Source organism: Cryptomeria japonica, chromosome 11 (genome assembly GCF_030272615.1).
Source record: "Cryptomeria japonica chromosome 11, Sugi_1.0, whole genome shotgun sequence".
Lineage (NCBI taxonomy): Eukaryota > Viridiplantae > Streptophyta > Pinopsida > Cupressales > Cupressaceae > Cryptomeria > Cryptomeria japonica.
The window spans coordinates 504,100,455-504,172,543 of NC_081415.1; the positions used below are offsets into that span (position 1 = coordinate 504,100,455).

The following is a 72,089-nucleotide window of genomic DNA, read 5'->3' on the forward strand; positions in this document are numbered from 1 at the left end:
TGCCCAATGGATACCCAAAGATGTCTGGTATTACCCTAAGAAGGCTTAGGGCCCCCTCTGAGCTGCCAAAATGTTGACCTTTTTCTGTCAACTTATCCTTAAGATAATCGATTTGAGAAAATCTATTGTTTTGCATAACCTGCGTGTGATATATATATATATATATATATATATATATATATATATATATATATATATATATATATATATATATATATATATATATATATATATATATATATATATATATATATATATATATATATATATATATATATATATATATATATATATATATATATAAGTAAGATAAAGGGAGAGGGATAGATAGAGAGGAAGATATGAAGTGAGGAAGAGGAAGAGGAAGAGGAAGAGGAAGAGGAAGAGGGGGATATAAAGAGATAACGCTGGTGAGATAGAGTGATAGAGGCATATATGTGTGTGTATATAAAGATTGTATATGATTAAGAGATATGGATATAACTTGATAGAGAGGGATTTAGATATGGATATAACTTGATAGAGAGACATGGATATAACTTGAATTTGCATTAACTAGAAACCTCATCCCCCCTTGCCCAAAATAATTGAAATATGGTCTATTGAAGGAGTTTGGTGACAAAAAATAGAGGTTGAAGAAATAGTAGAACATTGTAAAACTTGCAAAGAGGCAAGGCACTTTGCGAAAGACTATATAGTCAAAAAGAAAGGCAAAGATGTAGCTTCTAGTGAAATGATCAACAAATTAGAGACACTGATTGAAGACAAGATGAAAAATATTAAAGAGGGCACGTGAAAAACCAATACAACAGAGGGTTCCCATGTTGCAGTTGATTTGGCTATGGTTAGGGTGAACGACACAAAGAAGGCTCTCAACTTGGATATAGATACTAAAAATAATCTCCTGGATTTAGAAGGAGCATATCATGATCTACTAAAGGCATGAATGCAGGAGGCAAAAAGGACATAATCAACCTTGTTGGTGAATCCCTAGATAAAGTGGAAGCAACTTTAGCAGTAATAGGAAATTCAAGAAAGAGTTCCTTTTGTGCCAATGTCGTCAAAACTAAGGAGGACTTAGATCAAGTGGAAATAGATAGTATGAGCCCTTTCAAAGATATTCATGTGTTTCCCACAAAATGCAACAATCATGGAGACAAAGGAGGGATAGACTCTACTATAAAAATCCAACTATACAAAGATATAAAGCTTTTAGAGGGGGCATTCTATGATAAAAAGGACGTTCTAGACATGGAAGGAGAAGAAGACATATTAGAGAAAAGGACTACTAGTCAAACTACAACAACCATGGAGAAAATCAATAATGGAGACAAAAAAGTCCAAAGGCAAGAAATCCAATAGAGTGAAACTGGAAATTGCAAGTTGTACCAAAGGTCAAAGAAAAATTAATTCTCAAAAGGGCTTTACCCTTCTCGAGGAGCCATGAAGATCTTTTGTGGAATGTAAGAGGCTGCAATGCCTCTGACAAAAGATGACTGATCAAGCACGATCTTTCTTTGTTGCACCTAGATGTAATATTGTTACAGGAAACAAAACTTAGTGAGGAGGAAGTTGACATTATCATTCGCAACTGGAAACTTTGGTAAGCCTACTTTGTCATTGTAATGGGTGTGTTTGACATGCTATGAATTTTGTGGAATTTGTAGACCATAAAGCTAAAAGAAATATTTCACACACCTCAATGGAAACATGTTAAAATTTAGGTTGAATGTTTATAGTGTGAAATGTTTATACCGGATATTTATTGCCCGACCAACACTGAAAAGAAGAGAGAAGTTTGGTAGCACATTATTGAAGTCATTTGCAACCTGAAGGCGACCTTGGTTGTGATGGGAGGCAAATTCAATGCAACACTTGAACTTTCAATGAAAAAGGGAGGCAAAGGTTAGTTGGGAGTTGTTCAAAGGGATTTTCAATATTTCATCACAAATAATGGATTGCTTGAACTCTCTCCAAAGAATGGAATATACACTTGGACTAATAGAAGGTTTTTCTTCTCTAATATTGTTGAGAAACTAGATAGGTTCTTTGTAGCAAGAAAATGGGCTGATCAACCCTTTGTGTATGAAGCAAGTATATCTCCCTATTTGAGATCAGACCACTACCCTATCTCCCTTATTATCTAAAATGATTCTATTCCCATCAGATGTTTGAACATTCAAGTTTGAAAAGATGTGGTTGCGAGATGTAGAGGTTTGAAAGCACATAATTGATTATTGGTGGAATAGCGCACCAAATATTGATGGAAAGATAGCTTACAAGTTTTCTAGGAAACTTCAATTTATTAAGAGTAAGCTTGAAGAATACAAAATAGGGTGCACTTCAAAAACATTTTTTAAGTTAAATAGAAATCAGAAGCGAAGATTGAGGAATTGCACAATGGAGTAATCAATCAAGGAATGTAAGGATCAGACTTTGAAGCTGAAAAGAAGCTTAATATATGCTAAAATTATGGCTTAGAAGGAGATCTTCTAAAGACAAAAATCTAGGGAGTCCAGGCTTAAAAAAGGAGACAAGAATACTAAATTTTTCCATAATTCGGTTAAGGCTAAGATATTGAAAAACAAAATTTTAGCAGTTAAAAATTAGGAAGGAGTAGCCTTAACCAATTTAGAACACATTAATAAAGAAGCAATGAGATGTTTCAAAAATATTTGGTCTTCGAAGGTAGATTGTGGTGTTGATTAGCGTAGGAAGCTTCTAGATGTCATTCCAAACATGATATTAGAACATTAGGATCTCTTGCTTCTCAAACTGATCCAAATGGATGAAGTGAAAAGGGAAATATTTTAAATGAAAGGTGATTGGGCACCTCGTCTGGATGGATTTGTAGATGCTTTCTATCAAAATTTTTGGGAAACAATCAATTAAGACTTGTTGAAAGTTGTTGAAAAATCCCATTCTTAGGCATACATACTCAAGGACCCGAATAACACCTTGATTGCTTTGATCTCTAAAATGTCCTCCTCATAATATTTTGAGGACTACAAGCCAATATATTTGTGTAATACAATGTATAAGATCATGGAAAAATTCATGATCAATTGAATGAAAAAAATCCTATGTTGCATCATCTCAGAGGAGCAAAGTGGATTTTTTCCACAAAGATCCTTTATGGAGGGGATCATCATAGCACATGAAGCAATACATTCCATTCAGAAAGCCGATATGGATAAAATGTTACTTAAACTGGACATTTGAAAGGCTTATGACTAGGTAGATAGATCCTTCTTGTTGCAAGTATTGGAGAATTTTGGTTTTTGCAAAGAATGGGTTGCATGGATAAAGATTTGTATTTCCACCCCTAGATTCTCTATTCTAGTAAATGGAAGCCTTTAAGGATTTTTCCATCCCTCAATGGGGTTGAGGTAAGGAGACCCTTTATCTTATTTTCTCTTTATTATAATGGAAGAATTATTAGGAGTATATATTACCAAACTAAGAATTGATTAGAAATGGAAGGGAGTGAAAATTTCCATGGGTATGGAAGCGACTACTCATAAAAAAATTGTTGATGTCACTATATTGTTTGGGGAATCCTCTCTTAGGGAGGCAAGATGTATTAAGGCTTCATTAGACAAGTATTTTGAGTTCTGAGATCAAAAAGTCAAAGTGAACTAGCATACATCTGAATTCTTCCTTTTTAACACCAAATTAGAAAAATAGAGGGAAATTTGCATTGGGATCAGATCTAGTAGACTTCATGGAAAGTTTTTAGGGACCCCACTTTTCTTAGGTTCCTATCGCACCTCATTATGTAATAAGCTATCAGATAGTTGTATTGGAGGCTAGAGGGTTGGAAGAGTTGATGGATGACTATGGTAGGTAGAATCCTTATGTTGAGGTTAGTAATGGTGCCATTCCAATTTACTCCATGATGTATCTAAAAATTCCTGCTAAAATATTTATTTAATCTATTTACCAAAAGGTGAGGAAGTTATTTTGGAATGGTAAACAAGACCAAGATAAAATACCATTGCTGGCATGGGAAAAGGTTTGTATGTTAGATGTACAATTTCCATTGCACCAAAAGATCGACCTGTTAATGTCTGATACAACCACTATACTTATAGAATCCACATGAGGCGGTTAATCCATGTCACAAATCTGAGTGCTACGTTGCACAACACAAGGAGACCAAGGGCACACACCTTGCAAAAATCCCCCCTCCAACACAAGCAAGGGGGTTTGAACCTATGACCTAGGCTCTGATACCACTTGTTAGAAGTACGGTTGCTGTTGCACCCAAAGATCGACCTGTTAATGCTTGATACAACCACTAAAATCATAGAATCCATAGGAGGCAGTTTAGTCATGTCAAAAACCTGAGTGTTGCATTGCATAACACAAGGAGACCAAGGGTGCACACCTTGCAACATTGTACACCAAAATTTATGGGCGGTGCTAGATTCAAAAAATAGAGTGCTATGTATGAGGCCATGGGATCTAAATTGATCTAGAGTATGTACTCAAATCCTAATCATAAATGGGCAAGGATCCTCAAGCATAAATATTTGGACTCTCAATACTGAGAATGCATTTTGACCATTTGAAATCTCATGTAAGGCTTGGCCATGTAGAATTTTTTTTGGTCTCCTACAGATCGGTAATCACTGATCACATTACCTGGTAGCTAGGAAATGGATCTTCGACAAGTTGTTGGGAGGATTCATGGAAAAGTCTCTGTGTTTTGAAAGATGAGGATAATATTAGGGAAATAAAATAGTTTTCTAAAGAAAAATAGGGATTGAAAGATTAATTATTTGCATAAGACTACGGAGAACAAAGTTGAAAGATGGAGAGGGAAAAAAATTTAAGAACTCAATATAAATCTGGAGCAAGCTGATAAGTTTAGGATGATCTTGAATAAGAGAAGAGTGGTGTTAACTAGAAAGCAAGATGAATTTAAATGGTGTGGAGCCAAAAATGGTAGATATGTAGTGAAAATCAGATATAAGATTCTAGAGTAAGTAGGGGTTGAGGAAGGTTGGCCACATCACATTTGCTAGAAGAAAATCATGCACAACCTAAAGAGGGGGCATTCACTTAGCTAGAACTGAAAGGTCACATTTGAATAGGGGAAATATTAACTAAAGTTGGTTTTCATGGACCTTTTAGATGTGTATTGATGCAGGAGCATCCCCGGTCAATGAGCAATATTGCATCAACCAAAAACATTTCCTTTCTTGTTTAGATCTTTGTGTAGTTTTAGTATTCTTAATGGTATGTATCGATAGTTTCTTGTTCTTCATGGCAGATCTTGTTTGCAGTTTCTTGGCAGTTTCATGTGGTTGATTCCAGATTTCTAGTTCATTTTGGGTTCTTCTTCGGTCAGTTATCACTTCCGGTTGGTTGTTTTTGGGTTCCCGGGATAGTTCTTGTGCTTACCGGTTGGTTTTCCTTCATTACCGAAACAATTCTTGGCGTGTGGATCCATCTTGGGTCTTGTTTGATGTTATTTGGCATGTGGCTGACCTTCTTGCTGAATCACATCACTTGGTTGTTATTTTTCAGATAGATTTCTTGACTCTTAGGGCCGACCTAATTACATGTTTCATTTTCCTGCATTGGTGAATGTAATCTTTTGAGGCTGACCCGAATATGTTTCGATAGGTATAAATATGATGTTATGTAATCATTTGTAGAGGCAAAGGAAGTAGAACTGAGAATAAGGATCGAGATTCGCATTTTATGATCCGGTTGATTCTTAGAGTCTCGGTTGGATTTTATCTTGCTTGAAGCCTACATGTAACCAGTTAATTACCAGATGTTCTTTGATAAAAATATGATGATTACCGAATGATTGTCAGAAGTTCCATGGCTTGAATATGGTCTGTTTATATGAATTTGTTATGTTTTCTTGCTGTTTTCATTGTGTCTCTCTTGCTGCATGAGCCGATTGACTGTTCTGAGGCTTTTTATCGGTTATGGCTATATCAATTGGTATCGAAGCTGGTTATGGACTGGCTGGTGGAAGAATCATTTGAAAACATTGAGGCATTCCTTAAGGTGGACAGATCATTGATTGGAGGTAGGCTGCATGTATGTTCAATAGATCGCCAAGAGGAAGCAATTGAAACTGGTAGTCAGATCGCCGAGTTGAGGCAGTTCATTGGGGTGGAAGGAGAGATGCTGTCGAGGAGAAAAAACCCCCGGAGGGTAGAGAAAATGATGGAAGACTTCAAGAATGAAGTGAGGAATGAAATCCAGAATGCTTTGGCCGGTTTGCGAAGAAACCCTAACTCTAAGGATGAGTATGAGGAAGCTGGTTAAGAGCTTGAGGAAGTTGAAGGACTGGAAGATGAGAAAGAGGAAAGATTCCTGAAAGGAGTGGCACAAGCAAGTAAAGTGCACAAAGTTGAGGTTTCTAGCTTTTTCGGAACGCTGAACCTGGAGGATCTGATCATTTGGATCAGAGAGTTGGAGGACTACTTTGAGTTTGAGGATGTGAAGGACCTGCAGAGAGTCTGGTTGGCACAGACCAAGCTGAAAGGGCATGCTGCCTTGTGGTGGAAAGAGTTACATAAAGACAGAGTGGAGAATGGTGAATTGAAGATCACCTAGTGGAGACAGATGGTTGCAAGATTGAAAGCCAAGTTCATACCAAGAGACTATGAACTGGAGTTGTTCAAGAAGTTACAAAACCTGAAACAGAGAAACATGACTCTGAAGGAATATACTGAGGAATTATACAAGGTGGTAATCAGATCAGGACATAGAGAGATGGACAAAGAAAAGGTGGCGAGGTACATCAATGGGCTTGCTTTTAACATTCAAGATGAGATGAGTATGTTGAAGGTTTCAACAGTTGAAGAAGCTTACTAGTATGCTTTGAAGGCTGAGGAGAAGGCGAGAAGAAGACAACCAAATAAGGGAAAGGAGAAATTAAAGGTGAATGACAATATGAAGATTCAGGAAACCGGTTGAAGAAGAGGAGGAAAAACCTAAGTGGAGTAAAGAATCAGAACAAAAGACACCAAGGAAGGGTAGCAACAGTACTGGTAGCGAATTACTTGGCAAATGCTTTAAGTGTGGAGAAACCAGACATAGATTCTATGAATGTAAGCAAGGAATGTCAAGATGTTGTGTGGAAATTGAAGAATCAGATGGTACCGGATCTGATTGTGCACCGGAGCAAGGAGAATCCTTTATGTTCAGAAGAAAGGATACCGGATCTACTCAGAGGAAGAGTCTTTTCCAGGCAGTATGCAAATTAGGTGGTAAGTGTTGCAAGGTCATTATAGATAGTGGGAGTACTGATAATTTAGTATCCAAGGAGATGGTTGAGAAGCTTGGGTTGAAGAGGCTTGAGCATCCTTGTCCTTATGAGGTAATTTGGTTACAAGATGATAAGGAGATAAAGATAAAGGAGTAGTGTTGGGTGAGTTTCAATATTGGGCCTTTTAGAGATGAAGTTTTATGTGATATTGTGTCAATGAATGTTTGTCATGTCTTGTTGGGAAAACCTTGGCAGTATGATAGAGAAGCTATTTATGACTGTAGAAGAAACCTAGTTACTATTGAAAAGGAGGGGAAGAAGTTCACATTGATTTCTTTGAAGGAGAAAGAGAAGGAGGCGAAGAATATGAGTCCTGAGAAAATTTGCAGGAAATTAGTGGCAGAGGTTATACCAGAAGGTTTGAAAGAACTGGTGGTAGAGGTTATACTGGAGGATTTGAAGAAAGATCTGATAGAACCAGTTGCAGAGATTATACTGGAGGGTGACATGAGTTGGCAAAAGGATCTGACGAACGAGTCTGATGAACTGATGGAACCGGTCGACAAAGAGCTCATGGTGACAAACTGAATGAAGTCTTGTGGCAAAAGAAATCCCGAGTTGTAGAAGAAAGAAGGTAGTACATAGGGAGAATGTGCAGATTTGAAGCAAAGAAAGAAAAACAAAGGGAGTCAAAGGTTAGAGAAGCGGATTGAAGCACCGGGAGAGATAGAGCAGAGATTGGCAGATGAAGATGTTTGGATTAGAAATGAGCATGAGATCTTCATTCCAAATCCTTTTAGATGTTCATTAGTTGCCTCTCATGGAACATCTTTTTCTACCTGGGTTGTTCGATGCAGGAGCATCCCTGGTTGATGAGCAATCTTGCATCAACCAAAAACATTTCCTTTCTTGTTTAGTTCTTTGTGTAGTTTCAGTATTCTTACCGGTATGTATCGGTAGTTGCTTGTTCTTCATGGCAGATCTTGTTTGCAGTTTCCTGGCGGTTTCATGTGGTTGATTCCAAATTTCTAGTTCATTTTGGGTTCTTCTTCGGTCACTTATCACTTTCGGTTGGTTGTTTCTAGGTTCCCGAGATAATTCTTGTGCTTATGGGTTGGTTTTCCTTCATTACCGACACAACTCTTGGTGTGTGGATCCATCTTGGGTCTTGTCTGATGTTATTTGGCATGTGGCTGACCTTCTTGTTGAACCACATCACTTGGTTGTTATTTTTTGGAAAGATTTCTTGACTCTTAGGGCCGACCTAATTACACATTTCATTTTCCTGCATTGGTGAATGTAATCTTTTGAGGCTAACTCGAATATGTTTCGATAGATATAAATATGATGTTATGTAATCATTTGTAGAGGCAGAGGAAGTAGAACTGAGAATAAGGATTGAGATTCGCATATTGTGATTCGGTTGATTCTTAGAGTCCTGGTTGGATTGTATCTGGCTTGAAGCATGCATGTAACCAGTTAATTACCGGATGTTCTTTGATGAAAATTTGATGATTACCAGATCATTGCCGAAAGTTCCATGGCTTAAATATGTTGTTTATATGAATTTGTTATGTTTTCTTGCTATTTTCATTGTGTCTCTCTCGTTGCATAAGCTGGTTGACTCTTCTGAGGGTTTTTACCAGTTATGGCTACATCAATTGTAGAGAGGCAAATAAATCTCTTGATCACCCTCTTCTACATTGTGAGTTCACTAACAGTTGCTAGCAATTTCTACTCAATAAACTGGGATGGTACATTCCACTTCCAACAACCCTTAAAGAGATGTTTCAAAATTGGAAAAAATAAATTAGTTTTTTGAGTATATGGCAAGTATCCTCTTCATCTTTGATTTGGGAAGTCTGGAAGGAAAGAATTTTTTTTTTTTTTAGGGAAAAGGAATAGACTCTCAAACACATGCTTATCAAAATGAGAATAACATGTTGGAAGTAGTGAGTGTTGCGAAATCAAGACACGATACGTATCTTTTTTCTCTTACTGATTCTAGATTACAGACACATTGGAATCCTCTCAAATTCTAGTCTATTAATGGGCCTTTATGGGCTAATCCATGTTTGAAGCAATCATAAATAGTAGACTGACATAAAACAGATACGGGGTGGATTAAAATCGATTTTGATAGGGCATCAGAAGGCAACCCCAAACTCTCTGCAGCAGGTTGTGTGGCTAAAGATGAATTGGGGAACATCCTAGCAATTAGAGCTTAAAAACTAAAGAATGACACAAACAATGAAGCAAAGGCCAATGCAACTCTACTGACAATCAATATGATTGCAAAATGTTGATCCCAAAAGTGCACCTGGATGGAGATTCACAAATAGTTGTAAACACCATTGCAAATGGAGAAGCTCAAAATTGGAAACAATAAAATTATTAATGTCATTAGGGATAAATTAAAATTATTCTTAGATTTCAAATTATCCCATGATGTTTAAAGGGATGCAAATAAGGTGGCAAACATCTTATGGAAATGGGTGAGAAATTTGAAAGAAGACAATGATGATTTTTGGCATCTTGATTTTCGTGAAATGCAAATTGAAGGATTGGAGGTACGAATGGCAAATTGAGGTGACATGAGGGTATGAAAAATTAACTACAGTGATTAATGCATGACAAGACAAGTGTGTGAGCAGATTTATATGGGAGCTAAACGATGGATTTTCTCAAATTGTATTCGAGGAGGTTGCAGAGAAGGCTAGTGGTGATGGAAGAAAAATTCTCTTTGCGGACTGTGAAATAGTAATTGGCCTTCATTAGGAAGATCATAGATGATCGATTGAGAAACATCTTCTCTTTCAATGATCCCTTTCTCTTCCAAATGGTTTGGATGATTTTGGGGGATGAGTACATAGTCCTCAAAATATCGTTAACGCACCAATGTAGACATTACTTCACCCCTTCTGGCATGGTTTTTGGAATTTGAAGACAACAAAAATACAAGGTGGATTATGTTGGTAGTGGTTAAAATGAGTGGTGCCTTGGATTAGAAGGGTTATTTGAGATGGTAGTTCTTGGGGAGGGTTTCAACATTCCAAATGGTGAATGGAGGCATGTTGCAAACTATGCACCTCCAAGGTGAATATCGTTACCGCACCAATGTAGACATTACTTCACCCCTTCTGGCATGGTTTTTGGAATTTGAAGACAACAAAAATACAAGGTGGATTATGTTGGTAGTGGTTAAAATGAGTTTGTGCCTTGGATTAGAAGGGTTATTTGAGATGGTAGTTCTTGGGGAGGGTTTCAACATTCCAAATGGTGAATGGAGGCACGTTGCAAACTATGCACCTCCAAGGTGATCATTCCTCATTTGGAAGGCAGGGAGATAGAGAGGAGTAGAAGGAGGAGGCATGCATTGGGTGGGGGTTTCTAAAAAGCTACATTGTCGATTGGGAGGAGGAGTGATCATGAAAAGTTGAGACCGACCTGGCACCAGTGAGAAAGAGGCTCAAATTCAAGGCAGAGGATTACTGGGATATCCAGGAAAGAAAGAAATCTCAGAGGGCTTTAAAATATATATTTTGTGAATTTTGTGAATGATGTTACAGTGGTATAATCTCAGCTGAAGGATGTATAATTCATAGCAACTGTATGTATGGGTAGGGTTTGTAGGTTTCAAAGGGGTTGAAATTACCTTTTTTTTTACAATTTTGTGAATTTTTTAAATGTTGATAGAGGGATAGAATCTTGGCTATAGGTTGTATAATTCATAACAAGTGTATGTATGGGTAGTTGGGGGGTGTTTGTTTTCAAAAGGATGGTAGACTGTACAAGGGTGGGTATACATTTTGACAGAAATATGACGGATGAATATGTAAGTTTTTTTCAAAAATTAATACAAATACAATACCTTTAATCAATATTTTAAAAAAAAATGTACTCATTTCTAATTACATATCATATTTTAAAATAGTTATCAATCTTTAATTACATCAAATTTTAGCTTATTTTCATGATGGGTATGTATTTCATAAACTTAGAAATTTGAAACCCATGTTGTTACCTTTGTTTTAGGCTTTAAAACCCAACCCTTAATCTTGGACCTACATGTACAATTCCATTAAAACAACAAGAGAAAAGTTGACTTTGCCAATATGGTTGATGATTTTTTAAAGATTTTTTTATGTGAAATTAAAACCCATTATAGATGATGACATCTAATTTTTAAATAGATTTTTTTTTAATTAATTTCTAATGAAATTGGTGATAAAATTGAAATGTTGGCTGTTTGTATTTCATACAATTCTTTACACAATATTTTTTTTTTCAAAAATGAATTAATTTAGCTCAAATTATGCTGGCCACATGGGAGGGGTTTTCAAAAACAACAATGAGGGCCAATAAAAAATACTTAGAAAAAAATTAAAAAAATATCTTCATTAATATTAAGTATAATAAATATATTTTCTCAAAAGGAATTAAAAATACTTTTATTTAGGTCAAATGATGGTAGTCATACACATGCATGGCATGGTCCTGAAAAAGTGACTTTAAAAAAGTGATTTTTATACAAGCCTATTAAAAATCAACTTGCATCATCTGGGTATTAAAATAATTTACATATTTGAAAACTAGACTCAAAATACTTCATTTTATGTTGTTGGTCCTTTTTAAGATTCTATGTGTACGTGCTTGAAATATTTAGTCCAATTGTGTAAAGTTTGAAAATTAGAAAAAACACTTCAAGTTTTTGGCCTTTTTGTGGACCCAACTTTTTGCACCCACCCATATAGTTTGTGGATAAAATATAGTGGGATACCAAGATTGTTGTTGGGTTGTTTATAAAAAACTGTTCACTAATGATCCCAAAAATTTCTTGTTGAATACACTCATGTGTGCACCATTTGATGGAAGATTTGGGCATACATATATCAATAGGTAAATTAGTTTTGGGATCCAAAAATGTTGTGCTAACTAGGCTTTGGATATGTCTAATTGTTTCACTTGTCATATGACAAGCCAATAGAGTATTCTTGCCTCTTGGACTCTTGCCACTCTTGAAATGGTCCACATATTGGTTTGTGAGGGTTTTAACATAAACAGTAGTTCCCTCTAAGGTGGGTGTCATTGTAGACAATCAAGGGTGCCAATGGTATATTTCCACAATGTTCTTCAATTTCATAATGTTTATGTTAATTTGGTGTCAAATTGAAGGAGGGTTTGCTAGGAAATTAATACTTCCTCTCTATTTAAACCTATTTTCTATTCAAAATTTTAAACGAATTCCTAAAATTTATTAATAAAAACTTAATTTATACTTATTTCTTTTGAAAAAAACTAAAAGAAATCCAAAAATCTAACTTACTTGGCCAATTTGAACTGCAAAATTAAAATATGTGAAACATATATTTGTTCTTGTGTTTTGGATATGCATTTATGTTCCTCAACTTCTACCATGGGTTGCATTAAATGATAACAAAATACCTTTTTTCTATATATTAACTTTCCCAAAATGAAAAATCTATTTCTTGAATGCATAAATTTTATATATACTATATTATATATAATATTATAATATATATAATCTTATAGTATATACATAATATATAAATATAGTAATAAAATAAAAATTAAAAATATATTAATATTTATATTTAAAATAAATTAATATACTATTATATTATTATATTATATAGTATATATAATATAAATATATTATGGCTTATAAATATAATAATAATAATTTTTTATTATATAATATATTATATAAATATCCATTTAATAGGCTAGGACAATTTCACAACATGGATAAATATTTATATAACAAATATATATTGTTTAAAAAATGATATATATTTAAAATGGACATCCATTTTGCTCTAATTTTTACCAAAGAAAAATTCACTTTTTACCTTACCCAAGTAAAAATTCAAGTATTTGTTGTATAAATTTGGCTAAGTGAAAATGATTTTTCCCCCCTATCGTTACTATTTGGTCTATCATGATCCTACACTTACGCTCATCATTTTCTTATTAATGATTGCCTTAAAGATTATTACTTCTATCTACAACATCATAATCTTAAGTTATATTCTACAAAATAAGGTACACAATTTGAAGATAAATTCATTGATGTGACTCTAAATGCTTCACTTTTGGTGCTCCATTAATAAACTCAATGACCTTTATTGTCTTCTACCCACTATTACAAAGCTAGAAGATGATTCACAATGTTTTGGTACCTTTTATCCAATAGCTTTAGGTAGAAGATATCTCCACACTCCTGATATAATCTAACTCCATAATGGATTGCTCTAGTGTAATATATAAATTACCTTTATGAACGACTCTTTTGAATGGGTCAACTGTAGTGTAATCTATGCACACAATTCTTTTTCTATTGTTATTTTTTATTCAATCAACAACTTTCACTTTGATATCATTTTTTCATCACATTAGGAGAGTCCAACTAAGGACTATCCAACCATGAAACCTCAATACAAATACACATAATCCAAGCACAAGAATAACTAATATCAAAATAATCTTATGGGAATTAATTAGATTAACATATATGTTCTACAATTATTTAATTATGTTCATAGTTTCTACCATAATGGTATTATAGAATTAGAGGCCTAAGCCATTTAATTATAATAGAAATTTAGCATTTGTATATAAGTGTAACCACCAACATGGGATTTCTCAAGATGACCTTGCATATCTCATTTTTATTTGAGCTTATTAGACACTACGCAATCCTTGGGATTTCTCTTTGCCCTTTGTTTCTCCTCTACAAATAATTTAAATATTCTTATATAAAATAATTGATATATATATCTTATGTTCTGGGCTAGCATAGAATGAGAAATACAATTGCAAAATTAATTTTGTTTTGAAAATGGTCTTTTATAGGACCATTAAGGACTCTAAATGACTTATCTATTGGTGTAAGACTCTAAATCCTATGCATATTTCATAGACCTATCTTTTGTTAGTGTAGAATATTCCTTTTTCTAGATAATCTTCTAGGAAGACAAGCTTGGTTATGTGCGTTTCCTTTTATTTTTATAGTTGCATTGACTTTTACATGCCAATACTCTTAGATTAGTGGAGTTACATACCTATTCTTAGGCCACTTCAATATGATTATAGGGGGCAATTTTTCTCATTTCATCTTATTGTAAGTTTATATATCATGCTATATTGAATATTGCCTTCATCTATGTTAATTCTATTGTTTCATCATTTATTTATTTTTTAAACTCTCAGGGTATGTTATAGCTAGTCTCTTGTAGCCTAACTAGTATAGACATTATATGCAAAAGATTTTGGTAGTTCTAATATGGTACTAGAGACAAACATGGTTAGATTAATGATTTGGTAAAATTTTACATGGTTTAATTTTAAAAAATGAAGTGCATGCAATCTTGGATTTTCTATGTGTTCATTTGTGTTTTCATGCTATGTTCAAATTCCTTTCCCTAAGGTATGATTTACTTTTTTTTCTAATCTATGAGGAGGTCCTATGAATCCAAAATCTATTTGTCTTGCTACCTATGTCTCAATTCACAAACCTTGCAATCTCTTTTACAATAATATCTGTTTATTTATAGGTCCACATATCTTTAGTGGTGGATCTCTATACTAGCTGACCTCTAAGGTGGTCAATTATTGTAGTGGAATGAAAAAGGAAGGAAATAAAGGCATGTGAAATAACAATTTTATCTATCAAAAGAAGACACGAAACTGACTTGTTTGAGTGCCAATTGATCTTCCTCCATCTATTCACCTTAGGTGATCTACAAACCATAAGAGGCAATAGTTGTGAAGTTGTATATAAATCCTCAGAGGTCATGTAAAATATGTAGACCACTATGAGTTGTTTTAAGATGTAAATTTATTTTTCACTTATGTACTATGAGAAACATGTGTTTACTAATTACCTTTTGCATGTACGTGTTACTTTTTCTTGTGCCCACATCATAGTTTTTTGACATTTTAAACTAGCAAATCCCTTTGTTGTAGGTGGCAACCTTTCTATAGGAATATTAGGTGATTTAATCTTCTTAAATGTTGGCTAATATCCTCTATGAAGGCAACACAATCCACCATGAAAAACCACAACTATCTAGATATACTTCACAACTTCTTCTATGGAAACCTTGAAAGCCCCAAATGTGTTTTATGTGTTGGAATGGTGTAATATCTATCTTCTACTATAGATAGAATTATTTTCCTTAGCATGAGTTTTGTTTGGGTGTTTTGAAGGCATATCTCTTGTTGTAGGTTGAGTATGTCTTATTAGACTGAATACCTATTGGGGCATTAAATCCTTTTTATTATATTTGCAGATGTGGAAACTATGTTTTTCTACATGGGTATACAAAGGCCATGCAATATGTTTTTGTGAAGGTGGTAAGAGTTTGTTTAAAACTTCCACTACACTTTGTGCATGCTACTTTCTCTTATGCAAGCCATTGGTGCAAATAAGTTATATATGTGATAGAAACTTGTAGGCTAGTAGGATCAAGAGACGATATTGCATGTAAATTATAGTTCATGGAGTTGGGAAGTGAAATTTTCTACAAAGGTCACGTGAGGTTTTTTACTTTGGCCACATGACTTTGTGAATGTTGCTTAAGAATTTTTTTATACGTCATGGAACTTTCTAAGGCATGAAGATACTTTTTCTTGTAGACCAAGTTGACACTTTGATTCAACATCCATTGATTAAGATCATGTTTCTTTATTTTTGGTTACTACCTTTTGTTGCATGCCATGAGAGGCCGTCTCATCTTATAGACTAGATGGATTTGTCTTTGCATGTGTAGTTTTCCTTTCTCTTTGCATGCTATAGATTGTTCCTTTGCAAGTAACACCATGGATTTTATTTTTCTCTATTTTTATTTTGAAGATAACTTAAAATTTGTAAGTGTAAAATTAGGCAACATTTGTCTAAAGCACTAAAATATAAAGTGCCAAATCAAGGGGATTATTCATGTATAAGCACTAAATTATACAATGCCAAATTTAGGAGGGTGTATTTGTGTTATGTTTCTTTTCACTTCCACATTTTTTCTAGATATATGACACTCTTCTTCTAAGTTCTTGTTTCTTTTATACTAGGTGTTGTAATCATGAACCACTCATGAACCGAGATAAAGTTCCACTATTTGGGGGGATCACCATGGATTTTTGATATTTATTTCCATTATTGTGTATTACTATTCTTGGAGATTTTTGAAATCATATATAACACACTTGAATCCCTTTCATTACTTGGACCATGATCTAATAGTTGTATGGAGACTTTGATCTTCATTTGATAGTAATGTTGCCTTGGAGGATTAGGCTCTTATGGATGATACTAAGGCTTATATTGCTCCATCTTGTGTAGAAACATCCTCATGGGATGATAAATCTATTTGGATGATGTACATTTGATGACACTTCTTCAATATTTGTTGCTACTTCAGATTTTTATATCACTTCTTTGAGATTTTCTAATAATCCTTTGTGGGGAGGTCTTCTTTCTCTTTGTTATTAGTTCTTTTATTCTTGCATATCTTGCTACATGAGAGTCTAAGATTCTTCTTAGAGAGCATCTAGAGATTATTCCGAGTAGGATACCAGATGGAGCTTTTAAGCAACATTCAGATAGTTCATCTTCTTTAGGTGCTTCTTGCATTATGTCGAGTTCACTTTTGTTATTTTCTTGTTTTGAGGGGAATTTTTTTACTTCATAATAAAATAAAAGGAAGCTCAATTATAACATCAAAAAATGTCGGTAACAAGATTTTTTGGGGAAAATTGAAATATTAAATTAATTATATAAAATATTTTTTTGAAGGTGATAATATTTAACTAAAACGATTTTATTCCTATACAATTATTATATAATTATTATTAATGAGAAGATTCAAAATGTCACCACTTAATTATTAGTAGAAGATTGGGAAAGCCACCCATAATTATTATTTCTTTTCTTTATTATTTCTTCTATTGATGATTCCTAATTAGTCCCACCATGATAGACAATTTCATTTCTAAGTAATTTTCTTTTTCTTCCCTCCCATTTTTTGAAAAATTGTATTTGTAATGCTTTTCTTCATAAGCTCTATGGTTATTGATATACAATAATAAATTTCAAATTTCACAACTTTTTATTGAAATGTTTATATTTTCTTTTTCTTTTTCTTTTCTTTTTTTAAAAATTGAGATCATAATTACTACAATTCTATATTTCCTATCCATAATTTTAAAATTGATATCAATTAATACAATTTTGTTTACTCTTTTAATGATTTTCATAATTTAAATAATTTTTTAATTTTATAGAATTCAAGATAAAAATAATTCTCCTTCAATTTTCTTTCTTACTTTAAGAATAACTTTTACGTGAAATGTAATCTGTTAGTATTATTCTCTCTCTATGTATATTTTAACCCTTTTTAATTTGAAAAAAAAATCTCATACAATTTTTGTTTACTCATTGTAAAATTCCCAAAGTTACCCATGTGATTATTTTTTCCCTAAAAACCAGAACTTAAAAGTCATGTGAAATAGAAGCTATTCTGCCTATGAATTAGGGTAGAAGATATCTAAATTTATTTTAGATACTCACAAGAAGCAAAGTCGCCATTGAGTATTATGACATGCTTCGCAATGCAATACAAGTTTGGCAAACAATAAATTTTCAAAGAAAGTTTACTAAGAGAACAGGCCCAGAATCTCTGCAACATACAGAAAATAAAATGATTGCTCATATATAGTAAAGAGCAGCTCAAGAACAAAGGTGAAACAAATCTTAAAAATTTCAAGCACATCCCACAATAATGAGACTCATAAAAGCACCTCAGGAGAATAGATACTTAAGTCATATCACTGCAATACACAGGATAATATCTTCTTGACATAAACTGAAACAGTATTTTCTACGAGGGAGAAATGAAAAGGAACAGAATGAATTAAAACCATCCTGACAATACAGTCATCATGGGCAGTTCAAAGAGAATTACAATATTCGTCTGGTTAAATTTTTATTGTTAGTTGATAGAATTATTAAAATGGCTAAGGAGGATATCATGATTGCTCTCCAATTTATGAACTTAGATTCTAAGTTATCGTATGTAGTGTGTTCATTGAATGCATCACTAGTTTTTCTGCACATAAAGAGCAAAATAAGAATCTAAAATTTGTTTTGTTGCAGATAATTCCTGACATCGTTTTAAACGATGTAAGACAAAATCTTATTACACAACTGTATTTTTCTTCAACATACAAAGAGTCTGTGATGGCGTACCTATACAGACAGACAATTAACTTAGATATCTGACTGCAATTTCTTTTTTTCTTATCTCTTGTTTGGAATTTGGGCTCCCTCATTCTTCACCATTGTTGAAGACATACACTGCTGCTATGGCCATGAGTTAGTACTGAGTGCTATAAACCAAGGTAAGATATGATATGGGCCATCATATATATGTACATAAAAAAAGGAAAAATTGAAAGCCACAATGGTGAAGGAATGGGTATGAACTTTGAAATTTTTTTACAGTTGAGAGTAAATAAAATAAGGCTCTTTAATTTCCAGCTCTTAGAAATTGAGAAATTTTCTGTGACTCCCGTACTGTAGGGCTAACATTGTATGTGTATACATCATGTCTATTGAACTATATACCTAGCTCAGAACTCAGTGTGATCTGATACTGCTAAGCTTATTTGTGTATATGAAAAGCTGGCCGCCATTAAGAGGACCTTGATAATGGTTTTGAAGCATTTCTGCGAAGAAGCTCGTGGGCTAAAGCCTGAAGCTCACCTCCATCATCTGAATCTTCATTTTCCCGGTTCCTTTGAAAGATTTCAGGTATCATGAAATTTCCCGGCTCAACTAGTTGCGAGGCTGAGATGTTATTGTAGGTGGGCATGGCCGGAAAAGCTGAAACACTGCTTTCTTCTTTCAGTCGTTCGCTGTATGGAAGGCTACTGGATGCACCTGCACCTGAATTTACAGCGTGACAGGAAATAGAAAGCTGAGCTGCATCAAATTGATTTGAACGGTGGTCATATGAGGATGAAGAAGATGCGATGAATGGAGGTGTTGTGAGTTCATTTGCATGAGTGTGAGTGTGAGAAGCCATTCGATTTGCTAACTGGGACTGTACGAAGGCTAATTCTGCCTGCAAATTCACAACCTGCAAGTACATCCAAATTTTATAAACCCTAGTAAATCTATGCAGTGCTCAAAATAGATCTCGGTACGGTCCGGGGCCTAGTTGTAGAATTAAGGACAATATAAACTGATTTGAAATGAAAAGTTAGCCTAAAATTTGGCCTTGAATTCAGAAAAAGCTTAGTCAATACCAGGTGTTTGTTACCGTGATACAATGAAATCATAGCGAACATGGATAGAGGTGAAAAGGAATCGCAGACAATGATGAAACTTGCAGTAGATTTTTTTGATAACTGTGTTTATTATTTTTAACATGGATATTTTGAATGACACTTGGTAATGGATGTCACAGCCTTGTAAATAAAAGTCTTGAGCGAACACAAGCAAATAAAACCTGGTGAATCTATTTCAAGACTCAATATTGAAGAACAGTCACTTAAACAAGAATATGCAGTGTGATATCAATTTGACTGTTGATTAATATATATAATTTTAACATGGATATTTTGAATGACGCTTGGTGATGGATGAAATTTGAATAATAGTTAACAGTCACAGCCTTGTAAATGAAAGTCTTGAGCGAACCCAAGCAAAGAAAACCTGGAGCATCTGTCTTAAGACATAAAAATAAAGAACAGTCACTTAAACAAGAATATGCAGTGTGATAGCGATTTGACTGATGATAGATATATATATTTTTGCAGTAGAACCTAACAATAAGAACACACACTTAAACAGGAATATGCAGTGTGATAGCGATTTGACTGATGATAGATATATATATTTCTGCCGTAAAGCCTCGAAAATATATATATTTCTGCCGTAAAGCCTAGAAAATGGAGAAAGAGAAAGCTTCTGAATTTGATTGTGTATATATTTTTTGGATCATGTTCTATGATCTATTATCATGATATTGAATTAGGATACACAAAGTTTCTGCAATTCATGTTAACGAGTATTGAAAATTTCTGGATTTGACTGTGCGTATTTTTTGTGTCCATATTTACACTCACTCAAATCCATAAGCTTTCAATACTCATTAACATGGATTACCGAAACTTAATGTCTTTAATTGACATAAAGATTATAACCAGATACTGAATGATACACAAAAAAATATACACAATCAAATCCCAAAAACTTTTAACACTCATTAACATAAACTGCGTAAACTTCATCTCTTCAATTGATATGAAGATTATAACTGGATCTTGATCAAAATTTAAGCAAAGGGCAAGCAGATGATAGATAGATCAAAATTTAAGCAAAGGGCAAGCAGATGATAGATAGAGAAGTTTCATTCTTTCAAAGTGTTTAGGGGGAAGAGAAAAAAAAACCCAACCTGCTGCTGAAGAGCAAAGATGTGGGCAACGCAGCCATAGACAGGATCTTTGAGGCGGGCCTGAGCTTCATAGCAGATGGTGACAACGGCCTCTCCACGCTTAGGCAGGGGGATGTGCTGCAACAACTTTGACACATTGCTGGCTCCAAAGATCTTATGCACCGCCGCAAAATGGGCTGCCCCTTGATCCGAATCAAAATATGGGGCAAAAATACATCCACTAACACATTTCCTTCTCAGAAACTTGCACGCTCCACACGGTGCACCTCCGCTACTCATGCTCATCAAAACTCCTAGGTACCTTACAACCTTGTCAACAACAATAATATATATTTGTATATTTATATTTGAATGAGTTAAAAAACTATTGAAGAAACTTTCCAGCAATTGGGCTCATGGCCCTTTTCTGCAATCAATCAGACAGATTGTGTGAAGTGATGGGGAAGGGGACCCTGATAAAGCATTTATCTATATCATGACTTGACTGACTGACTGACTGGGTGGGATTGATTGATTCTTCAAATGACTCAGACTACTGAGAAAGACTTCTTGTTCTTGTTCTTCTTACTTATTCCACATCAGATTGTTCTTGACTCGTACTATTTCACCCCTATTTCGTGGGTCCGATGTCTCTGCTGGATGTTACACTGCAATCTCAATTCCAGATCCATTCAATGCGAGGGTTGGGTTGGGTTTTTTAAAGAGAGAAAGAAAGAAAGAAGCCGAGTAAAATCAAAACAACGCGGTCTGAGGGGAACAAGCTGGAAAAGATGGGTATTATAGCGGTATTCTAATGAATGTGGTATGTGGGAAAAAAAAACAGAAAAAGAATTAAGACAACAACTAGGTCTACTACTGTTAACATTTGTTTCTTTGAAGCAAAGGAATGAATGAATGAATAATCATGCGTAAGGGAATAACATTACTTACTTACCCTCCGTTAGGCGCCTCTTTTTTCTCAGGCCTCCCCCATGGCACGTGTCATGACACGTGCTCCTTTCTGCACGTGCAGGGCCCAGGGGCACCAGCGAGGTCCAACCAAGTGGGTTTTGCACCAGTCATATCCCGCCACGTGGCTCGGAAAACGACGAGTCTCACGCTCGTCTTGTGAGGGGCGGGCTCACATTCCCAGCAAGACGTAACGGACGAGTAAGGGTGACGTCATCCGCCACGTGGGTCCCACACGCCGATTCTCCGTGTGGAGAGTGTGGGCACTGGGCTTTCTTTATTTATTTATATTTAGAGGAATTACAATTAGGGCTCTGAGATTGCAGAAAATTATTCTGTTTGTCAGAGTCAGGAGGGTTGAAATGGAAGGAAAGGAGAAAATGAGAAATTTTTTTGTTTTGTTTTGCCAGCGAACGGCGCGAGGCGCGCCGCTCGGATTCGTGTCTGGTGTGAAACGAGGAAACAGCGGCCCCGACAATCTGCCTTTGACCTAACTCATGCTTATCCGGTGCGCATCTTCCACTTCCCACACACCTTACGCTCCCATGTGGCCGCCCGCTCAACAGCTGGCCGCACCGCAAACCTACACGGCATTTAATGCTCTGCTGGGCCCTACCTTCTCTCCACAAATCGATACACGTTTTTATCTGCTCTCCTTCCTTTCTACCATACCAGTTACCACCATGTCCTTTTGCCCGTTAACGGCGATTCAGCATGCGCTACTTCCGACAAATGACGGCGCTATTCTCTGTTAATGTATCCATCCATTCATCCTCATCTAAACTAATCAATCATCATCGCCATTCACGATCACCCCATTTTTCTTCTATCTTTTTTGGCTCACGCTTCCTATGCATCTTCTTCTGCATTGACAAGTTGCGCCACTCAGGTCCAGTACATCCACACTCAAACTGCAAATAAAACCAACAAGATTGCTCATTTCTCATCTGTCTCTCTGTTCATTTCATACGCGTGTCCCTATCACATGCTACATCCCCACTTGCATTTCAACAGACACGTAATGCAACTTACATGCTAAACTCCACTCTTTGTAATTACTTCACAACTTCCATGTAAATTTGGAGTGAGCGGGCCTGGGCCCATCTGACAGAGTTGCTTAATTCGTCAAATCTTTCTTTCCCTGCAATGACACCTCTCTACGGGGAGTTGAAAACGAGTGAATAGGTGCTGCGTACTGCCTACAACTTGTCCCCACTGCCTATTCCTTTTGGCCCTTTTTGCCTTGGGCGCATCAAAAATGACGTACCATTTAAGCATTTGACTTCGAGTATTTTAACGTTATCAGAGTTTTGTTTTATTTCTCCCTGCAATTTAGTCAAAATCGATTAACAACTGTCTTAAGGGTGGTAGGGTTTGTTAAGAGTTTTGGAATCATCTTATGTAAGCATTCTAATCGATTCTCTTCATCTTGAGTTATCTGGTTGTCTGTTGAGTGGATTCAGTTGACCACTTCGAGATTATAGAAGGACTGTTAGAAAGAAAAGAACTTTAGGAGGTTGGAAAGCATTTTATGATGTAGAAAGGGAGAATTATGGGATCGGAAAACTATCCAAACTTTTTCTGGGCTTTTAACTGTGCCAGCTATTTTTTATGGGTGTGCATTATGGGTCAGTAGTACTGCTAGAATAAACAATAGCCATTTTTCCCTTCGGGGGGCATGTGATATATAGAATATAGATGCAGCCGGGTCGATAGAACCCGAGAGAGAAGTTTCGTTTCAATCGCCAGATTCAATACACAACTTCTATCTCCCCCACACACCCCTACCTTTACAATTTTGATGGCCTAGAAAAGAGTAGGGAGCTCCATTAGAATTGTACCCCAGTCTCATAATGGGAGCAAATTGAGAAAATTTAAAAACATTTGATCACAAGCAAGTTCAAAATAAAAAGTGCGGTTCCTTACGATATTATTTTAAGTGAAATTCGATCTGTTCCTATTGAAACAATTTCTATGGTGCATCTCACGAGTTATTTAAAAAAAACTGAGCAAATGATAGAAGATAGATGACATAACATTGTTTTCAATGACATTTTGTGCAAAAGAAAGAAGACTTGGATGTAACAAGACATCAAATGGATGAGTAAATGGAACATCTACTTGAATATGTGTCCCACAAATAGCAAATAAATAAAGTCTTTCGTTATGGATAAATTTTACACACATATTTGGGATATAGGACCAAGGAGAAAGAACAAATGTTATATCACTGAGTTCAATCCCACATGTGATCAACTTCAAAAATTATACGTAGGGACCAATATCTCAAAAAGAGCTAAAATTCTTATTGCTTAGCTTAGAATTAACTCTCAATCAATTCCATTGTGAAACGAGACATTGAAAAAGGCCAAAAGAAGCTTGTGAAGAAAGTGTATAGTTTTTGCACTTCTAGAAAAGTGGAAATAGAAAAGCATTTTATTTTAGAGTGTGATGCCTTCAAGGACAGTAGGGACAAGTATGTTAATTTTTTAACAACTAGCTCATGGTATAATTTATTCAGTGGGGAGAACATTGAGAAGTTAGGGATGCTAATCATCAACTTGCATAAGAAAATGATCGATTTGTAGAAGTTGGTTTGATTGAGAGGGCTATTCCATAGGCTATGTAGCCACGTGGACATTAAAGTTGTCTTCTTCTCATCAAAGAGTCACAAGGACTAACCTATCCATTTCTCTCCATTACCACAAAAAAAACATCTCGCCTCATCAAAGAGCTAAGACCTACCTATTTTTTTCCATTACCACAAAATAAAATCTCCCATCATCAAACAAAGCTGAATTCAGAGTCGTGACTGGACTAACCTACCTATTCTTCTCCATAACCAAAAAAATTCAAGCTTTGTCAAAAAACTGAACTCCAAATCACTAGACTAACCTGCCCATTCTTCTCCATTACCAAAAAAATAAATAAAAAAATATCGATCCATAAAAAAAACTACCTCCAAGTCGCTGGACTAACCTGCCCGTTCTTCTTCATTAAAAAATATATATTTTAAACGAACCAGGCTTGTTATAATCTCATGGATTTACATCATTACAGCTGGGCTTGTTATAGTTTTATGGCATTAATTTGCTGTACTCATCTCCATCAATTTGGTCCACCTCATCTCTGTGATTTTCTAGGACAGTGACCATTATTTATATTAAACTTAGTCATTCTTGTCCGCAAGCTTTACTTAAAATTTAAAACATAAATTTATATTTGTCTCCTGATTGCTAAAATATTTGTTTTCTGAGATGGTGACCATAACTTTTCTCACAAAATCCAAATTTCTCATCCAAGTTTTTCACTGTGTTGATTGAAAAATGAAAGAAAATTAACAGCTTCAAGCTAAGTTTTTCAACGTATCTGCGTTATAAAATTAGGGTGGACGGAATGTTTAGATAAGAATAGGAAAGGATAGCTCGTGCTACAATATTTTATTTTCCTGTTTTTAAGGTTTCGAGAAGTAGGATTGAATATAATATCAGTGTGTCTCCTTTGATAATATAGAACATGCAACCAGAGACAGGCTCCTTTATCTCTGATTTGATGGACTGATGGGAAATCACTTCTACTGAATTACTAATAAATAATTGCAAAACTGGTTTCTTTATTCTTTGGATCCAATGACTGTAATATGTATGTTTTTCAATTTTTTAAAGAGAGGTAAACGCTTTTTTATTAGGGTTTGAATTTTGATGACAAGAACAACATCACAACTTAATCATCACAACATGTCAATGTAGACATTGTAATATGATATTTTAAAAAGATTAAAGATAACAAATTTTTATAATTCATAATATAACTTTAGTAATATTTTTGAATTTGATTATGATCTATCATCGTTATGAAATGGTAAGAAAAAAATAATGAAAGATTATGTTAATGATGGAATATGGAATGTGATCTAAAACATTGATGATGAAAAAAGTTCACACAGTCAAATTTGAAGCTTATTTAAAGAGATGTGAACATGTAATTGAGAATGATCTTAGTGGAAGGGAGCAAACTAGGTTATTAATCATGATATTTTGATAAATTGTTTTAAATTTTTCAAAAAAAGGTAGCATGTGTATATTTGTTATTTAAGTTTTTTCTAGATATCAAAATGTTAGTTTTTAATGTAATCCTTTTATTAATTTAGCAATTAAGAAATTGAAATACTACCCTCTTGATCATCTACCATTCTACTAATTTAAAATAAAAATAAATTGGAATTAAAAGAAAATTCAAATGAATGAAATCCTTTAACAATTTCTCTTTAGAAGATTTAACAACTTATTTTATATTTTTTAGGTATTCAATACTTACCTCTAAATTTTTAACATGGACATTATATTGAAGCTTGATCCATTTGTCGAAGAGTTATAGTTCAATTAATTTAACACAGTTGAAAAAGATGATGGTATGTTGAAATCCTCTAAAGGTACAAAAAATAAGGGACAAGGTTGAAATCCTCTAAAGGTACAAAAAATAAGGGACAAGGTTGAAATCGTGCCTCATATTTTTTTAGCAAAATAGTTGCCCCTCCATATTTGGCTCTCAACTAAAGAGGTTTCATCTTAGGAACATGCTCATGTATTAGATTATCAAGGAATTCATTTGAGAAAGTTGAGTAATTGGTTCCAAATCACTCATTCAAAATAAATTACATTATATTTAGATGGATTGTCCATTGAAGAGAATAATATTTTGAATTATTTGTAGTAGATGTGTTTAGTAATCGCTTTCTACAATCATTTTAAGTATGTACTTAAACGGGTTTAAAAAAATGACAAACTATATTTATTCTTTATTAATATACAATCTCATTTAATTTTTTTTAAAGGTGCCATTTTAGAGGAGAATTCAAGTTTTTTTGGGTCAATAAATGTGATCATTAGGGTATCAAGATCTTCATATTAGCATAAAGGAATTACATAAAGTAGGAATGGCCCAACACAAATCCCTAAAATCAAAACAACACCGACCAAAAAATTTAAAGACCCTAAAGCCATATATACAAAAAAAGAATAAAAATGGTCAAAAATAAAAATAGGTACGAATTAGAATCAAATTTGGGCTTGCACTCTCACACATAAGTATCTTAAAGGAGTTAAATTTTTGGATGTTCCTTGCCATCGTTTGGAAGGAAGGGGGTCTCTGATTTGGCACACTCTAAAAACTAGGGCTCAACTGGTTAAGAGTGGTCTATTTTGGATATGCATTAAGGGCTCTGAAGCTCTCTTTTGGCTAGATTCTTGGGATGGTAATCCTCCCATCCTTTCTATGTATGATCTGCACCTCCAACTTCTCTACGATAGTTTTATTGCAGTGGGATGGGATAAGGTGGAGCATTATAAGTCTGTTTTGAATTTAGGGCTGGTGGATGGTTATGTATGGAAGGATCCCCATGAATGACCGTTGCGTGGATCAAAGAAGGCTCATAGGGAGTTATCTCAAATTCTTGTCTCTCTTGAGTGTAACTCCCTGGTGGGGCAGCATGCTCTGGCCTAGGGAAGAGATTCCTCTAGTAAGTATTCTGTTGTAGCTAGCTACTTGAAGCTTATTCAACAGTTGTTTGGAGGGGTTGAAGTACCTTGGTGGAAACACGTGTGGAGTAAACTTTTGTGGCCTAAATGCAATTTTTTCGTGTGGCTGGTGGTCCAAAATCGATGTCTTACTTGGGATAATTGCTGCAAGTGGGCTTTCCAAGGTTCCTCTATGTGTCACTAGTACATTTGGAGCGGGTTTCTGATGATAATTTCCAAAGAGCTATGGGATTTCTTTTGTTTTGTCGGATTAATTTGTTTTTTTTTTCAAAAATTACCGTGTTTGTCGGAATTCCGACGTGTTAAAATTTCACGTCTTTATTCGGACGAAAAACCGACGAACATTTTCGATCGGCTATGGGATTTCTTTTGCTTTATCAGATTTTTTTTTAAAGTATACCCATGTTCGTCGGAATTCAAATGTATTGAAATTTCACGTCAGCATCCCGACGAACATGGATTTTACCTGTTGATCGGCATATGTTGGTCCGATGATTTTCATAGCCTCTTGATTTCTTCTTACTCACCTGGTTAACATAAGCTGATGACCTCTCTTCCTGCTGATCGACGCAAGTTATCTCGCTAGTCTCATCGGGCATCGGGATAGCTTAAAATGTGTTAAGGTGATGGGCATAATTTCCCTGATGTCTTTTCCCTCGATGTAGCTCCTCCTGATACATTATTTCTCCTCAACATAAGCTTTGACCCTTTATCGCCATAACCTTTGCTGATGCATTTTACTTTTGCCAGTGTACAGCGGGACAAGTCTTACAGATAACATCATTGGCTATCGACAATACAAGATTTCTCCATTGCCGCTAGTGTGCATTTTGCTGATGGACTTCATTGGTGTATTATATCCCGATCACATGCTTCTACTTGTGTTTTACCATCAGGTTGTCTTTTGCTGATAGTTCAGATTTCATTTTTGACGTCGAAATTTCGACGAACATGAGGTATTTAAAAAAAAAAAGTAATTACGCGCCATCATTATACACGGGCTCAGGGTGTGAAAATTGGGAGGAAGTAGACACAATTGCTGCAGATAGATGCTTGACATCAATTGTACAAGAGGTTGGTCCTTTCATTCTTGTCATCAAGATTTTTTTGCAAGTTCCTTTGCTTTCCTTGCATTCTCTTGTTCACTTTATTTCCAGCTGCAAGAAGCTTTAATTCCTTGTAAATGACCCCATAGAATAGTAGGGTCTTTGCTTTCAGTTTGAATGAATTGGAATTTAATTTGAATGAAATGACCCTATAATTCTATGGCGTTTGCTTTTCGGGTTGGCTAAATCTTTTAAGTTTACTTTTGGTTTTTGCATTTGTCCGAAAAACTTCCATAAAAAGAGGTTCCTAATGCCCCCCTTTATAATAGTAGGGGCATGAGATTGTATTCTTTCTGTATTCCTATAGCAAGAACAAATTGCATGAGATTGTATTATGTCTATATTCCTATAGAAAGAACAGATGGGCATATCCCTTGCCCAGATGGCGAACTATCCAGATCATCTGTATTCCTATAACAAGAACAGTAAGAAGGGGGGGAGCCCGGGAAGAGGGCAGAGAAGTGGGGAGCCAGGGCATATAGGTGGGTAGCCTCTGTAGCTTCTTCCCCAACCGTCCCCTCCGTGTGTAGGGACAAAAAAGTCAGGTGATTTGGAGTTTCCCCTATTAAGGCCTCAGTTCCCCGCTACATGAATCCCGAGTTATTCCATTAAGAAAATTGTGACCAAATTATTAGCTCGAATTCCCTTGTCGAATAGTAGGGCGTTATCAACTAGTAATCAAATTGTGACCAAATTATTAGCTTGAATTCCCTTGCCGAATAGTAGGGCGTTAGCAACTTGTTCACTTTGTTTAATGGTATCCACTTTGGCAAATTATGGATCTTCAACCTCCTTAACATCTCAATTCTGTGGCTGCTAGTTATAAAGACAAGTCACTTCATAGCTTCTAGAGGGTCAACAATTCTCTGTGATTGTAAACCCTTCCAGCCCTCAAAATAGCCCTTTGTATGGAAGCAACTTTTCTATGATTATTTAAGATTCTACGGTCAGTTGCTTGTACAATTTTACCCACTGAAAGGGTCTCTTCATTTTCTCCAGTTAGTAGATAAAATTCCTCATCCTAGGATGGCTCTTTATATGGTGTTCGTCAATCCTTAAATCCATGTACCAATTCAATCTTTATGTCAGCAATAATTTCTAGCTTTTTATTAGATGTCCGTTGTTCCACACTTCTAGCATATTCATCAATATCAAGGGCCTTTAATACATTGGGATATTTTTTGACATGTTCAACTGCCATTTCTTGTGTTTCCTCATCCATTACATCTATATCATGTCCTGCATCTTCACAGTATACATCCTCAGTCATTTTCTTGGCTAGTTCATATGACTTTGGATGAATTCTAGTATCATCCAATGGATCCATAAGATGGTTCCCAGAAGTTGCTTGCTCGGTTCCTCTAACCCTTAAAAAACCAGCAGCATTTATAAAGATAAGTCGCTTCATAGCTTCTAGAGGGGTCAACAATTCTCTGCGACTGTAAACCCTTCCAGCCCTCAAAATAGCCCTTTGTATGGAAGCAACTTTTCTACAATTATTTAGGACTCTACGGGCAGTTTCTTGTACAATTTTCCCCATTGAAAGGGTCTCTTGATTTTCTCCAGTTAGCAGATAAAATTCCTCATCCTGGGATGGCTCTTTATATGGTGTTCACCAATCCTTAAATCCATGTACCAATTCAATCTTTATGTCAGCAAGAGTTTCCCGCTTTTTATTGGATGTCCGTTGTTCCACACTTCTAGCATATTCATCAATATCAAGGGCCTTTAACACATGGGGATATTCTCCGTGACTGTAAACCCTTCCAGCCCTCAAAATAACCCTTTGTATGGAAGCAACTTTTCTAGGTCTAAGGCCAACTACAAATTGCATATTTTATTTGTTAGTTGCGTATTTTGTAATGGGTTAATAGGAATCTGGGTATTGTATAGAACTTTATAAGAATTGATGGAGTAACTGTAACAACTCCATCAATTTAGTAACTTTATAGAACTTCGTGTATAGAATTGATGGAAACACTCCATCAATTCAGTAACTTTATAGTAACTTTCTAGTGGAATTCATAGATTTCATTTCTTTTTGTTACTACATGATGGGCTCGACCCTCATGGGAGCCATATTTGTCCCCACATATAGCACTCATGCTCATGTATTAAGAAAACTCTGTAATTGATGCATATTTAACTGTTTTATCCTTCAAGTCTTTGATTAATGAACTTCAACAATAATGATCAAATAAACCATTCTTCTCAAGTTGAATGGAACCTTTTATACCAATGCATCTATGTTTTCCTACCTCATGGATTAAGAATTGACATCAGCTAAACAATCTTGTTTATGTCATAGGATTTCTCCGAAGTGCCTTTGGCATGCTTTAGATGTGTCAATATTAACTAGATTGAATATATTTTTAAAGTCTCTTAACACATTCCATGACAAGAAAATGACTCATTTGGATTAAGGAGTACTTTACTAAACCATTCCTTCATATTCAACAATCCCTTTCCACACCCACATCATAATTCATATCCATGTTAGATGTAATGAGTGTTTTAAACCAACAATCAATGAATCATAGGATAGAAGAAAACTCGTTATACATAAGGGTAAGTATTTCAATCACTGATTCTTAAACATCCATCATGATTAAACATCACATATCATAAGCCTTTTTAACAATTATATTTTGTAGAAAATAAAATAAACTATATGTTGACATAACATATATATAAACTATGTATTCCAATTTTTGATCGCGTGCGCACGCAGGAGCATGACATAGCATACTGCACCAAGACCCTAACTGAATAGTTGCACTAAGAACCACTGCATACAACCCTTGATTGGAGAGTTGTGAGACTTCATTGGATGAGTGCTGCAAGGCCATTGAGTCAAGAGGAAGTCTAGGAACCATTTGATAGGAGGAAAGCCAGAGCAAGAGGTGAGGGCACTTAGAGAGGGAAAATCGACCAAGGAACAATGACTGTAAGTGATTTTTCCCCACATTTAGAAATTACATTCAAAACATTCCACAAATCAGTCCTTAAAACCAATAGTTAAACCTTCTAAAACCTAACCATAATTTATCGACTACACCTAGGGATTTAGTCATAATAACAAAGCTACAAACATCATCCAAAAAATTTAAGTTGCATCAAAAAAATTGTACTGCTCTGCTTGATCTTGAAGCACAACAACATTTCATCCTCACACAATGAAGATATCCCGTCCTTCTGCCTTTTCAACAAACTTTCCATCTTGACAAAGTTTTAAATCTTTGAGCTCATATTTGTTACAATATTGTTATTAATTAGCTTTCTATTGTAGGAGAAGTAATTTTTCTGGTATAACATATGCTTTTTTTTTGGATCGATAATTTGTATTTATATTATTTAATAAGAAAATGAGTACATTTGAACCAGCGAAAAGTGGTTTTATAAAACCATCAGTGAGCCCTACCACCCAAAAAACACTTCTACAAAACCGCCTATTCAGACCAAATCCATAAACCCCCATGGCATATAAAAAAACCCCATATCCACACACCTAGCAATACAAAATTAGTGTCCATGACACCAGCTCGAATTTACAGAGTTGGGGACTAAGTCCCAGACACCAAAGAAATGAAACAACATTTTATCAAAGTAGGAGCCAGACCAAAAAAACTACAATCCAAACCAAGCACAACAATTAACCCATAAGTAGCTTGTATGCTGGATCATTGTTGAAGTTGGAGAGGGAGGTCATTGCTTGTGCCATCCTCTGCCTTGGTCGCAACTCCCAACCCACCTCCAATACATCAAATTGCAATCCCCAAGCAACAATCAAAGAGTGTACACTTCCATGTTAGTCCGATATCGATGACTCACATGGACAAAATCTTCCCCAAGCAACATTTTAACTACTTCATACAGATGATGGTCTTTGAAAAGGAAAAGACCTTTCATCCTCCTATCTGTTATCTTGCCCAAAAATGGCACCAATTTCTTATCAGTCAAGAATGTGGAATTCACTTCCATTATGCACTGACCAAAACCACCCTACACTTGCAGATTTGAGCAAGAAAACAAAAGTGATGGCCGCAAAAAAGCCCAAGGCTTTAAATGCATTAACATCGGTAATCGAAATTAAAGGCTTCAAATGCACCAATTTCTTATCAGTCAAGAATGTGAAATTCGCTTCCATTATGCACTGACCAAAACCACCCTACACTTGTAGCCTTGAGAAATAAAATAAAAGTGTCGGCCACAAAAAAGCCCAAGGCTTTAAATGCATTAACACTAGTCATCGGAATTAAAGGCTTTAAATGCTTTAACACATGAAACAACATTCCTCGCATCTACCAGACTATGTGCACTATCCTTCCGCATGGGCTGGCATTGAATACACATTCATATATTAGAAATAATAATAATAGTATATTAGAAATAATAATAGTATACTAGAAATAATAATAGTATATTAGAAATAATGGATTAACATTTTGTGGATTAGACTGAGCAGTAGTTTGGGCAACAATTAGAGACAAACCAACTTACATCTTCAACCAAAGAGGATTTATATAGTCATTACAGCCCCTCACCAACCATTTTAAGAAACTTTCTAATTAGTTGGTTGTTTGGCAAACAAAATGCTACTTTTTGCACCAAAATTGCAAAGTTGCTCATTTTCAGCTTTTGAGCAGTTTTGAGCAATTTTGCAATTTTCAACCAAATGATCTCCTATCAACCTAGGACTCCTCAAACATGCTAAATATGACATAAAACCTTGAATTACATCAATTTCATCACTTTTGGCCACCTCTAGAGGCGTTGACCAGTGTTGACCTATTCAGGACCTAATTGACCTAGACATGACAAAAAATGGCACAATGGCCTTACAACTTTGATCCAATACATGGAATGACCTCAAAACTCCACCTTTTTAGGTCTCAAACTGATGATGAACTTAGAAATCCACATTTTCTCTAAAACTAATGCCTGATCTAATGAATGATACTAAGAACTTGCATTCTAACTTGAAGTTCACTTAATTGAAACTCCCACCCTTTAGTCATTTCCATGTGCATGTTTATGGTAGTCCAATCTACTAAAAAATACTATCATGACTGCACTTTCATTTGTCATAGAAGGTGATCATATCTCCATGTTGCATTGTCTAATCTCAAACTTACTGTCATGTGCCTCTGTATTTAGAACCTGATTTTTATCACAATCCTTATTCTTCACTCCTCAATACTGGTCTGCAACACTATATCACCATTGTATTGAGCCTCTATGCATGCCTTATGACTATTACATCTTTGAATTCCTTTGAGTTCTTTTTTATCTTTGATAGACTTGATCTTCTTATCTCTCTATGACTATACTTTGTCTTTGATTTGCTTTGCAACAAGGCTTTTATGGACTATAATTGACATTGATGGAATCTCCTTGTATTTCCCTTAAGTTTGGGGCCTTGAAGTGGAGTGTACGCCTTATGATGACACTGTCTACTTTGTGTTCTATAATATTCTCATGTCCCCAAATCAGATGATTATCTTTTATGACTAGATGTATCTTTGTAAGTGCTTTCTTTGTTAATCATTATCTCCTTGAGCTGTGTATGCCTAAGACTGAAATACCATTCTTGATAGTCTTGTTGTTCAGTATTTTGTAGATTTTTCCCTAGGCACTTGCACTATCACATGTTGCCCTTTAAACAAGGTCTATAACTTTACCTAACCCTACATTGTTATCCATGATTGCATACTGAGTTCTAGGTCTCTATTTTTATAATATCCTCCTTTTATAGTATTTTTAAACAAAAATATGACTATCTGTATGACCATTTATGAATGCTTTATGTACTGGCTGCAAGACATTTTTGGCATTTACTATTATGATTCCTTATGATAAGTATTCTCATGCATTCTTGTAGCTATTTCATCTTTATCTTCCTGATAATAAAGTACCTACTGCGCTTAATCCTTTGTAATCGGAAAAAGTCAACCTAATGGTAACACCGACAAGTAGAAGCATGTGATCGGGATAGCATACACCGTTTAAGTCCATCGACATAACACACACTAGCAGCAATGGAGAAATCTTGTCTTGTCGATAGTTGATGAGGCTATCGGTACGACTTATTCCGATGGACACTGGAAAAAAGTAAAATGCACCGGCAAAGGTTACGACGATAAAGGGTCATCGATGCAGACAAAAACAGTTGGGATTTAAAAAAAAAAATGTTGGGGAAGGTTGGAATTTTGATGAACACCACAAGACAATTGACGATGTTGTCATACCTGTGACGATAAAAACGTCGCAGGATGCAACCTCCTCTGTCATCTTAATCATCAAAATTTCGTCTTGCTGATAGCCGATGAGGCTATCGGTAAGCCTTATCTTGATGGAAACTAGCAAAATTAAAATGCATTGGCAAAGGTTACGATGTTAAAGGGTCATTGACAAAGGTTACGACTAGCGGCAATGGAGAAATCTTGTCTTGCCAATAGCCGATGAGCTATCGGTAAGACTTATCTCGATGGACACTACCAAAGCAAAAATGCATCGAAAAAGGTTACACCGCTATATAAAGGGTCATCGACAAAGGTTATAGTGATAAAGGATGCAATAAGGTCAGAATTTCAACGTCTCCTCGTCAAAGAAACATATCGCGGGTGCACAGAAATTTCCGATGTGGTGTTGTCTGAATTTCGACGTGAATCTCGTCATCAGAACACCGACGAAAAAATAGTGACGAACAAATACGTCAGAATTTTAACGTTTAGTTGTTTGAATTCTGACGAATGATTGTCAGAAAACTGCTCCAAATGTACTAGTTTGTGCTTTATGTTGCAAGAGTGAGGAGTATGTTTCTCACCTATTCTTTCAATGCTCCTTCTCCAAGATGATTTGACACTTTTGGTGGGGTATTTGGAACTAGGCCTACTAGCACGTCTTGTCTTTGGTTGAATTTTGGGCCCACCTGGGTAAGACCCCTATTAAGACTTCTTTTCTCAAGGTTTCTTGGGCTATTGGTCCCATTTTCATTATTTGGCATATTTGGTTGGAGCGGAATCGTAGGATTTTTCATGATGCTAGGATGACCTTGTTCAACATTTGTGGTGGAAAATCATTCATTCTCTTCGTGATACTGTCTTGGCTAAGTGTGATCTTGTTGGAGGTGTGAATCCTCAAGATATTGATATATGTAATCGGTTCAATTTTTCTCTTCAGGGAGGTGTTCATTCTCCTCGGAGGTGGCGTGCTAGGTAGATAATGAGAAATAGAAGTCCACATCCTTTGTAGAGGATTAATATGGAGGGTCATTGTTTCCCTCCTTCTTAGGGAGTTTTGAAACTTAACACCGATGGTTCATCTCATGGGAATCCTAGGCATGCTGGTATTGGTGGGGTAGGTCCTGATAGCTCTGGAGATATTCAGTTTATTTTCTCAATTTATAAAGGTATTCATACCAATAATTTAATGGATTCTCTTTCCATTTTACATGTGGTGGAGCGTATTTGTGTTCTTGGCTGGAAGAGTATTATTTGTGAATCTGATTCTCTTGAAAGTGGTGGTGAATTGGCTAAATGAGCGACGATTAGATGAGGTTAGTTGGCACTTAGCTATGGTGATTAGATAGATCCTTTGGTTGTGTGGCTCTTTGGAATCTGTTACTTTTTGTCACATTCCTAGGGAGTGGAATGAAGTTGAATAATGTTTGGGTCAATGGGCTTCTAATCATATGCAAGGTTGAAATATAGTGAATAGAGGGAAATTATCTCCAGAGATATCTCATTTGTTGGATCATCTTATGGAAACTGACAAAGTTGTGTAATTTTTCTGTGCTGGGTGTGTGGCCCTTCTTGATTTGTTTCTCTTTCTTTGATTTAATAAATTTTAACCCCTCTTTTAGTCTAACAATAGGTACAAACATATCAAAACATGCTTGAGCATAAGAAACCTAAGTAGCCAAGCAAGGAAAGTGGGCATAAACTATCCATAGATCATGACAAACAAAAAGCCATAGAGATGAAAATAAACTATCCTATCCCAAAAGTTAAAACTTTACAATGTTTATTACTTACAAAATAAATAGGCAAGTCCTTGATTTTTAGCAATTGAGTTGTCATATGAACTATCATCTAACATGATCACCTACTGTTCTATTTAGATTGGATGAAACCTATGGTGGACAACACTATTCCTCGAGCTAAAGGAAAACACACTAACAAAGGGAATTACAATAGCAGATAACCATTTCTAAATAAATATAACCCAAACTTAAAGAGATTTCATATGAGAATATTGTGACAAATTTTGGATATAGAACATTCAAGATACATAAATACCATCACACATTTGGTAATTAATCCAAAAGGAAAGAAGAGTAAATTATCAACTTGAATAAAAAGCTAAAGGAAGACATGTGTTAGGCTATTGAATCGATTGCAACTAAACTCACACACATGAAATATATTACATGTCATCAATGATTTGGTAATCTCGTGCCAATAAAATGACGCAATAATCATTAATCAATGCTGTAAACTAAAGGAAATATTTATATGTTATACATTATAATAAATAGCTAGCAAAAATAAATAAAGAAATAATCATTGGGTGCAAACAAGGTAATGTATGCCAAGTCTCCAGGCAAGGTCTACTCACCCAATAATCTAAATGCATCTTCTTTGGAGTTCCTAATTCCATAGATTCAAAGAGTTATTGCAACTATCAATTACTATCTTGGCCAAGAGGTCCATCAAATTGTTACCCTCATTGTAGAAATAAAGGTATTCATAAGTTCTACTTAAATATCCATAACATCCAAGGGTCACACAAAATGTTATTTAGATTTCAACTACCTTAATCACTTCTTAATATCATTAATAAATAAAGCCTCGCTCAACAATAAACTCTGGACACTATATATTCCACAAACCTATGATAATCTAGGAACTAATACCTTGGTCGTAGCTTTATTGTTTTATGAATGATGGTTTTTTCAATGCAACCAACACAACTTCCCTTTTATGATTCCTAATAATACACCTTGCACTTGAAGGACCTAGATGCCCATGTCTAGCACCATCAATTGTTTGTTTTAGGGCTTAATTAGAGGATGAATCAAATTAACTGTAGATCTATTTATTTTTTAATTAATGCTAAAGACTTCATGAATATTTTTGAATATTCTTATCCATGGTTGGAGTGATAATTTTTTTTTTTTGACTTTTAGAAATTACAAATCAATACAATTTTGCTTCTTTAAATATTGATAATGTCAAGTTATAATTTTAAATTTTAAAAATTACTATTTTCATCTACTTATTGATTTAATGATGTTTTATATAAATATTATAGGTGTAGATTTGACATTTTTATAACAATGTTAAAAATAAAAATAATTATATATTATAAGTATGCACATAGATATATTTTTTACAATATAAAAAATGTTATTTATAAGACTAAAAAGAAATAAATTATGTCAGAGGATTTACCCAAATTGTATACAAATATATGATGAGATTTGGTTTCTTTTTATGTCACATTATAATTTCTTGTGATTCTATGTTGTAGTGTCATAAATTGTATTCTTATACAATTTCATACTTACTTGGGCCTCACTTTGGTGTTTTTGTCTTCTATGCCTTGATTATGCCAAATTTTTCTCATAGCGGTGCCAAATTTGTAATCTCCTTTCTCTACTTTGACTCCTGGAGCTTGTTTCAACACAATTGGATTAGACTAGGATGGCTAGTTCCCTTCTGTGTCGTCCTAGACTAAGACACTAGGTGCCATAGTCCAAGCCAAAAGGGCCCAAATTTGAACCATCTAACAGTCAAAAACTGTTGAGTAGGAAATGATTTTTAAAGTCAGACTTCTTCATAATTTTCAACGCATTTCATGAGGATAGGTATAAAAGCAATTCTTATCCCCCTCATTTGAAACATGTCTCAATTACAATTTCTCAAGAGCAATTCAAATTCAAGTGAGAAAACGATCAAGCATCATTAGAGCAGTGAAGGAGAGGTCAAATATTCAGATTTTCAAGAATTCAAGATGGCATCCATGATTAATTCCATATGAAGACACAAATGAGCTCTACATGACAACATCAACATTTTTATGAAGACTTCAAGAAAAAGGAGATTCATAAAGAAAGGCATAACATTTGAATTAAGAATTTATTTCTAGATATAGCCTCTTCCATAGAAGGGTAAGCTCTCTCTTTTTAATTTCATTCATCATAGGGTTAATTCTAAATTTGGGATTTGACCTAGGAAAACCCCTATCAACCCTACAACATTTTTCCTCTCTTATGTGTGTAGGTTATAGGTTCAAAAGAGAACAAATATAGAATTAGAAAGTGTAGTATGAGACAAAGAGATCTATATTTTAAGTAGCAGAAAACCCTAGACACTATGACACAGTCTGGCACTTTTTCAATAAAATTTCAAGGATATATTCAAAGCCACATCCTCATATCGAATCTATTTTCGATTTCTGCATCAAGCGCATACAGGACTAGGTCACTTAACCACATAGTCTAGCACCTTTGGTCTCAAATTGAAAACACAGGTCCCTCTCCGCCTCTCATTTCTAAATCTGTACTCAAAGTCTGCATAACTATTCTAAAACTTTCTATTTATGCTGAGTATTCTCAATTTTGCATCATTAGTTTAGTTATTGTATTTAATCATTATATCTTATCCAATTGCAACAATCAACAAAAAGATGGAGAATCCTATTTGTACCCAACTCTTCCCAATAATATTGAAGTTAGGCCTATTGGATTTATTCTCCTTGATGAGATGTTGCCGTGAATGGGTTTTATTCCTAGTTTGCATGTTTAGACCAGTGAACCCCATTTCACCTCATTTCATTTAGTGAACTCGACTTGTGCATTGAATAATTTTAAATTTATATGCTCATATATAATTTTTATTGTATTATGTTTTCAGATTTAGAAGAATTAATTAAACCTATTATTTCTATAGTGCAATTTTCTTAATTAAGTGGTTAATTGATCATTCTATTGGGAAATTGCATTGTTTAATCACTTCCTTTGTTTGTATTATCAATTGTATAAGAGGCATTGTGATTACAAATCTATTTCATTAGCTTTTCCCTCTTTTTGTATGAGTTTCATCACCCTTTTTCCCAAATCCACTATTTTGATAAGAAGAAGTTATAAACTTGTGACTTCCCAAAGTTTACATACTAAGTGTATTGAGCCTGAGTTGACTAACCTATTCTCTAGGAGCTTGGGTGAATCCTCTATTCCTACACAATACATACCTAACATTATGGAGAACCATTCCCTTCATGTTACTTATTATGAGTATCTCTTAAACTCAAGTGACTACTGAACAATTGGGGGAGCTTGACAAGAAATTAGAAATATTTCAATAATGTATGAGTTAAGAAAACTTGGGTGGAGAGACAATCCCCTTGATTTAAGGTTTGAGGAGAATGATTCAAAGTGATGAACATGGTGTGAATGTGTTGTGTAGTATTGCCCATATTATAAATAACTGTGTTATGACAATGAAAAGTTGTGTTGACATGCTTAGTTATTCAAATCCTAAAAATCAAGTTGAGCCTTCCATTCTTACATCTTTGCCTAATGTGCCTACATATAAAATCTTCCATTATGGCTAACTCTACAAAATATTAACGCTACATATGTTAGTAAGGGGGGAAATCCTATCAATCAACAATTCTACATACCTCCTTCCACTAGCCTTCCATTTTTTCCCCAATCATCTCCTTTACCCACCTATCATATTGCTCCACCCACCAATCATAATAATCAACCTACCTATTATAATGCTACACCTCCATCACAATCTAACATGTCCCACTCTAATTCATCCACTGAAGCTACTACAAAACATTTGCTCCAAAATATTTCATCTTTGCAACAATAATTGGCTTCCATAACCCAATCCAAATTCAATCTTCCTACATGTGATACCGCTAGCTCACTTTTCGATGACATGAACATTCTTCATACTCATGTCCCACAACATATTGAGGTTCCTTGTTTGGATAAATATAATGAACAAGGTGACCCCCAAACTCATGTGAAAACATTTCAATCTTTGTGTAGTGACTTCTCACATGACCACAAACTCATGACAAAACTATTCACCCTCAACTTAAGAGAAAATATTTGCAATAGTTTTTCTCCTTTCTTTCTCATTCGATTGATTCTTGTAAAAAAATCTCTAATGCATTTGTTATGAGAATAATATTGGTACACCAATTAATTTGACTGATTTGATGCATTGTAAATAAGGAGTTAAAGAATATTTAAGTGATTGATTTTATTGGTAGATGTAAACATTTTCATTCGCAAATCTCTTATCCTATGCTTGATGCCGATGTTCAAAGAATTTTTATTAATAATTTTCAAAAGGATATTAGGAGATTTTGTTTTTTGATTATGCATCTTCCAAAAAAATATGCATAACACTTTATAATTATCAACTTCAAGTGAGTTAATTTAATTTCTCTTCATCATTGGCTTTGGTTGATAAGAATGAATATGCTCATCAAAATTTTAAATTTTTTTAAAAACAAAGTAATAATTTCATCAAGCTCAATCCCAATAATAATGCTTTTAATCATATTGATTCTCAAGTGGTAGCTACAACACCCATTGTAGCCCCTTTATCATCAAAGTTTACACACTATAATTTCACTCCTCTTTCTAAATCATTGCATAGTATCATGATTAAATTGATTAATTCTAATGTGATGAAGCTTAATCCCATGTGTCCCATAGATACCTCTAAGCATTTGCCTCCTTTTGATCCTAAATCCTATTTCCAATACTATCATCAAGATGACCATGATATTGAGAAGTGATATTAATTAAAACATGCAATTCAAGATCTTATTGATTTGAATACTATAGTAGTGGATGGTGTGAATAATAAAGGAAATAAATATGTGGTACCTCCTAATTAAAATTTATAAATATTTAACAATCCTTTGCCTTCTCATTCTACCAATATTGTCAAGCCTAAGAACTCAAGCTTTATAGCTACTAGTTATGTGTTTGCTAAAGATAACAATGTTGTGAACTTTATTGAGCAACCTAAGCCTAAGTATGATCCTTGCATCACCTTTGACTCAAGATATATTATTATAGCACATGATGGACCATTATACATTACTACAAAGATTAAGGGAAAGATCTCACATGGAGTTCTCATTGATTTAGTAGATATGGTGAATGTTATCACAAAAGAAGATCTCTATATATAATAGTAATATCAAGATACATATGATAAATATGATGTTATGATTAAGTTTCATGATGGTTTCAATTGCCCCACTATAGGTTCCACCACCCTTCCCATAGAGTTTGGTACTAAGTGCTTAGATGTTACCTTTTCTATTATCCCTACCTCTAACCAATTTAATGTGAAGTTGGGACACCCTTGGCTTAATTCTAATAAATCTATTCCTTATACCATTCATATGTGTTTGAATTTCCCTCACAATGGGTGTGTTATAACAATCAGTCATAGCCTTTACTATCCCTTAGCAAGATGTGGAAACTTTACCCTTGATTGCTTTTGGCCTTAAAAAACCCGAACCTTTGCAACCTTGTTAAGAGATCCTTTTCTTATCTTATATAAAATTAAAACATGAAAGGATATTAGCCTTGAGTAAGCCTAATGATTCTTCACCTCTGGATCTAGATATTATGCTTTCACAACCTAGACCTATACTTCTTCTAACCCCTCATATTCCTCCTATTTATGTTGTGGTTCCACTTTCTACATCTTATAAAGTTCAAAGAGAAAAGCGCCCAATATCTTGTATCTCTCAACCTAGTGAGATTTCTTTTGTTCCTCCTACAAAGGAAGAAATGAAGCCTATGTTTTTTGATTCTCAACTGTCCCAAGCATCACTCGTAATAACAAGAGAAATTGTAGTGTGAGAGAACATAGACAAAAATGTTGTGCTAAGGCTCATCAACTTGCTTCCCAAAGTGTTTCCTCCCCTAATCAATTGAATGTTGACTTGGTCCCATTTTCCCAACCTTCTCCTAATCCTAGGGAGGAGTTATATCTTTATCATCTCCATCAAAAATTGAAATTATCTATGCAAAATGATTCTTCTTCTCCATATCCTTTTCCCTTTAGATCTCTTATTGTGATTAATTTGGATGATGATGTTTATACTAATTATTATGATGATACATATGAATTTATTGATATTAATCATGAGATATCTTTGAGATTTTAAAAAGATTTAACCCTATTCTAGTGATAAACATAGTGATTAATCATTACAACATGGTCCTTGTCTAGAACTTGTGATAGATCCATCTATCATGCTTGTTGTGGCTCATCTTGTATCTTGTCCACTATCTCTAAATAATGTTAAGCAAGATTGGAAGGAAAATGGTTTTCTAGAGTAGCTTCACTTGTTCGGTGGATTATTTTGTTTGTTTGCTTGCATGTAATGTGTTTCCCCACGATGTGATGCTTGATGTGTCTTTGTGATACGTTAAGTTAAATTTGGATTACCCTTGTTGCTCTATTGTTACAAGGAAACAAAGAGACTAACCCTATTGTGACATTCCTCTATCTATATCTCACTTCTCCTATATGTTATATAAATGTTATGTCATAAATGTGATTTTGTGTTGTCTACTTGGGGATGATGCAAAGCATTGAGATATCTCATTTTGATCTCTTCCATGTTGACCCAAAAAGAGTTTTTTATTCATCTTATGTGCTATTCTTCCATTGTGTTCATAGTTTCACTGCCTTTGGAGGATGAGGTCAATTCATTACAATCATACTTGACATACATAATTTATCTGATGCACATATTTACCTCAGATAGTGGATCCCTTATGTGCTCTCTCTTTGTGTCTTGTGACCATCGCCCTTTATTTGCCTATATTTGGGGGTATTTTACTGCTACAACGTGATTATATTTTGGATATATGATACCTTGTACAAAAATTGATCTTGGTAAGGTGTACATAATTTATTTAACGTGGGGGCATACACTTCACTCCATGTTACACTTTGTGCACATACCACCGAGGTTTGGTTTGTACAGTTTGATCACACACCATGACATGTTTGGTGCACATTTCAACACCCATTTTGTTGATGATCTTTGTTCATATTTATTTGCAAGTCGAGGCTTTGTTTTGTAATCTTTGTGCTTGGTGCATACTACAACACCCATTTTGTAGTTGAGTGTTTGCTAGATTATTTAGCAAGTTACTGAGTCTTTACTATGTAATATTTTTTGTGCAAACATGACTCATAGTAAGTAGACCCTTGATATACCAAGAAGTCATGTCTTCTCTTTCTTCTCATATGGTTCATAGTGAGGAGCTCCTTACAAGGCCTAGAAGCCATATCTCTTTGTTCAATGTGTTTCTCATTTTATCTTGATGTTAGACTGATGAGATCCTAAGTCCTCAGGGGCTTGGTGTTCCTTGTTTCTTTAATGTCTTGGTGAAAGTCTTTTGATTCTATTATGTACCTTACCAAGAGTATGAGTGTAAGTTCATGCTCCTGCTAAAGTGGGGGCTAAATGTAGTGTTGTAAATTGTATCCAAGTTCTATAATTTCATACTCACTTGGGTCTCACTTTAGCATTTTTGATCTCTGTGCCCTAATTATGTTTGATTTTTCTCACACCTATGCCAAGTCTATGATCTTTATCTCTACTTTGACACTTGGACCTTGATTGGACTAGGGTACTAGGCACCATAGTCTAGGGGCCATAGTCCAAGCCAAAAGGGCCTAAATTTGAACCCTTTACCAGCTTGAAAATGTTGAGTAGGAAATGATTTCTGATGTTGGTCTTCTTCATAATTTTTAATATATTTAATAAGGATAGATATAAAAGAAAGTCTTATCCCGTCATTTGAAACATCTCTCAATTACAATTCCTCTAGAGTAATTCAAATTCAAGTGAGCAAGTGATCAAGCATCATTAGACTAGTGAAGGAGAGGTATACTATTCAAATTTTCAATCATTCAAGAACGAATCCATGATCAATTGCATATGAAGACATGCATGAGTTCTACATGACAACATCAACCTTTTTATGAAGACTTCAAGAAAATGGAGGTTCATAAATAAATTCACAACATTTCAATTAAGCATTTATTTATAGATCTATCCTCTTCCTTACAAGGGTAGGCTCTCTTTTTATTTCATTCATCATAGGGTTAATTCCAGACCTAGGGTTTGACCTAGGAAAATTCCTATCAACCCAAAAATATTTTTCCTCTCTTATGTGTGTAGCTTACAGGTTCATAAGAGAAGGATTATTAAATTAGAAGGTGTGGACTAAGACAAAGAAAACTAAATTTTAAAGAAGCAAAAAACCCTAGACACTATGGCTTAGCCACATAGTCCAACACTTTTTTGATGAAATTTGAGGGATATATTTAGAGTGACTTCTTGATCCTGAATTTATTTTTGATATCTGCATTAGACACCTAGAAGACTAGGTCACCAAGCCACAGTCCAACATTTTCAGGCTCAAATTGTAGACACAAGTTTCTCTTTGCCTCTCATTTCGAAATCTGTACTTAAAGTTTGCATATCTATTCTGAAACTTTTTATTTATGTTGATTACTCTCAATTTTACATCATTAAATATTTTATTATATTTAATCATTCTATCTTATCCAATTGCAACAATTCAACAAAAAGGTGGTAAATCCCATTTGTGCCCAACTCTTCCCAATAGAACTGAAGCTGGACCTATTGGATTTATTCACCTTAATGTGGTGTTGTTGTGAATGGGTTCGATTCCCAGTTTGCATGTTTAGACTAGTGAACCTCATTTCGCACCACTATGTATATGTATTGTACTATGTGATATCTAATCCATTTCTATGCACCTATGATTGAATGGGTTTGAAGTAATTTCAATAGATGGAAAATAAAACATGTTCATTCATCATTTATGCAATATAATAAGAATTAAGGTATAAGACCCAACCTTATGTGTGACTATTGCAACTCCTTTTTTCTTTTGGTGGATCCTAGTATTGCTAGTCAGCTAGATCAATTAATAAATTTTACAATATTATTTTAGTATAGTAAGGATATCATCACTATGGTGAACCTCATGGACAACTCTCTCTCTCTCTCTCTCTAGATATACATCATGTTGTGAAATTGTGTGGTATTGCCAATAAATTAAATATTCATTTATGAATTATATACAAAGGAAGACCAATATCTCTTGTACCCCATTGTATGTTTTACACTATAGTGATATTACTAAAATGAAATGACTGCATCTTGGTTCTTCTAGTTCTTGAAATATGGCTAAAGATTTTAATCTATTTATTTCTCTATCAAATTTAGAATTGCATACACCTAAAAATGGTCTGAAGATAATTAATTAAATAAGCAATTATTTAATTAATCTCTCCTTCCCAATTTAATTGAATTCACTAAGCAATTTGATTAAATCTCTCATTCATCTACTTATTAATAAATCTAAGGATTTATTAAATAGGTTCATTTCATCCCCTTTAATTAATTAATTCAAATTAATTAATTCCCTCCATCCAAATTAATTTCTTCTAATCCCTAATTAATTAAAACAAATCAAATTCACGAGTTGTTGAGATTAATTAGCCTTTTCATATTATTTGAATTTTTAAATTAAAATTCTCTTGACTTCTACCACTCCTAAACCTACCCATACCTAAACCTAACCCATTCTACCTACCACCATGTCCCCTTTCATCCAACATCTTCTAGAACCTTTGTGACACTTGTCACTAAGTGTTCCCTTTCATCTAACTTCTTCTAGAAGCCTCTTGACACTTGTCACCATAGAGATGACAGATGTTCCCTTTTATCCAACCCCCTTTGCCATCCTCCTCCAATTTAACCATTGATATCTTCAGATCAATCTTGACCGTTGATTCTTGCCACATCACCCCTAGCCTTGGAAAATCCTATAAATAGACCTCATTTTGAGCAATATGCATCCCATCTCATTTGTATCTTATGCATTATTATTATAGGCATCTAGCTTATAGTTTATCAATTTTTACAATATTATCATGCTTAATTTTAGCTTAAATCTTAGCTTAATCATGCTAGATCAATCATTCATGTAGCTTAAATCATGCTATTCTTTCTAGATCATGCATTTTCAACATTGAAATCCTCCATCTAAGTGTAGTCAAGTCACTGGAATTTGCATAATCAAATCTGAGAGAATTTTTCATACTCGCATTTACTAGGAGGCAATAAGTCGATTAGCTATGGTTTTGTCTTTCATTGTTTCAATTTACTAACCATTGCTTATAATGATTTATTGAGTGCATTGTGGTTGCAGGTACAGGTACACTTCACAGAGCACGACATTTTGGCGCCCACCGTGGGGCATAAATCATCATTTTCGGCCTCTCAAGCTTTAGGAAACTTCATCTCTGCTGGATTAGAATCAGAATGTCATACGAGTTTATTTTCCAACTTGTACGAACTACCTTTTTGACTCATACGAGCTTTTACATTGAAAATTCTTTATTTGTTCTAGCTCATTCCTGTGTCGTATGAGTTGATTTTCACTGTCGTACTAGAGCTAATTCTGTTTCGTACGAATTTCTGGCTTCAAAATCTTATGTCGTACGAGTCTTCTTTTATTCCTATGCAAAATCTAAATTTGTGTCATACTAACTGGTAAATCATGTCGTACGAGTTTCTGCATCTCTGATTTTTTTGATAAACTGCAAGTTAGAATTTTCAAGTTTGTCTATACGTTGGTAATTTGCATTTTTGAAGGCCTTCTGGTCATTTTTAGCCCTTGAAAGCGATGCATTTTCAAAATCTCATCTACAACTCTTGGAGGCCTTTCCAACGAGTTAAACGCTTCGTAATTTCGAGTCCCGAGCAGAAAGCTATGCCTATTTGAAGTTAGGCTAAAATTTCATATAGTTTTTTTTGAAAATTTCATAGTTCGGATCACTAATGCTAATCTTGTTATGTCTATGAGATGTTTGCAACCTAACTCTTTTCTACAGGACACTTGTCAAAGATACGCTTGTCAAAGATATAATTCTAAACACAATCATGACTACTAATGGATTTATTTTGTAGGTTGCCTAAGGATTCAACAAAAAACTGTGTATTCTTTAAGATTTTTGGGCACACTTCAATTTGGGCTTAAAAAAATGAACTATCGTGTCTTATGTGTCTTTGATGATAGGCGAGTATGCTCTCACCTTTCTTAGGTGATCGAAAAGATAGACTCATCTTTTGCTTTCATTAGTGCATCTCTTTAGCAGGTCTGCCCTCCCGAGGAGTTATTGACTCTTAGCCCTTAAGGCCGGTGATAGGGGAATGACCTAAGTGGGAACGGCTAACGCCAAGTAAGCCAACCCACTATAAAATAAATGTGTTTTTGATGAAAATCAAAGCAACGACAGTGCTCAGGAATAGCTCTCCTTTGTACCTTCGGGTATATCAAACCTTGGTTTTCAAGGCTGGGAGACCTCTTAATTGAGTTTATACCCCGATGCGCCGAACGGATCCCTTACTAGTGCTGGTTAAAATAGAAGCTACCCGATTCACCTCTGAAAGGGTGATAATCTTTGTGCAAGAGAGATAGTAACTCTCCCAAGACACTTGCCATATCGTGCACCCATTAGCGTTTGGAGTCGGATAATACAGCGTTGAGAATCCATTGCGTGAGACTCAGCAGCCATATTCTGATTAGCTATTGGGTGTGTACCTAAGTCAGCAAGCAAAGGTTTTCATTCTCAACCAACTTCCTTAGGGTTTAGCTTGATTGGAGTCATTTATCACATCATGTGTTTGCTGTGTATTCATCCCTAAATGAGAAAATCAGATACTTAAAACTAGAAAACCAAAGTAAAACATCAAAATTCAGTGATCAAAACTCAAACAAGCAAACAAATTTTATCACTGTTCAAATACCTGTCGTACGAGTCATAATCTCTGTCAAATGAGTTAACTTGCATAAAATCATTTGTTGTACTATCTGCTATCCTGTGTCGTACGAGTCATCTGTTTTGTCGTGTGGTCTATAATCCCAAGTTGTACGAGTTGCTGTTGTTGATATGAAAAAAATTGTTTTGTCGTATGGCTCTGTATCTCTTGTTGTCCTAAGCTGAATCTTATGTCATACGAAACTCTGCATCTGTCAGTCCAGAACTGTGTCTTACATGCCTATTTCAGACTTGTCATTTCTGCCTAATCAATTTGCAGTAAACATAAACACCTGTTATCTGTCAATCCGTGCTTAGATTGTTTGCTTGGCTGGCTTGGTCAAGTTATCATCCGTCAAAATCAGACTCTAGAAGATAAACACCTCAAGATTTTCAAAGTGCTTACCCCCAACAAGTTCAAGATCTAAACATCTCAAAGTGCACTATCACCCTCTTTGATAAACTAATCACTCAAACATAGTTTCTCATCAGGATCAATCATCCTTTATCACGAAACTGAAACGTTTGGTCAGGATAACTTTGTCCCACATCATAGGATAGATCGTTCCTACTGTACTTGGTTCTTATCAATCATCACCATTGCACTCCTAAACCGAAGATCAAAAAGCTTGCAAACTTTTAAACACTTGAATTCTCTTTCAGTGTCATATCACTCTATTGCCTTGAAATTGACTATTGATCACTTATCAAAACAACCTTTTAGACAATCAAATTCCTAAAATAGAAACAGAACATTTGAAATAGCTGAAAATCATATCAACATGACATACCAAAGAAAAACACAAGAAGAAAACAAAACAAACCAACATATCAGAGCAATCAAACAAGTTCAAAATCAAAATCCAACTATTTTAAAACCTCACAAGGATTTAAATACATCTCAAAAGAAAGGTGGCTCTTTTATGCACCTCTTAAAGAGATCCCTAAAGGATTTGGCTAAAGAAGATCAAAATCGTACACCCATGTCTAACAATGATCCATCCATCCATAAGAAAATTGATTATCCAAAGGCATCTATTCCTATACCTCCTGAAAGCGTGCAAGAACCTTCCATAGCATCCTTGCCAAACGATACATTCAAAGATGAAGTTCCCCAAGGGATATCCATGATTGCCATCAAGCCTATTTCAGAGAATCCTATTCAAAGCTCATCTCCTTCATATCCAAGCATTGATTCCTTGCAACATCCCTATAGTGCTTCCTTGCAAATTGAATTCCTCATTCATAGAACGCTTGTTAAACGTGTCCTAATAGATGGGGGAGCTAGCTTGAACATTTTCTCTATGAATCTTGTCTGTGCTCTAGGCTATTCAAAAGACGCAATTGATGCCCAGAAAAAGATAAAAATCAAAGCACATAATGAAGAAGAGAATTCATCTAAAGAAATGGTGATATTACCCATCACAGTGGGACCTTTGCAGAAGGACATAGCATGCCAAGTTCTAGACTTGGACCTACCATACGATATACTCTTGGGGAGACCATGGATTCATGATATACAAGCTATTACATCAGCATGTCACCAGTGTGTAAAATTTCCATACAATGGATAGGAAATCACAATATCAGTAGACTCAAATCTAGTGCAGTGTTGTAATAATCAGAAATCAGCTCAAGAGGCAATTGTTCCAAATAAAAGAGAGGTAGTAGCTTCAAGCACACAATCCAAGGAACAATCATTTGAATCAATTTTGTCAAACATGGAAAAACAAATGTAGCTGAAAGATCAAGGGACCGAAGAATATTTGCTATCATGGAAAAACAAACAAGAGTAAATTCAAAGTGAGAGGGATGGAGAAGAAGATGTAGAAGTTGATGTAGTTCACACGTATGCAGAACAAATGTTAGGAACTAGCCCACTTGAATCAGAATCACATTCAACTGACATGGACTTAACCGAGGACAATCATGATTTTTTTATGCGGGGTCATTCTGACGCGAGTATCGTTCTAGACATCAAAATACCTATTGAAAACTCTGACATCTCTATCATGACCCCTGATATCTTTAAAACTATTCAACCTGAAGATCCTTTATCCTTAAGCTATCCTGAACCTATGGACTGGGAAAATGAAGGACATATTGACATTGATACCTTACCTAATGACCATGCCATATCCTTATATCTTGATGAAGTCAAACCCGCAACAACTTTCACCAAGGATTTCGCTAATGTATCTTCTAGTCAAATAGATGTCAAATCTCCTAGTCGCAAAAGTGAAAATCAAGAAAACAATATCAGGTCTAATGCTGAAAACCATTTACTGGCAACATTAGACTGCAAAAAAGTAAAAATAAAGGATGCATCTAATGGTGAAAACCTCCTCGAGGCGCCGGAAGATGGGAGATTTGATACTTTACCTGAATGTTATCAAGAGAAGTTATCTATCATAATAGAACCAGCAAAGGCAACTATCATTGACACAACTGATCTACATCCAACAATCTCTCTATCAGAACTAGCAAGACAAAAATACTTAGAACCGTTCAAAAGATGGCAAGTCAAGTTTACCTGTTCATATATAGACATTTCAGGGTTTGATCCATATCTTACAATACAACACCCAAATATCAGTCTAGGAGAAAGCATCAATAATGGAACACAACATGGATCAAGAGAAAACATCAATAATGAAACACATCATGGATCAGGAGCAGAGTATGAAGCATTGGTAACAGGTATCAAAATGGTTGTAGAATGGAATATTAAACAACTTCAAGTCTTTGGAGACTCTCAGCTTGCCATTAATCAAATCAGTGATGACTATCAAACAAAAGGTGACAAACTCATGCCTTACAAAAAGATGGTGGATGATATCAAAAAGTACTTTGTAGAAATAAATTTTGAACAGATCCCTAGAAATGACAACAAAGCAGTAGACGCCATGGCTACACTTGCTTCTCTATTGCAGGCACATGAAAATCAACAACGTTATGAATTCTTGGTTGAAGAGTTGTTTCATCCCGCCTTTACTTGTCCCGATTCCCAAATTATCTGTCAACTTATTGGACACGATTCCTCCCGCTATGGCCAAACTTACACATACTTGAAAGACAACATCTTACCTCCTGACTTATCGAAGAACCAAAAGAGAAATTTTATTCGCCAATCCTCTCATTTTACTCTTGTCGCAGATACCCTGTATAAACGAGGTCTGGACGGTACTCTCTTAAGATGTCTTGAACAAGAAGAATCTAAGAAGGCCTTACATGAAGTCCATAACGACATTTGTGGCACTCATTCAAGTGGTCTTACCCTTTCAAAAAAACTCACACGCTTGGGCTACTATTGGCCGACTATGGAACGAGATTCTTTTAAGATAGCAAGAACATGCAAACAATGTCAAATCCATGGGAATTTGATCCATGCACCAACACAAGAACTACATGCTTTAGCAACATCTTGGCCATTTTGTCAATGTGGACTTGATCTGGTAGGAAAGATAAATCCTTCTCCATCTAATGGACACAAATTCATTCTTGTAGCTACTGAACATTTTACAAAATGGATTGAAGCGGTACCTCTCATCAACATCACAAGAAAACAAATTGCTGCATTTATCTTGAGTTACATCATCTGTCGCTATGGAATACCAATGACCATTATCACTGATAATGGGCGACCATTCAAGAATCAAGATGTACAAGAGCTATGTGAGAAGTTCAAAATCCAGCACAAATTCTCCACACCATATTATCCATAGGGAAATGTGCAGGCAGAAGCATCTAACAAAACTATACTGAAAATTCTCAAAAAGATAGTGAACGATGCTGGGAAAGATTGGCATATCCAACTAAACCCTGCTCTATGGGCCTACCACACCAGTATCTGCACACCGAAAGGTGCCACACCTTTCTCTCTTGTATATGGATCAAAAGCCATATTGCCAATCAAAATAGAGATACCTTCTCTACGTGTATCACTAAAAGGTCTCATCCCAGATGAAGAACAAAGATTATCTAGACTACAAGAGTTAGAACTGATCCATGAACGCAGACACAATGCCTTTGATCATCTAAAGGTATATCAACAAAGAATGTGCTAAAGCTATAATCATAAGGTCAAACCATGAATCTTTCAAGTTGGAGAACTAGTGCTAAAGGAAAATCCATGCAACCAGGCAGACTGAGAAAAGAAAGGAAAGTTTGAACCAAATTGGTTAGGTCCATTTGTGGTCACAACAATATTTGGATCATGAGCATATCAGCTATCAACACAGGATGGAGATCAGCTTGAAGAACCTATCAATAACATGCACCTAAAGAAGTTCTATGTCTGAAAAATCAGAAAAATAAAAAACAGTTAAAAATAAAAAAAATCAAAATAGTGAAAAATCAGAAAAAAATAAAAAAAGTGAAAAAAAAAAATGAAAAAAAGAAAAGAAAGAAAAAAATCAAATATCAGAAAAAGTGTAATAAAAACAGACGATGAAAACCTGGCAAATAGGCATTATCTTTCAGCTAGCTCTTCCATCTATTAGTTCATGCATTCATTCCGCTTGCATTCATTCATTCATTAGCATTGACCATCCTAAGCCTTTATACATACGTAGACATCCCAGGTGGCTTCTTTCCATGGTTTGGATCATTGGATATATCATAGCGACTTTGTTTCTAGGCTTGGGGCAAAAAAAATCCTGCACTTAGCTTGGGGCAAAACTCTTGATCATTTTGAGGTTAATCAAATAGGTAGAACAAACTGTTAGACAATTCTTATCAAGCGAAAACTGAGACACATCCAACGTCGAACACAAGATCAAACTATCAACTATCAAGATATCACAAAATCAATCAAAGCACATCACACACTTTACAATGGATAATATCTTTTGGATAATGATTTTAACATGATTGTTCAACTTTTCTATATTGATTTTCGCTATCATGATTTTTGAGTGCCTCCAGGATGTCATTGACTAGAGGAACAAGGAAGAAACATGATATTTTTCTTGTCTGCTGTCTAAAAATTAATCATTAATATGTGCAAATTTGTCTCGGGACATGATCATGAGAATATCATTGAAGACATTTCCAATTTGCGTATTGAAATGATTAATATTGCTTGTTTTACGCAAGCAACACTCAGGTCATCTCGGTTCAATTATACCTAGATGCTTGTGTTAACTTGCTATATCAAAATCCAGGAAAGAAATGCTCAGGTCATCATGGTTTAATTATACCATCGATGTTTGCACTCACTTCCCATATTTCAAAAGCTCAATGATGACAAAAACGCAAAATAATCCAGTGACTAGACTGGTCATAATTTGCATTCCATTGCATTTCATTTGCATTTCATTCTTGCATGGGATCCTACAAGCTCCTTTTATCCAAGGTTAAATCTATCGCAGGAATCATCAAAGTATCATCACAAGTGTATACGCAATCAGAATGATGACTCACATCTCTCTCATGATATTATTGACCTAGCCCAAATCTTATGTTATCTCTCTCAACAGAATCAACAATCAGCATATCCAAATATTTCAGCAACTTGATATCAACAAAATGTCAGTTCTTTATCTAATCAACCTTATCAAATCAAATCAATCAATCAAACCTAATCAATTCTATCATGTCTTATACAGGATGAATCCTTCCTGAAACCATATGATCTGATTCTGATTCATGTCTTATACAGGATGTATCCTTCCTGAAACCAGACGTTCTGATCATGTCTTATACAGGATGAATCCTTCCTGAAACTAGACACTTTGATCATCGTTGTCTTATACAGGATGAATCCTTCCTAAAACCAGACTGAATCTAATCAATCAAGATTTTTCAATCTTAATCAATCTAAGCAATCAAGCTAATCAAAGAACTCGCATTTTCATCAAATCACAGTTATAGAAATCAAATCAAATCTATCGGGATATCAATCTCACAAAACTCCAAAGATCAATTATCTCAATTGATCTCCTAAGGGGGCATCATCATATCGTGATTTAGCAATCAAGAGCTGGGGCATCCTATCAAATCAATACCATCATCAAAATGAGATTATTCTTTGAATCAACACGTCATCACACCTCGCTTCAAAGAGGGGCAAAATGTATACACCTAAAAATGGTATGAAGATAATTGATTAAATAAGAAATTATTTAATTAATCTCTCCTTCCCAATTTAATTGAATTCACTAAGCAATTTGATTAAATCTCTCATTCATCTACTTATTAATAAATCTAAGGATTTATTAAATAGGTTCATTTCATCCCCTTTAATTAATTAATTAATTCCCTCCATCCAAATTCATTTCTTCTAATCCCTAATTAATTAAAACAAATCAAATTCATGAGTTGTTGAGATTAATTAGCCTTTTCATATTATTTGAATTTTTAAATTCAAATTCTCCTAACTTCTACCACTCCTAAACCTAACCCATTCTACCTACCACCATGTCCCCTTTCATCCAACATCTTCTAGAACCTTTGTGACACTTGTCACTAAGTATTCCCTTTCATCTAACCTCTTCTAGAAGCCTCTTGACACTTGTCACCATAGAGATGACATATGTTCCCTTTTATCCAACCCCCTTTGCCATCCTCCTCCAATTTAACCATTGATTATTGCCACATCACCCCTAGCCTTGGAAAATCCTATAAATAGACCTCATTTTGGCAATATGCATCCCATCTCATTTTCATCTTATGCGTTGTTATTATAGGCATCTAGCTTATAGTTTATCAGTTTTTACAATATTATCATGCTCAATTTTAGCTTAAATCTTAGCTTAATCATGCTAAATCAATCATTCATGTAGCTTAAATCATGCTATTCTTTCTAGATCATGCATTTTCAACATTGAAATCCTCCATCTAAGTGTAGTCAAGTCACTGGAATTTGTATAATCAAATCTGAGAGCATTTTTCATACTCGCATTTACTAGGAGGCAATAAGTCGATTAGCTATGGTTTTGTCTTTCATTGTTTCAATTTACTAACCATTGCTTATAATGATTTATTGAGTGCATTGTGGTTGCAGGTACAAGTACACTTCACAGAGCACGACAAGAATGTTAACTATCTAAGTTACTTAAGGTTTAATTTGTGAACTTACAATATTGAATATATTTTAAGAAGTATTTCTTTAATGTGCAAACATGGTTGAACATGAAGTAAGGAATAAAGTTATATCAATATTTAGGCTAATGAATCACTAATGTGTTAATGCCCTTGATGAGGAGGCCACCCAAAAGTGGGACTTGCATCATTAAGATTGGTGAGGTGACTCAAGAGGATTGGTAGCTAAATACATGCAAGTGAGAATGAAGGTAACACTAACTATACTATTAATGTGCACACATGGTTGAAAAGGAAGTAAGGAATCAAGTTATATCAATATTTAGGCTAATGAATCACTAATGTGTTAATTTCCTTTGGTGAGGATGCCACCCAAGAGTGGGGCTTGGATAATTAAGATTGGTGAAGTGACTCAAGAGGATTGCTATCTAATTAAGTGCAAGCGCGAATGAAGTTAACACTAACTATACTAAAGGTGTGATGAGAACACAATATACTGAGAAGGAGGGTGAATTATTATGACATTTTTTTTCAAACTAATGACCATAATAATATCTGATGTCATGGAAATGGGGACAAGGAAACAACAAAGGTCAATGTTAATAAGTTAGTTTCAACCATAAAACCAAAACAAAGAACTAAAAACCATTCCAAACATATCAAAAGAGATTTCAAAAAGCATCAAAGAAGTTTAACAAAACAAAAGAAAGGACAAGAGCCTCCCTAAGATGCTTCCATGATGCCTTTTGATGTTTCTCCCTTGTTTCTCCCCTCTCCAAGTCCCAAATGAGTGTATCTCTAAGTTTTTAGCAGTAGCCATGGATGCCATACGGAGATTCAAGATGGTTGGATGTGATAAACAAATGCTATGCAAGTGTAGATAGTGATGCTATGAAAAAGCTCTATGCTAATACTAATATAAAAACAATACTCTAATGCTTCCTTCTTTGCTTGAGGAGAAGGGTTCTATTTATAGAAGAAATGAGGAAATGAAGGGTTAACATTGAGCAATCTTAACAAAGGTTAGGATTGAAAGATATTCAATCCATGTGAGACTTTCAACCCAATCCCATGTTGACAAGTGTCACCATGAGGAGGCTTGAGAGAAAAGATAAGGAGCATTAAATGCTTGAGGGGACATGATGGCTACCCTGGGGGGTTGGGTTAGGGTTAGGTTAATGGATATTCCTTTTATCCAAGGGATAAATGAATGTGCAAGGGTTAAATTGTTACCTTAGTCAAAGAAATAAATGCTTTGAACAGACCCATGAGTCAAAAGGATGGTTAAGTTAGAGGAAAGTCTCTAACCAAAGGTAAAAGGTGAGTTAACCATAAATGGTTATGTAAGAGCCTTTAATGGTTTGGAAGACTTTAGAGGTTAACCATTTGAAGACACAAAGCCTTTAATGGTTATTGAAGACTTTGGAGGTTTTTGAGAAGTGGCTTCCTTTTATTTAGGAATGTGACAATGATTAGGATAGGATTAGGCTAATTAGAAGAGCTAGAAGAATCTAGAAGGGATTTAGGAATGCAAGTGGATTTTGTAGGAGAATGCAAGTGGGAGGAATTTTGGAATTTTCAATTAAAATAAAATCATTTATTTCAATTAAATGGTGTAATTTGAATTTGGATAGATATTTAAATAAATATTAATTTATTTAAATGTGAATGTGAATTTTGGATTTTATTTAAATAAATCTTAATTTATTTATATGAGAAAAAGGAAGATAAAGTATTAAATGCTTGAAGACTTTGAGGGAAACCATTAAAGGCTTAAGAAGACTCTAGAAAGAAGCCATTGAGTTTGAAGACTTTAAGGGAAACCATTAAAGGCTTGAGAAGACTCTAGAAGGAAGCCATTGAGTTTGAAGACTTTAAGGGAAACCATTAAAGGCTTGAGAAGACTCTAGAAGGAAGCCATTAAGTTTGAAGACTTCAAGGGAAGCCATTGAAGGTTTCAAGTGGGTGAGGATAAATAGGATTTTAAATAAATAATTTATTTATTTAAAATAGTTGTGCAACTTGCATTTGTAGGAAAATGCAAGTGGGTGGGGGATAAAGGTGATTTAAATAAATGTTAATTTATTTAAATGTGAGAGATGAGATTTTGGGGGATTTAAATAAATATTAATTTATTTAAATGTGAGAGAAGATTTAATTATACAAATATGATTTATTTATTTAATTAATGGTTTGAATTTGGTTAAGTGAATTAAATCAAATAAATTGAATAATTTATTTAATTAATAGGAGAAGAGGGTTAAGGTAAATTAATTAAATTAACTATTGATTGATGGTTAAATAATCAAATAAATACTAAATATTTATTTAATTAAGTGGACAGATTTATGTGTCTACAATATCAATTGCACAACATCATTCATAGAAGATCTAACAAATATGCAATACAATAAGAATACAAAATTTATGTGGAAACCCTTATAGGAGAAAACCATAGAAAATTTTTTCTTATATAAACATTTTTCCAAGTTTTATAGGCACCAACCTACTAGAGACACCAATCCCCATAATTTGTAGGCACTAACCTAGTAGAGACACCAACCCCATAGCTAAGCACCAACTTAGCAAGAGACACCAATTTATTTTTTAGGAAGCACCAACTTCCAAAATAAATTTCACCTTAAATGTTTCTTCTTCAAAAAATGATGGATAATTTAATTCCCTTCATCAATCTTGTATGCCTTCATAAAATATGATTATACATATCCTTTCTACTACAAATTTGATGCAATATCTTTCAAGTTAGCATATACCTCTTTCAAATATGCATATACCCTTTCTTTAATTTTATCCCTCAATGTATGATTATCATATATGCCTCCCTCTCCCTCTCTGTCTCCCTCTCCCTCCCTCCTTTCCTCTCTTTTATCTCTATCTCACCTCTGCCTCTTTCCATATCCTTATAGATATTTCTCTATATCTCTCCCTTTCAACTATCTCTCTCTTATATATTGAGCTATCTATCCTCATATCCCTCTCTCTATCCCTCTTTAGACCTCTCTCTCTACCTCTACATCTCCCTTTCTCCCTATTCATACTTTCTACCCCTACCTCTTTATATCCTTGAATCTCTTTTTATCTCCTTCTATCTTTGAATATCTTTCTATGTCCATATTTCTCTCCCTATCTCTCTCTACCTTTCCCTCCCTCACTTTCTATCTATATTCACCCCTCTCTATATCCCCCCCTTTATCTACCTCTATATCCCCCCCTCTCTCTCTTGGAATACTTAAAGAAGGTTATAATGTGATCGTGCTAGAACACACACACATTTTCTAGAATTATAAAGAATGGTAAAAAGGAATGGAGATCCCATGATTTAGGACCCACATTCTCTATTTTAATCTGGAGTCTATGCTTTATTTAATGTAAAAACACACTTTTGATGGTTTTGATAAAATATCAATAAATTTTTAAAATTCCACCATCTTTTATTTTTATTTTATCAATGTAAATGAAGATTGCACGATTTTAGACTAAATTTGATACTATGAACTAATATTTGAACATTTTGAAGATTTGAGATGATAATTGTCATGTTTTTGTTTGAATGTAATAATATATATATTTTTGAAATACAATGTACTAATTCTATTAGATTGATATAGAATTTAACATCATACTAAGGAAGTTGGCAAAAGAATCCAATTTTGTAGGAGTGTGAAACTTCTTTTGGGACACTTATTTGCATTCTTTCCCCCTTTGACATCAAGAGAAATGGATGAAGGATATCATTAATTGTTATCACACTCTTCTAAAACCATCATACATTCTCCCCTTGTCAACAACAACCAACCAACTACCTACTCCCCCTTAGAGGTAGCCTACATCAATCCAAGAGAAAAGGATATATCATGAATTTATCTTCTTGGATAGATGCATCGTCTTATGCATATAATTAGAAGAAGGAAGGGTAATAACCCCTAGCTTCTGCCTAATATGCCCAAATGTATCTTTAGAAAGAGCCTTTTGGAAATGTATGTAATCTGATCCTTTGTAGGTTCATACTCCAATCTAACTTCTTGCTATACAACTTTTTCTCTCTCAAAAATGATATTTGATAAAAATATGTTTGGTCCTTGAATGCATCACCAAATTCTTGGAAATATTTATGGCACTTGAATTATCACACATGATAGAAATAGGCTCATCATATATCACTTTGGCATCCTTCAATGTTTTCCTTCATCCACAATACTTGGGTGCAACAAGATGTTGAAATAATGTATTAAGCTTCTGTTGTTGATAAATACACTAAAGCCTTCTTTATAATAAAGAAAGAGACCAATCTATCTACCAAGAAAAATGCACTACCACTGGTACTTCTATCATCCACACATCCAGCCCAATCAACATCAATATAAGAAATCAAAGAGAAGTCATCATTCCTTTTATACACAAACCATAGTTAGGAGTTCCCTTCAAGTGTTTGAATATCCTTTTAACAAACTTCTCATGAGTTTGTTTATGATTAGCTTGATATATTGCAACCAAACATACCACATACTTAATATTAGGTCTAGAAGTAGTCAAGTATAGTAGTCCTCCAATCATATACCTAATATGAGTCCGATCAACTTGAGGTGTCTCATCATCCTTGCTCAATCAACAATCAATAGCCATGTGATTACTCACTAGTTTATAATCCTCCATACCAAATTATTTTAACATTTCTTTGACATGCTTAGCTTGAGAAATAAAGATACCATCATCTAGCTAAGCAAATTGAAGACCAAGGAAGAAAGACAACTCACCAATCATAGACATCTCAATTTTTTTTTGCATTTTTTCTACAAACATCTTACACATACCATCATCTCCACCAAATATGATCTAATCAAAATATGAAACCACTATAAAAAATTTCTTCCTCAACCTGAATGTAGAGATTGCTATTTGCAGTACCTTTCTTGAAGCCTTGATAAAGTAAGTACTTACCTAATTTTGCATACCAAGCCCTAAGGGATTTCTTAAGACCATGCAATGCCTTTTTAAGTTTGAAAACCATATTTGGGTCCTTTGATAACCGAAACCCATCAATATTCTCTATGTAGACTTCTTCCTCTAAATCGCCATTCAAGAAGGTTGACTTGACATCCATCCGATAAACCTTGAAGTTATTATGAGCTGCAAAAGAAAGAAACATTATGATTTCCTCCATATTAGTTACCACAACAAAAGTCTCCTCAAAATCAATTCATTCCACTTGTGAATATCATTTGCAAACCAATCTTTCTTTATTCTTTGTCACTTCTCCTTCCTCATTCTGTTTGTTTCAAAAAACCCACTTTGTTCCTATGTCATTCTTATTTGCAAGTCTACAGACTAATTCCCATGTTTGATTCTTCTCAATCTGATTTAACTTTTCTTCCATTTCTTGCAACCATATTTCATCCTTGCTAGCATCAACAAAGGTCTTGGGATCAATATTTGAAAGGAGACAAATATTCACTCACTTAATTTTGCAACTCTTCTCCTAGTCCGCACACCTTCATTCTTGTCACCAATTATCTAATCTTTTGCATGATTCCTTTGGACATACTTTGTTGGATTCTTAGGATCTTTCTCTGATACTTGTTCTATTCTATCTCTTCTGCTGCTACTACTACCATGCAAGGAAGTTCTTTTGATCTGCAATCATCAATTTCTTGTATGATTTGATTCCAATCTTTATCCACTTTAATATTTGTGCTTTCAACCATCTTTCTAAGTCTCTTATTGAAGTGCATATAGAGGCCTTTCTTATGGTTGATTAACTAAGGAGATTCCTTCATCACATCTTGATTCAAACTTTCCAAATTTCTCTTCATCTTTTTTGATATAAAAATTGCTAACAATTTTTTTGAAATACTTGATAATAGGAGCTCTTCCATACCATAGCTCATAAGTGGTCTTAGAGTTGTACACAATCAACTGTACTTTGTTAAGAATATAGAATGAATTATGGATTACATCTTTTCAATATGCATCATGAAGATTAGAATCTTTCAACATTGTTCTTTCCATCTCTTGAATTGTTCTATTTTTCCTTTCTACAACTCCATTTTGTTGAGGGGTCCCAGGAGCAGACAAATGTCTCCTAATACCATGATCTTCACAAAAAAAATTAAACTCATTTGAATTTAATCCACCTTCTCTATCATACCTTAAGCATTTTACCTTAGCATCTACATCATTCTCAACCATAGATTTAAATATTTAAACTTATCTAGAGTTTCTAATTTCTCTCTAAAAATGTAACCCATCATTATAGAGTAACCATGAATAAGAAACATAAATTACCTTTAACCATTGAGTCCTTGTATTCTGGTAAGTCCACATAGGTTAGTATTTATCAGATCCAAGGGTTTTTTAGATGAATATTCCTTGTTCTTGAAACTTGTTCTAGTCTAGTTTCCCATTTGACATTATTTGCATAAGGTGTTTGTAGGCTTAATTATTTTTGGCATATCTCTTACTACACGTGTAGAGTTGAGCTTTACCATGCTGTCAAAATTGATATGACCCATTCTCTTGTTCCATAGCCATCATTCACCACTTTGTGCCATCAGACAACTTCTTCCATTAGCCTCCTTTAGGTGATAAACATTTTCATAAGTCATGGCTCCTTCTACAACTAGTTTACTAGTATTACCTTTTTTTATTTCACAACCCTTGTCATGAAATGTAATATTATATCCTTTGTTGTGCATCTAAATAACATCAAGAAGATTATGTTTTAGTCCTTTCACATTGAGAACATCCCCAATTTTATTCTTTCCATCAATTGTTATAGTACCTTTTCCACAAATTTGGGAAGAGCCTTCATCACTAAACTGTATTGATCCTCCATTCCACTTTTTAAGGGTGATGAACTTCCCTTTTTCACTAGTAATGTGATGAGAACAACCACTACCAATCACCCAAGCATTTGCGTCTTATTTTTCATGAAAGGAAGTCCACACAACCATTGAATTTTCATTATTTTTGTTAGCTTCCATGGTACTACACTTCTTACACTTTTCAATTTTCAACTTCTTGTCATCAACTTTTAAGGCCATGAACAAGGTTTCATCATTTGAGTCATCATGATCCTCATCTTCTAAAGAACAACTTCTTTCCTTAGAGTAAAGACTTATTTTGAACTTCTCTCTTTTATTACTATCTATTGATTCTCTATAGGTACACTTAGATGTAAAATGAACAATTCTTCCACAATTGAAACATTTGAAGGGTGGCTTACCTTTATAATTGTTGGTACCTTTCTTCAATATTCTCACAAAGTTTTCTTCAACTTCATCAAAGCCATCAAGTTGATCAACAACATTGTCTTCTACCTTTTTACTAACTTTGAATGTCTCTTCCCTTTTAAGAGCATCTTTATCAAAATATCTCATCTCAAATGCAGTGAGAGCACCATATAGTTGATCCATTGAATATTTATCCAAGTCCTTACTTTCTTCAATAGCAGATACCTTATGACTATAATATTTAGGAAGAGATCTAAGTACTTTTTTCAAAACCTCATCTTCTTTCAATTATTCACCAATGACTAATTCCATTTACCACTTCATCTACCCAGTGCATATAGCTAGCAAAGTATTCATCACCAAACATCCTCAAATTCCCATATTCGTACTTGAAGTTCTACATATTAATTTTCTTTACTTTATCATCTCCTTCATAAATATTGTTAAGCTTTCCCCAAACCTCTTTAGTAGTGCTGCAATGCACCACCTTCAATAGTTCTGAATGTACCAATCCACTCAATATTGTGTTCCTTTCTTTTCCATTGTTTTCACATAATCTAGTCTCTATGAGATTTGTTGGAGGGGTAGCGAGAGGAGTAAACCCATCCCTAATCGAGTTATGAACTCCACACCCTAAAGAGGAAAAATGAGATTCCATTCTTACTTTCCAAAAGGTATAGTTTGTCCCATCAACTTAGGTATCTTGCAGGACCTATTTTGTGCCATGTTGAACCTTCCTCAAATAGTTAAGATTACTTCAAAGAAACTTGTCTTTGATACCAATTGTTAAACACACCCCGAGAATGAGAGGGGGTGTGAATCAGTCTTCAACAAAAAATTTAAACTTTTAGTACAATTAAAAAAAAAAGCATTGTAATTTGAACAACAACAATGAAAGGTAAAATAATGAACACCAATGTACAAGAGAACACCAGATTTACGTGGAAAATCCAAGAAGGGGAACAAATATGGTGAGAGCTAACTCACTATATATGAACAAGATTACAAACTTGTTTTAAGTCTCACTGCCTAAGGAAGCACACTGCTCTTGGAGATGACTTGCCAAGGGAGTTCACTACCTCCAAGAAAATTAAAAATAGGCTACTAAAAGATTCACTATCTCAAAAACAATATATAATGAAGATTTGACTTACAAATTATAAGACTTTAACTCATATCTTCTAACAATATGCTTAGAATTTAGTTTCTCTTGACTCACTGCCTCAACCAAATGTTATGCAATATCACTCTAGATCTTCCACCACACACTTTTAGTACATCAAATTTGCATCTTACACCATCCACATAAATCCACACCTTTGCAATTTATTTGATCTTCTATATATATCATCTGTAAGACCTCAAAACACCAATTAGGTCAGCCAAAATAAGAGACAAGTAATGATCCCAAAAAGTTAGCCTCAAATACATATTGTGGTGAAAATGGTCCATCCAAGTGATAGAAAGGACCTAACACAACTTATTACATATTCCAATGGTTCCCCAAACATCAAACATGTAGGCACACATCCTCTCAATTAAGCAACAAGGTAACATGTAGATGAAACATGTAGTACATAACCAGTTAGACCAAAAACACATCTTCCAAATGAATTTTCCCAATTTGGATCACCACAAGGCATAGTAGGACCCAAATACAATTCATCACATCCTCCAAAGCTAGCACAAACCTCCAAATGCATGGTGCAACTGAAGAGTAGGCCTTGTTAGCCACATGACCACAAATCACCCTAAAAATCAACTCCAAATGGAATGCAAAAACAAAACAATCAACCACTGTGATGCAGACCACATAGAGATGTTGCATGAACATCCAACTATAATCCCACATGCTTCTCTCACACTCTCATGTTGAAAGAAGTTTTCACAACTAAATTGATACAAAGTTCTTTATACCTAAAAGCCTAGATAACACAATCATGAAATAAATCATCATCATACATACTTGTGGTACACTTCATCACCTAAAATATGAGTTATTGCACAAAATTTTTTAGCACATCCACAAAGCTAGAAAAATGGAAACATCAATGCAAAGAAATGCAGAATATTTTTTGGACTAGTCCTGATAAACCTCTATCCTACCATCATATTGCATTCTCCAAAAACCATCTATAGAAACAACAGGGACCTACAAAGGTAGGAGTTCAACATCTGCAACACATACATCTTAATTCTAAACTGCAAGACTAAAGCTTCAAACGTGGAGGAATGAAGATAATTCTTTGATACTTTCTTCAATACATCTTGCAATTTCATACTTTATCTACCAAAACAACCTTGTAGCACCAATTTATCACTCGAGATAAATAAGTGAGATAGAAAAATATATTGTGACATGCATAAGACGTAAACACCATATACACTTCATCACCATTCTTGTAATCTTCATCTTAATATGATGTCATCATGATAACATTTCTGCTGACAACAAACGCGACATTACATCCAATCATGAACTTCATCAAAATCATTGTTCTTCAACACACAGTCACATCATTAGCAACATTATACTAAGTATATACATCAACACCATTAGGGTGGACATCCGACCATGATCAATAACAACCATCAACTACCTATACTATCTCCTTAGCACTTATCTTCATTTTATATTTGGGACAACACACCACTAAACGTAATAATTGTACAAGCGACATCAATGACAACAACATCTAAAAATTTCCACAATACTGAGAGTTGACATCAATGAGAACACCATATCCTTCGAATAGGTGGAACTATAAAATAGACACCATATGCTTAGGGGTGAGAGAGGGTAACCATTCTAGACTATAATTTTCTCACTACCTATGGAATAGGAGGACCTACTATTATAGCTACTAAAGATCAAGGGTCCTCAAGGGTAGCAATAAAAAAGACAGATGAGGCACTATGGAAAGAGATATGAGAAATTTGGCTTACTTTGAATTTTTGATAAGAGAGATATAGAACATCATATAGAGGCCAAATAAGCTCAATGGCTATAACCAAAATTAATCAAGTGAAAATTTCCCATGGAAGGACAAGGAACAAAATCCACTATAATTTATAGTATGAACTTATCCTACAAATAGAAGCTTTAGGAAGTTATGGATTATGGATGAGACCTCCCTCATGGAAGTGAGCCACTGATATTCCAACTTTACACAAAATTGGTTTGAGGTTGGAGTTATGGAAAAAGATACATCTAGGATTTTGGGTTCAACCTAGACACAAAGGGTCAATGAACCAATGGTACAGTTAATAGAACCATAATGTTCTCTAATTGAGGCTTCTGATTTATCGTATCTTTCTTGGTATAATTCATGCATGTGAGGAAAATATTTCATAGCTTCATTCACCAAGCATACAAGATCAATGAGTACTCCTTGTGTGTGTTCTCTATTAATTATGGTGGTAATGTGAAGAGGTCCATCAAGTGCATGGATAGAGGCATGAATGCAAGTGAAGGTAATTCTTAGCTTTGAGTTAGCTTGTTATCGATGAGGGTAAGCATCTACCATGAAATTTAGGTCATCTAAAGGTCTTCTTTGGTGATCGAAAGTGATTGATGAAAGTACTACATTAATCAATGGCTTTATAAGATTAGTTGAATGGGAAGGTAGTGGATCGCTTGGGTTCAGAAGTTATTTCCTTCATCATATACATCAACCACATGAAAAAAAAGACTCAATGAGGTCCTACACTTGCTGTTTAAGACACATAAATCACTTGGTATCATGCCTTGGTGTTCAATGATATTGATAAAAGGATTTCATTTCATAAGGAGGCAAAAGTTTGGCAATATCACCATGGTGAATGGAAGAAATTTGGATAAATTTATTATTGATAAGATAAAAAAAAATGAAATGGAGGGATCTAGAAAGCAGGGAGAACTCAAATTTTTGGTCTATATTGATAGTGGACCACAAGAGAGGGTGTTGTTGCTATAACCAATGATTAATTGTTGTTGGAAGAAGAAACATTACTTTTGAAGATATTTTTTTCTTTTTAAATGAAATATTTGTAGTTTGGAGGGACAACCTTAGATTACCCAATCAGAGCCAATGAGGAAGAGCCCTGATTATGGCTAACTAATAGTTGGTACTTATGAAGATTTGTAGAAGGATATGTGAATGAGAGATATCATATCAACAAAATCTTATCCCGAATGTGTAGTTGAAGGTTTCCAATGAAAGCTCATTACACGCTAGCATATGAAAGATGATATAAGATTTAAGAGAAGAGGGTAAAAAAGAACCCTATAAATTTAGTCACTTTCTCCTTCACCCCTTTCTTACAATGAACCAAGTTAGTCAATGTAATTTGATATCCAATATTGGCTTGGAAATGTTGGAGAAATTGATTGACAAATTATGAAAAAGAATGAATTGAATTATTAGGAAATGAATAGATCCACTCCAAGGTCATGTATTTTAATGATCAATGAAAGATTTTATCTAGAAGAGCTTCTTTAAATCATTGCATAGTGTAGTAAAGGCTAACACATGGCTATTAGGGTCTGCTTTCCCATTGTACTTCTCAAAATGGGGTGTTTGGTAGAATTTGAGTGTTTAGGATGATAAATGATAGTGGGATACAAATGTAATATGATGGAGAGTTAGGTTGGGAATGAATTTAATTTATATTCAATATTTGTTGTTGTAAAGAGGTCACATTTTGTAAAAGTTGGTTAATGATAGGATCTACAAGTGAGGTGGTTGGAGAATGGATATGATAAGAAGATATAGAGCTAATAATGGGCCGGGAAACATTATGATTGACATTTTGGTAAGTGAAATGAGGAGGATATTGGGTGACAATATGTTGGAAAACAAAAGGATGGATTTTTTGGGAAATAAAATAAAAATAAAAGAAAGGTGGGACAAATTTATATTGATTTATAGGATTACAACATGTAAACATAGAACTTGTGTGAATATTATTACTAGATTGTGTAACAATGTTATCATACAAGAAGTAAATGTTGAATAGGCGATGTCAGCATGGGTATTGATCCTTGCATCCTAATTTGGTTATGAGGAGATGTAGATCCAATAATTTCTATGCAAAATAACATAGTGTGTGTATCCGTTATGCAAGCTAGGATACACATAACTTATAGGCCTTGTGAATCACTAAGTAATAATCTCCTAAGATTCTCTATGAAAGGGATATACTCCCCAACCAAGTGTTCCATATTCAAGAATTTCTATAAACTAGTCATTTCATTGTCTAGCTTTTGAATTTGAGTCTCAAGAACCTAAACCATAGATTTATCCATCTCAAGAGAATCAATCAACATGATTTTTACTCAAAAATCATTGACAAGGTGGGAATGGGATCAAAAGATAATCACATTCTATAATTTCATGGGTGAATAAGTTAACAAAGTTGGGATCAATTATGAAGCTATTCAATGCATGAGAATCCATAGTTTGATAATTTCTTCTCATAAGAGTTTTAGATTCAAAATACTGTGTCATGAAACTCATAAAGAAATTATGAGTTTTAGGACACACACATGCTCCTTAGAAGGCATGGATAGAAGAAAGTGATTATAAAATGGATATGTTGAAGATGTGTTCAAAGAATAGAGGTTTTTTTAAAAAACTAAACATAGAATAATCACAAATACTAAATAAGATATTCAATGCAACTAATATAATCAATTAATCAACTAATCAAATCAAAATGTATGAAATAAAATCTAAAGGTTTACAAATATAGGTTATGTCAAGATCACCAAAATATTAATGGGAAAGGGATTCTAGGATATTGGCCTAATCTAAATCAATCTTTCACATTAAATATTGAAACACAAAAAACCAAGGGGATGGTGCTTGGTTGTTGTCTCCAAGGAAGAGACAATCAAGGTTTTGGTTTGTGTAATGGTTCCTTGGATATAATGACAATTCTTGATTGGATAATGCAAAGGACTAGGCTAAGAATGAACAAGTTGACTAAACCAACTAAGTGCATATGCGGCAGGGCAGATATGCAAAAACACAAAATAGATTTGAAAATGTGACTTAAAGAAGGGCCTAAAATAAAAAAAGTTAGAGCGATTTTTCAATGATGATAGAGTACCACATAGAAGCCAACACATCATGTTGCAATATGAAATGTGCAAAAATGAGTATTTTTCTACTCGTATGAATTTTGAACAATCTAAGCGACTATGCCAAAGAAGAACCTTAAATTCAGTATGAAAATTGACTCTATAATATATAGAAAAACTGATCTCTTTGTGACAAAGCATGTGTAGAAGTTGATGATCAAACATAGGAGACAAGAATCATGTGCAAGCAAAACACCTATCACACAAAATAAATTGAGAAAATATTGTATGCTCTATAACAACCAGAGAATTCTATATTATTGCACAAAAGAATTGGAGATACAATATTGGAGTTACAATAACAATGAATCAATGAGTTACTTTATAGAAAGCAATATTCCCTAATCCTAACATTAGAAGAACTAAACCAAATCAAATTAGTAGCTAAGTTAAGCTCAACTACAAGCTAAAAAACATAACTAGAAGTACCTTTATGTGAACTCAGACTAAAAAAGAATAACACCTAGATAAAATAAAGAACCTAAGTTTAGCTTAAGTGAAAAATAAATTGAAGGACCTAATTAATAAATAATTGGATAATTATCTTAAAATTGCATGAATGAGTCCCAACAACAAAGGATTGATTAGGTACTCATGTAGAGACCAATGCAAAGAAATGCAACTCACATCAATGAGGTCTCTTTAAATGGAGAAAAGGAGGAAAACCACATGGGAAAAAACTCTTCTCTAAAAATGAGAGATGCAATGAAAAAGAAAAGGGTACAACATGTGACTAAGATGAAGGAGTACAAGTGCCCCCCAGTATTGAATCAGTCATAGAAGTACAATTAATATTTACCCCATGTGAGAGAGATGAGGATAAGAATCTTCCAATGAAGAAGTAGCTCTTGTGCCAATGATGAGTACCTGAAGACAAAACATAATCCACTACTTGCAAACAACATCAATCCCCTTCGGAAGAAACCAGTCCACTGGAGATAGGAGAAGCCACTCCCATAATATGGAAGATGTAGGAATCCAAATCCAAAATGTATGTGCCTCTGGAAACTGCTCAAACGCTACTATACCCATGATAAATGATGATACCACAAACCAATTAGGTACATTCCCAATCAATGTACGAGGTGAAAAATCAAGATTCTACTTGAAAGCTAATGGAGAACAAGATCCATAGGCTCGATAAAGATAAGTTGACGAAATTGATGTGGCTATCAACAAAGAGGAGGTGAATGTCCTCAAAATAATCCTTCAAATCTTTAATACGAGACTCCACAAACGAGGATGATAGCTCTGCAAGATATAAATCCCAACTAGTTGTGTTTGAAATAACAATGTCCAGTTGCATTGAATCAATGGGGGCTATGCATGAGCCAATGCTAATCTAATCAGGAACAATAGAAGATGAAGATGATTGAGATGAGATCTCAATGTGAGGTGTAGGAACATGAAGATAGGCCTTCAATCCATCAGAACATGAAAGACCTCTGATATACTCAAGCTCCTTTATAATATCATCATCATAGGGCATTAAATATGCATGTGCAAGGGGAAGAAGTCAATCTATTGCAAGATCCTCTGAAAATGGAGAGATATGAGGGTCTCCAAAGATCTCCCAAAGGTGAGTTCAAAGTGTGTGAGGACACTCAAGGTTTGATATAGCACACATAGTGTCATAATCAACACTAGAACAAATCACATCTACAACATGATCAGTGAGATTGCCTCAAGTTGATTTACCTCATGAAGTTGTTGGTTTACGCTTGAGTCCATACATATAAGGAAACATATCTACTCATAATTGCCCTTATCCAGATAGACAAGTGAAGGATGAACAAAAAAACCTAGGATACCTCCTCAATTAAAATGATCAAACCCCAATAATCTCAGAATGTGTACAACACATCAAATATAAACCTCCAACAAACAGATATGTCCAAAGTGTAAAAATATCAAGGTTATTGAGCATATAGTGAAAACAAAAAATATCAATAAAATGTATCTAGATCACAATATGGAAAGATAGACCTAATATATAGATAAGGGACTTTGAGAGATTTCCAACAATGTATGGAAGCAAAAAAAATAGAGTTTGTATGTGCAAGATATGGCCTTAGTAGTGTGAAACTGAAGGATGACTTTGAAGGCCTTGTACGAAAATAAACTAATGCAAAATCTAATCAAAGTGCTTGCAGAATCAAATAAACCTCTAAACCATCTTTTCAATGATATCTTGTTTCCCAGATTTTGACATCGTATAATGAAGTTATGGGCAAAAAACTAATTTCTGCTTTTTATAGTTTGGAAGGCTTGAAGGGTTTCGAAAATGGAAATTTCCAAAAATAGATTTTTTTTGAAAATAGTAAGTTTCCAAAATAGAAACTTTTAAAAAATATAAAAATTTCCAAAAATATAAACTTTCTAAAAATAGAAAGTTTACGGAAATAGAAACTTTCTGAAAATGAAAACTTGCTGATAATGAAAAATTTCCAAAAATGGAAACTTTCTAAGTTTTTTTGCAAAGAATTCCCTAATCTCCAACTTTGAAAATTGATAGGTGATTCTAAGGTTCTTGGGCCTCTTGAGTGTGATGATGACTTTCGTTTTGCACCAAAGTGCCCAAATTTTTTAGCTACCCCCAGATTTTGCCTTGATTTAGCCAATTTGACCCAAAATTTTAACTGCTCCAATTTTGATGAAACAATAGTTGATCTTAGGGTTTTTGATGCCGCAGACATAATGGCAACCTTCATTTGAGCCCAAAGTACACAACAAATTAACCTCAAGTTGGATCCATGTGGATAGGAAGTTAACCAAAATTCTTTGATACCATGTAGAAGTCGATAATCAACCACATGAGACAAGAATCATCTGCAAGAAAAACACTTATCACACAAAAGAAATTAAGCAAATATTGTATGCTCTATAACAACCAGAGAATTTTGTATTATTGCACAAAAGAATGGGAGATACAATATTGGAGGTACAATAACAATGAATGAATGACTTGCTTTATAGAAAGCAAGAGATGCCCTAATCCTAAAATTAGAAGAACTAAAGCAATGCAAAGTAGGAGCTAAATTGAACTCAACTACAACCTAAAAAAGCTAACTAGAAGTGCCTCTAAGTGAACTCAAATTAAAAAAAACATAACACCTAGATAAAACAAAGCACCTAAGTTTAGCTTAAGTGAAAAAGCAATTAAAGAACCTAATTAATAAATAATTAGATAATTGTCCTAAAATTACTTCAACAACATGAAAGATGAGAGATAGAGTTAAAGAATCTCCAAAATGATCAAGATGCCAAATCTTCATTTGAAGGCAACAACCAAGACACATGCAAAATGAAAAAGGGAAAGAGGGTTGTGCTGTGTAGGAACTTACCAAAGTCAAACCTCGTGTTGGTATTGCCACCTCCACAAAAACAATGATTGTGATGATAAAGAGTGTGTGCTCTTGGGGGAGAAC

General features: G+C 34.5%; 1 protein-coding gene across 1 annotated transcript; it reads right to left on the reverse strand.

Annotated features, from left to right (window-relative positions):
- Positions 1-18,768: 18,768 nt before the first annotated feature.
- Positions 18,769-21,610, reverse strand: LOC131068348 (LOB domain-containing protein 19). Its single transcript, XM_058003534.2, has 2 exons — positions 20,719-21,610; positions 18,769-19,398 (listed from the first exon to the last, which is right to left on the reverse strand). The coding sequence occupies exons 1-2, from the start codon at positions 21,001-21,003 to the stop codon at positions 18,952-18,954; spliced, it is 732 nt and encodes a 243-aa protein (XP_057859517.1). The 5' UTR covers positions 21,004-21,610; the 3' UTR covers positions 18,769-18,951.
- Between the last annotated feature and the right edge of the window lie 50,479 nt (positions 21,611-72,089).

What these genes read in the sequence shown, in the direction of transcription:
- LOC131068348 (XM_058003534.2), bottom strand. Translation starts at nt 21,003, where the DNA reads ATGAGCATGAGTAGCGGAGGTGCACCGTGTGGAGCGTGCAAGTTTCTG. An exon ending in TCTTTGCTCTTCAGCAGCAG is followed by an intron (nt 19,399 to 20,718) that starts GTTGGGTTTTTT and finishes ATGTACTTGCAG; the next exon opens with GTTGTGAATTTGCAGGCAGA.